General features: G+C 38.6%; 1 protein-coding gene across 3 annotated transcripts; it reads left to right on the top strand.

Annotated features, from left to right (window-relative positions):
- Positions 1 to 21,239: 21,239 nt before the first annotated feature.
- C4H21orf91 (chromosome 4 C21orf91 homolog) lies at positions 21,240 to 57,567 on the top strand. Of its 3 annotated transcripts, none has more exons than XM_033855982.2 (5): positions 21,240 to 21,320; positions 22,551 to 22,684; positions 44,668 to 45,204; positions 46,210 to 46,272; positions 48,064 to 52,959. In XM_033855982.2, the coding sequence occupies exons 2-5, from the start codon at positions 22,558 to 22,560 to the stop codon at positions 48,228 to 48,230; spliced, it is 894 nt and encodes a 297-aa protein (XP_033711873.1). In that variant the 5' UTR covers positions 21,240 to 21,320; positions 22,551 to 22,557; the 3' UTR covers positions 48,231 to 52,959. The 3 variants fall into 3 exon arrangements, with proteins under 3 accessions (XP_033711873.1, XP_004323677.2, XP_019777891.1); XM_004323629.3 differs by lacking the exon at positions 21,240 to 21,320 and adding an exon at positions 21,475 to 21,611; XM_019922332.3 differs by lacking the exons at positions 21,240 to 21,320; positions 48,064 to 52,959 and adding exons at positions 21,993 to 22,011; positions 56,091 to 57,567.
- The last annotated feature ends 9,473 nt before the right edge of the window (positions 57,568 to 67,040 follow it).

The following is a 67,040-nucleotide window of genomic DNA, read 5'->3' as shown; positions in this document are numbered from 1 at the left end:
ATGAGAGCTGTTTTGTAGGAGTCATGAGAATGAATGCCTGATTAGAAAATAGGAGATGAGCAAACCGCAGATAACAAGTAGATAGAACCATTAAGAAGATGTGCTTTTCACAGAAGCAGAAAAATGACCCAGTAAATAAAGTGAAATAGAGTCTAGAAATTTTTTCCCCCTAAGATAGGAGAAATAGTAGCATTTTATAAGCTCGTGAAAATGAGCAGGCAGCAGAGAGAACATGATTTTACAGAACAGAAAAGCCAACTGCTGATGTGCAGTCTTTAAACATGTGACGGGGATGGAAATTGGTGAGCCAGTGGAAGGGACTGGCCTTAGCCAAGAGTGTGGCAAGTTCACCTGTAGTAATGAAAGACAGAATATATGGTCACAGAGCATTCGGGTGGGTGGACATGGTGGTAGGGGCATACTATAACTGTTCTGGTGGCTTTTATCATCCCAGTAAAATAGGAAACAAGATCTCAGCAAAGAGTGAGGATGGAGAAGGAAACACTGAGGAGAGAGAAGAAAAGAAAACAGTCTTTGGGTAATGGCAAGTGGAGAACGAGAGAAGTGCAGTATTGTTGCTAGACAGTTATTAAGTGACCATTTGTGATTAATACTAATGAGTTAAGAGTGAAACCAGTCAGCAAGGTGATGCTTTTCTCCAGACCTGTTCAGTTGTATGATGGTAGGTCCTAATAAATGAGAGTTGGCTTCAACCAGCATTGGGATTAACAAAATAGGAAAATGCTCACAAGTTTGTAAAAAAGAAAAACAGGAGATTTTATAGAGAGTATGATTATAGCACTTCTATAGGAACAAAACAGACTGAAAGGAAATGTTTACATTGGGTATGATTTTACAGGCAATTTGAATTTCTTACATATTCTCTAAATGTTTTTGCAAAAATCAAAGCTCACTCAATCTATCTTAAACAAGCTAGTATTCGGGACCATCCCATATAACCAAAGACAGAAAGCAGGGCCAGGTCTCACAAGAAATTTAAATCTGAAAGCAATAAAACAAGACAACAATTCTTTTTGTCCCTGCTCTCACTGAGCACATCACCTCTTACTCTCTTATGCTTTCTCTGGGAATCTGAATCATTCCTCTGATTTCCTCTGCTTGTGGATCAATGCACAGGATTCCAATGTGGCTGCTTTTGTCTCAGCCCTTAGTTCCAGAGACCACCATCACCTGACTGTTTGTCTTCCTCAGATACACAATAGGCAAGCTGATAGGCTCAGCTTGAATTAGGGCTCCGTGTTTGGTTCAATCAGCTGGAACCAGGAATGGGAAGTCAGCTGTTCAAAATATGATGGGCACCCAAGTCCTTTCTTCCAAATGTCAGGAACAGAGGTAACTCCAATGAAACAGGCCAAGCAGGACCCCAAATATATCTCTAAGAAAGCACATATGACTTTAATAAGAAGAACAAATACTTTAAGATAAATACTTCTAAAGAAGAGATCAAAAGGAGATATTAAGTATTAAACACTTAGTTTCCCCTTTTTCTGTCAAATATTCCTTCTCTGTTTCAGGTAGGTTTTTCATCATTGTAACGTCCAAAAAGCTTCTATTGAGTGCTTATTAGCACAAGGCACCATGTCCTCCACTGCATAGAATGAGTCTGACAGGCATAAAATCATATTTAACAGTAAAATTTAATTTTTGAAGAAAACATTGAGAACCTGGAATGCATCCCTAACTACAAAATGGAACTGTTGATAACATCAAATATTCTGAAGATTCCCTCCCTTCATCAATATTTTCCTGCAGCTATTAGATTTGAATGCTATATTGGAGGTGGAAATAGCAGAATAAAACTGAAATGTAAGTCTATTTGTGGCTTTCTAGTCTAAGGTTATTTTTAGATATTTTTATGTATATTTAGTTATTTTTAGTTGCACAAATTATACACGACACATGTTTGCGTATATAAAATTCAAGTAAATACAGAAGCATATAGAGACAAAGAAAAGGCTTCTTTGTCTTCCCTCTCTCACCCCTGAGTAACCCCAATTCCATAGCCCTTTGCAGAGGAAAACACAGGTAACAGTATTCTTTCAACCGTTTTTCTAGGTTAGTTTTATTACTGTTTTGTTATTAAGCCTTTTCTTTTTCATTTTTAAACTTGCCTTTCTTTATGCAGATGACTTCCTGTCAGTATTCCTGGTAAGTTATATACCCCAGTGGCCTTGCATCCAGGTTCCATAAAGACATTTTTAATAATATCCCAATGATCTAATCTTTTAAGGCTCTAATATTTCACCCGTTTTTTTTAAAGCAGACATTTTATGGACTGGTGAAGAGCAGTCATTAGAAACATACATCTCTGAAGCCATAATAGTTTTATAATTTGTTCTGCCTCACAAATAACCACAGCCAGTCTTCCAAGAGGACAATCCTTTAAACCAAATCTCTAACATTACAGCGGCTTATGGCTATCTCAGATAATGGGAGCTGTCCAGTGTGTGATGTGTTCAGTCTCTTCCATTTAGGGAGGATCTGTTGTACTAATAATCGACTTGAAAATAAGCTCTGCACTAGAAATTCAGCAGTGAATAACGGAAATAAGTGAGCTTACAAAATTTATTGGAAATTTCTTTCTGAAGGTCAGAGAACATATCAAGCACAACAACAAATGTGCATTTTTAATAGTATATCATATTCTTATGAGACTCTGCTATAAAGCTTATTGTACTTCCCTTTCAAAAAACCTGGTTAGGAACTTCCCTGGTGGTCCAGTGGGACCTGGGCTCCCAATGCAGGCGGCCCAGGTTCGATACCTGGTCAGGGAACTAGATCCCGCATGCTGCAACTAAAGATCCCACACGCTGCAACGAAGATCCGACATGCCGCAGCTAAGACCTGGTGCAGCCAAGATAAATAAATTAATTTGAAAAAAGAAACACTGGTTAAAGAGACTTCAATCAACACCTACTTTGTAGATTTGTCTAAGTTTCTGGAATAATAAATTAGATGTAATAAAAGAAAAAAAACTCTGGATTTTTTCCCTGAAAAAAGAAAAATCTCCCAAAATATGTCCTTTGTGGACCTTGTCATGAGTCATATGTAGAAACACACTTTATCACTTAAAAGCTATGTCATCTTGAACAGGAATGAGAATTTGTCTGATTCTTGGTTTCCCCATTTTTCAACTGGAAATAATAATGTCTATTTCGCAAGTCTTATATAATGTATGGATAGCAGAGGCTTTGCCATGTGCCTGGTCCATCACTGATTCCAACTGGTGGTAGATAATTCCCATGCTGATGGCAAACTCTACCCCAAGTGTCTGTCTTATTTCTCAACTTTTCTGCCTCAGGACTTGTTCTGAAGATGTAAAATTTTTCATCCTTCTGAGAACATTCCAGAAACATGGAGCAGTTAACAACCAGAGGGGCAACCCTCAACCAATGAGGAACGGGAGTCAGTGGATAAATGCCTTAGTCTTCCGTTTTTGAAGGGACAATTCTGAAGCCCATTCTATACAGTTGTTTGGAGGGTCCGCTGTGGAACTGAGCACCAGTTGCCCATAGCAAAACTGGCTCAATAATGTACCCTTAATTAGCTTCCTGGAGTCATCTCTCTAATAGATTACCTTCTCCCAAATGCTTATCTCAGACTCCGCTTTGAGGAAAAAAACAAAAACAACTAAAGGGCTTTTAACAGTGGAAGTACATAATATGTGGTTGGTACATGATGGTTCCGTTCCCTGCATCTCTTCTTAAATGCCATTCACTCTACTGATGAGTCAGTTTTCCAGTCCTTATCAAGGACTTACTCTTGGCAAAATAATGTTCTAGATACAACTATCCAATATGGTAACCACTAGTGACACATGGCTATTGAGGACTTAAATCGTGGGTAGTCCAAATTAAGAGGTGCTGACAGTGTACGCTGTACAACAGATTTTGAAAACTTAGAATAAAAAAAGAATGTAAACTATCTTATTAATAATTGTATGTTGATTAGTTGAAATCATAGTATTTTACACACACTGAGTTAAATAAAATGTATTATTAACATTAATTTCACGTTTGTTTTTACTTTTTATAATGTAGCCACATTACCAAAATTTTTTAATCACATTAGTAATTCAGCCTGGCTGAATTAGAAAAATGCATAGAGGAATGAAACCTATCAAAGTAATAAGCACTCCCACTATTTCCTTAGTTTCTTGTTGGTCATGGTTCTTAGCATTAAGAATCTTTCAGTCCGAGTGAAATCTTTCGCCCATTTCCCAGTGTCTGGAACATAATAAGTATTCAGTGTTTTCTTCTGCACAAATAAATTAGAGATTTCATTACAAGAAGAAATAGGAGGTAAATTTTATAAAATAGGTTGGTGTTGGACTACACAGGATGTCAATGTAATTTATTTCAGAGGCAATATAACATCCTTAAAGGCTTTGGTACCATTTATTAGAAAGATTCATGTGGAATCAGTATGTAGGATGCAAAAGTCAGAGTGAGACTAAAGCCTAGCTGGAAGGCTATTGCAAAATGCTGGGGAGGTCACTAGAAGGGAGTGGCCATGGCAATGGAAGAGAATCAGATCATAAGATAAAATTAAGAAAATGCTAGAACCTGATTGGTTCTTGGTGGAGAAAGAAGAGAGGAAGGAATGTTTTCATGTCTTCACTGCAGTATGAAATCCATTAAAAATCCATGCTCTATAATTATTATTGTAAAAAAAAAAAAGTTGCCCCAAGAACTTTCCCTCACTCTATTCATTCTAAGGCATTTTCTAACTCAGGAAAAGAAAAATTACTGCAGAACAGCAGAAAAGGATGTCAGATTCTTTACTGTTAGCTTCAAAAGCAGTGTTCCAGGACAACAAAGACATTGCAAAAGTGCTTGCAGAAAGAGACTACATCATTCCTCTCCACTGAACCTTCCACGCCCAGAAGATAAGAGCCTTCTGATTAGGATGAAAAGAAGTCATGAAGGAGAAGCAAAGGGGTTAAACGCACACATGAGGAGGACTGGAACAGGATCTTCTCTCACAAGTGTGTAGCTTAGGGAGACAGAAGGTTGGAGAAAAGTGTGGTGTTCTAGATCTACCACTTCAATTTGGTACCCCAGGACACAAATGATGGTGTGGGTCTCTCTACACCATAATAACATCGAGCCAACAATTACACATGGCTGGGTATGACACAAGGGAATAATGAGGCTCTGATTCTACCTTAAACTCGCCACCGAGAAGTGGACAAATAAACTTTCCCCACTTCCCCAAGAAGGGCTCAGATGTTTGTTGAAGGAGACAGCTGAGGGCCAAAGGGGCTTAAATTTGTAACCCAAATGCCAGTGTGAATCATGGAACTGAGGTTTTTACAAGTGCAGAGATTTCAGAAGGTGACCTTAGGAAGAGTGACAAATACTACGACCACCAAAGATCAGATACTCTCTCTCCCTGACTTCCCACCTCAACTTCAATCCTGTCATTATCATAAATATGCCTTGGAACAGGAGTGCCACCCTAAAGAGAAGGAGAGGAAGGTAAAATCCAGAACTGACACAATTTTAAGCTTGACTGAAAAAGTATGACAAAGACTGAGTTCACCTGGAAATGACTAGATACAGTTTTATAGCATCAGGAGAAATCAGGCATATAATAGAAACTAAATGTAAAAACGGGAAAATAAAATGTTACCTGTTTTGCATATATGATTTCAGGGCCCACGAAAATTATACTTACAGCAGGTATAAAGGCATTTACTGCATTCTTAAGAGGATTAAGAACTCTCTTTGGGGAACTATAACAAATTTTGTAAAAAAAAAAAAAAAAACATAATAAATCATTGACTGAAATGCTGTGACACTAAATTGAAATTAACAAAGTGAACTGCTATTTTCCTCATGCCTGGCCTTCCCTCTGAGGCATGGTCTGATTCTAATTTAGTGCTGAGTTTGAATAACTAAGGTGATAAGGGTCACTAACCAGTATTCTTCAGTACTGGGTATTCCAAAGATTTCCAGGCCATTCTTGGGTCAAAGTCTAAAGGACTCCAAAAAAAAAAAAAAAAAAAAGCATTAGGTATTGAAGGTAACCTGATAGTTAAGATAAACTCTAGAGAAGTGGTTCTTAATGGAGAAGATGGGGGAGAGGCAGCAGGTAGTTGGCGGGGGAGGGGAGAAGGAGGAAGGGGGTGGCACCCCATGGGACAGTTGGCGATGTCTAGAGATAGTTTTGGTTGTCATAACTTAGGGTGGTGCGACGAGCATCTAGTAGGCAGAGGCCAGAGATGCTGCTAAACATCCTACAAAGCACAGACAGTCCCCACAACAATCAATAGTCAAAATGTCAATAATGTCAAGGTTGAGAGACATGCTCTAGAGGTGAGTGAGAAGCCTAACCACGCTGAGGATCCTGGCAGCTTCATAAAGTTGACCTATCACTTTGAATTGTTAATATAACAAAGTTATTGTTCACCGGATCTTTTGTTCTGGGAAGAGCTTGGACAGAACTTCTAGAATTTTTACAAAAAATACTTTTTCTTTTAAAGGGCTCTTGATGATGATAATGATAAAATTCAGGTGAACTTAGTTCTAGTCATAGTTTAGAGCAAGAAAGACCCAGATAACTACTCATCTCTCTATTTTGGATTCTATATTCTGGGCACTTAAATATAGTTATCAGGGGAAGGACAGAATAGAGGGAAAGGAAGAAGCCTGTAAGAGAAAGAAGCTCAATATTATCATTTCTATTATACTGGGGAATGAATAACTAGGTCATTTAGTAATATTAGCTTTGAAAAATATAAACTTCAAATTTTAAAATGGTCATTAGATTAAGAAATATTTTAAATTCTAAATAAAAATAGTCTTTAAATTCTTTCCTTTCCTCCTTTGATTGTAGAATTCAATTTATCAATAAATAAATACATTGCCTCCCTCTTAATTTCAGCAATCTGTTCTTGAATAGTTCAGTAAAAAATACTTACTGTGAACCTAATTACCATGATTTTAATGGGAAAAATTATAATGTATATGTCAACCACAAACCCACAGCCAATTTCCTAAAATGCAGTAAAACACCCCTAAATAATTAACGAACTATCATGTTAGAACATAAAATGTTTAAACATTACTTCCCAACAAATCAATATAGCTAATAACTTAGCAATATACTGAACATCTCCTCTCTGAAGACTCAAGAGCTTTTCAAATATCAACATGTGGGTCTGATGTTACGGCTGAAATAACTCAAAAACACTCCTATACATTGTTTCATTGGACATATTTTGTTGATTTTTCATTTCACTGACAATTAACAGTGCTATGTACTTTTTCATGTGCTTACAGGGTATTTGTATATCTTCCTTTGTTAAATTCTGTTCAAGTATTTTAGCTATTTCTTTTATTTAATTGTATGTATTTTTACAAGTCCTTTGTCAAATATATTACTTTGAAAATTTTTTGTCCAGTTTATAGTTGGCTTTTCATTTCTTAAATATCTTTCAAAGAGCAGAAGCTTTTAATTTTAATGAATACAATTATTTAATTTTTACTTTTATGGTTAGTGGTTTCTATAAGAAATTTTTACCTACTTCTAGGTCACAAAGATATTCTCATGTTTCTTTCTTCCAGAAGCTTTATACATACTAGAATGGCTGAAAATAAAGGTTGACAACACCTAATACAGGCAAGGATGTGGAGCAACCAGATCTTTCATAAATTACTGCTGAGACTGCAAAATGGAACAAGTACTTTGGAAAATTGCTTGGCAGGTTCTTAAGCTGTGAAACTGTTAAACGTATACCTACTCTATGACCCAGCAATTCTAGGTATTTATTCAAGAGAAGTGAAAACAAGTCCATCAAAAGTTTATACAAAAATACTTACAGCGACTATATTCATAACAGCTTAGAACTGGAAGCCACACAATTGTCCAAAAAGAGGTAGCAGAAAAACATACTGCAGTACTGTATATTCATATAATGATAAATGAACTACTGCTACAAACAATAATATAGATGAATCTCAAAAATATGATGAGCAAAAGAAGCCAGACACAAAAGAGTTCATACTTTATGGTTCCACTTATATGAATTTCAAAACAGGTAAAATAATTGACATTGATAGAAATTAGAATAGTGATTGCCTTGGGGTAGAGGGAAAGATAGGGGATTGAACAGGAAGGGATACAAGGGAACTTTCTAAGGTGTTGAAAATGTTTTATATTTTGACAATGGTGTGGATTGCCTGGGTGTATTGATTTATTATTGGCTTGTATACTTGAAATTTGTGCATTTCACCACATGTAAATTATACCTAAAAAATATAGAGCATATTATATTTTAGAAGCACAAGTATAAATTTTTCCTACAGCTGAGATATGTACACTTTATGACATATTAAAAGTCACAGGCATTCTACTAGAAAAATGTTAAACTAGGAGAAATCCTGTTGGGGTATGCCTGTATTTCCTACATGCCTGGGAAGATCTGTCTTTGTCTATGCCCTTTTAGATGTATTAAGTAGAGAGTCAGATTATGTGCTGAAGGTTGTTTCACTCTGGATTACAACATTTTAACTCAGTGGGAATTCCCAACAGTGGGGCTATGTCCTCCACTATGTTTGAACTGTACTACTGGGCAAGTGCCAAGAGTTAATTCAATCTCTACCGAAAGTTGTAAATACAAAACATGGAATAACAGGGTTTTATTTATAAAATAACAAGGTTGGAAACTATTTTTGTTAGCTATAAAATTACATGTAACCCACTCGAACCAGGGTGAGTGTACACTTGATCAGTGACCGAGATCTGCTAAGACTCCAACTCAGTCTTAATAGTACAAGAGAGACTACATAACTGCAGGTAAAGCATTAACAAAACCTCTTGTCCTTTATGAACAAACTTGACCCTGGTTAACTTTACAGCACTGTTTCCCTGGAAACCTGAAAAAGGTAGAATGGCAGTGGTGCTACTAGGCAATATTTCTCACGATAAAAAAATTACAAATTACATCTGGCAGGAGAGAAACTATACATGAACTATAAAACCCTGGTGGGAAACCACAGTATGGGGCTCCCTGCATATGATGACTCTAATAACGAGGCAGGCTCTAGAATTTATGATTGGGAAATTCACTGCTGTTAGACTCATTGTCATCTCTGTCCTACGGATAAGTCACTCTTCAATGCCACAACATAAAGTGGAGATAGCATCTGCTCCTGTACAACAGTAGGAATGTCATGAACATAAAATAATATATGAAATACTTTGACCTCCTCAGAAGAAAATCAAAACATGTTTTGGGGCTTCCCTGGTGGCGCAGTGGTTGAGAGTCTGCCTGCTGATGCAGGGGACACGGGTTCGTGCCCTGGTCCGGGAGGATCCCACATGCCGCGGAGCGGCTGGGCCCATGAGCCATGGCCGCTGAGCCTACACGTCCGGAGCCTGCGCTCCGCAACGAGAGAGGCCACGGCGGTGAGAGGCCCGCGTACCGCAAAAAAAAAAAAAAAAACAAAAAAAAACAACCATGTTTTGGTACAGGCACAGCTGCTAGCCTTACGTCCCTGGACATTTTTGACAATATTCTATTTTTTGTTTTCCTCTCAGATATATACATAAGCAGTTCCTCTTTTTAAAATACTAAGTTTATGTGTATCAAAGATGAAAATTATCATCTCTCCCCTACATCTGGTTAACTGAAACTAGCCATTAAATATCACAAACGAGAAGCAAACAAAGGGAAGAGTCAAATACCATTAGAGAAGTTAGTGACCAGAGAGTAGACAGAAACAAAAAATGGAAATCCCCAAACCATTCTAAAGCAGAGAGAAAAAAATTAACGATATTTAGACTTAAAGGCACTTGATACAAACTTTAAATAGATAAACTAAGAGTAGCTCCTGAACAGTCTCCCATGAGCATATAAATTAATCTATCTGTTGAGTCTATCAGAAATCAGTATAATACTCTAAGTCACTACCTTTTTTTGAGTTTTTCTATATAAACCTTTTTCCTACAGAAACTTTTAATGTTCCCAACGTAAAAAGTAAGCCAATGAACCTAATATTATGATGCACTGTAGAGAGACTGAGACTCATCCTGAGAATACATGAATTTGTCATTTGAACTTTAATTATGAAAAAGAGCTGGATATAGTCATCTTCTCTTACTGAGTTCCAGATAGAAAGCCCACATCCTCATTTGTCAGCTAACATTACCATTTGCACATATTGAATGACTTTGCAAAAAAAAAGGTTCAACATATCAATGACTAGATAGCTACTTTGGGCGGATAAAGCTGCAGGGCTTTTTTTGTTTTATTTTTGAGGACATAAAACCACTACAGTTTTCCAGATGATTAAACTGAAATATTTAACAATCTGCAATTCTAATTTATTTTCTAGGCATACATGCAAATTTTACCAATAGCCTGTAGCAAAATACTTAAGCTGCCACAAATTGATCGACACATTCTAGCCAGAGTCAGTTCCATTCTCCTGGGTGTTTAAGAAGTACCTAGGGGTAGAGATGGAGGAGAAAAAGGAAAACTAACCCACCCGACTCCTTAACCCTATAATCTTCTCCACCAATGAGTTTATGTCTGAGTGGATAAGAAATAAACAATATGGCCAAAATTGTCTACACTGGTTGTCACTCCTTCTATGGCAATAGAAAAGAGCCTCTCTCAAATGGTGCCTTATAGTAGAATCCATGTGGGCCCATTGCAGAGATGACAGGATAGACTACCTCTAGGAGGTACCAACTAGGAATGCCTAAAAGACTAACCAGTTCCACTAGTTATACTGAATTGGAATGCTAATAAGCACTTGCTCTGTGATAACAGTGTGTTAGATAGATGACTCTGTGATTATTCATTTGTACCCTTATTGTCAATTCCTCAAGGATATGCATGAACAGAATAGTGGTCATTTAGTCTCAGCAGCTACTGAAGATACTGCTACTCTATCAATTAGGATGTTTTCAGCTACAATCAACAAGTAACAGAAAAGCAGACCAAAAATGGATTAAATGAAGTAGACATTATTATCTTATTTTTAAAAAGGTGAATCCAAGGTTGCTGCAGTGATTCAATTATGTCACATGGGTCCAGGTCCTTTCTATCTTTCCACTCTTCTAACCTCAGTATGTTAGCAATGTCTGCCTTCATGGTCACAAGATGGCAGGTAAAGCTTCAACATCACATCAACACAAGAGTAAAGAATCGCCAAAGCAAAAAGAAGGGGGTGAGCAGAATTTTTTTTTTTATTTCCAGAGGTTTTTCCATTCTACCACATTTTTGCTTACCTCTCACTTGCCAAGACTGAAACTTGTCCATTGTTAGTCTAGATGAAGAAGAATATAATTTCCATAACTGGCATAGAAGAGTTCTCTAGGGCTAGAGAACAGAGAACAAAGATGGATCCTCCCTGCCCTACTCTACCAATGAAGACAATGAGGATGGTTTACATGGAAGAGGAGGAAATAGCTATAACCAGCAGTATTTGCATAGCTCATTAACAAAATAGTATATAGCAGATCCTGAAAAGTCAGCACACTCTCAAATCATTCATTCATTCATTTATTCATTCAACAAATATTTGGCAGGCACTATTCTCTGTCCCTAAGACATATGAGAGAAGAAAATATAACTTCCAAACCTCATGGAATTTACATGCTAGAGGAAGAAGACAGATAATAAACAATAAGTATGATAAATAAGATAAATGTATCTCATATATACATATTTCATATATACATGAAAGTAATGATTTCTTTTTAAAGACTGGGGTAAGGTGGGACTGAGAGGAAGCTTTAAGTAGGGTGATTGGAGAAGGTCTCCTAAGGGAGTGATAATGATTAAACAGCAAAAGGTCAGACTGTTACCTTCCCAGTCCACCCTAATTTTTCAGATGGCCTCAAGATAACTGCAACTAAAATAAAAGAACATGTCAGAGGAAGAAGAAGAAAGCAAAAACTGAAGTACTGTATAGAATATATCCAGAAAAAAATTTGGTTGTGCTTACAGACATATTGGAAGCAAATAAACTACGAGCTTACTAAGATGAGGAAATTGTGTTGGTAAAGAATCTATGAGCCTGAGAACCAAAGATCCATCTGACTCTGAGCCTTAAAACAACCTACAGGCTTATAAAAAGCTGCAAAATACACACAGCCCCTAAGGGGAACATATTCCCACAACACATTTCAGATGTGGCCAAGAAGAATAATAGATGAGGAAGGTTCTTCCAGAAGGTAGCGCAAGGGGCCACAGAGAGCAATGGAAAAGAATTCCCTCCCAGAGAGTAAAAACAGGATGCAATCAAGGCACTTCTGCCACTGCCAGAGCAAAGGTCTTTTTCTTTTTTTTTTTTTTTTTTTTTTTGCAGTATGCGGGCCTCTCACTGTTGTGGCCTCTCCCGTTGCGGAGCATAGGCTCCGGACGCACAGGCTCAGCGGCCATGGCTCACGGGCCCAGCCACTCCGCGGCATGTGGGATCCTCCCGGACCGGGGCACGGACCTGTGTCCCCTGCATCGGCAGGTGGACTCTCAACCACTGCGCCTCCAGGGGTCTTTAAGACCCCTGCCCAGCTGGTCTCCATCAGTGCTATGGACCAATGACTGCTGTGTCTCTCATTGTTTTCTTACCTGAATAGGGGTTTTAATTTTTTGCGCCACCCTGATCTACCTGAGTTACATCTGGACCTGAGTGAAAAGACTAAACATCACTCAGAAATCCTTGGATTTGAGCTGGATACAGTAAGTAGATGGAACTTTGAGCTGTCTCCCTTGGGAAAGGGGTGAATGTGCTCTATGTGTCTTGCATGGAGAAAGGATGAATGTGAGAAGGACATACACAACACTTGGCAGCCAGAATTGCAGGTTATGTGAGAGACAGCTAGCTTCCCATCAATATTCATCCACTCCTTATTCCTGGCACATAATTAGGTTACATTTCCCAGTCTCCCTTGCAGACTGATGTAACCATGTGACTAAAATCTCAGCTATGATATGTGAGTAGCTGTGATACGCACCTGTCTCTTCAGGACTCCAGCCTTTAAGAGAGGTGTGCCTCATCCACACTGTTCCCCTCTCCACTGGCTGAACCTGAGGTGGTGAACAAGCGTTGACATGATGACAAGGTGCCAGAGGATAAAAGAGTCACAAGATGACAAGTTGGGAGAATCTGGGTCCCTGAATCACCATGTGGAAGAGAGTTGCTACCAACCTGGAACACCCTCGATTATTCCATGAGGGAGAAATAACCTTCTTGTTCATTGTCACTGATTTTCTAAGTCTATTTTTACTACAACTTAGTCTACTCTAACACAGAAATTTAACTCCCCAGCTAATGTAGAAATTATCTTCTATATATTTTAAGATGGCAAAAAAGAACATAATGTTGATACATTTTTGACAACTTTTGTCTTAGTTTGGGCTGCTATTACCCATACCATAGAACACCATAGACTAGGTGGCTTATAAACAACACAAATTTATTTCTCACAGTTCTGGAGGCTGGAACTCCAAAATTCAGGTGCTGGCAGATTCAGTGTCTGGCGAGATCCTACTTCCTGGTTCAAAAACAACCACCTTTTCACTGAGTCCCATGTGGCAGAAGGGAAAGGGAGCCCTCTAAGGTCTCTTTTAGAAGGGCACTAATCCTATTCATGAGGGCTCCACCCTCATGACCAAATCACCTCCCAAAGGCCTCACCTCCAAATACCATCACACTGGTGGTTAGGATTTCAACATATGAATTTGGGGAGAACGTTCAATCTATTGCAGCTTTCTTTCAAAATAGCTAAAATTTTTAAAGTATTAAAAACTATCATTTTCCAGTTATTCTGGAAAAAAAAACCTGTGGTGGAACCCCTCATTTCCTATAGATTATAGATAAGTGAATCATTACTATACTTAACATGTAAAATTTATCATAATAATGAAAAAAAGCAGAATACAAAAATATATGCCAATGTGGTACTTAGACATCTTTATAGTGCTACGGCAATTAAAATGTAAATATATTTCAATGCCATTAAAAACTCCATTCCAAAAGCAATTACTTAATGCCTGTCCCTTGCATCGGTGGTAAATTTCTCAAGAGTAGGCACTCTCTTGCTCTCTACTGTATAATACCTGGAAAAGTATCTCAAATATAAAGAGCATTTAATAAGAAATTGTTAAATGTACAAATAAATAAATGAATGATTAAATGAATGAAAAAAAGTATTTTAAAAATTGGATTAGTTTTAACTTTTGTGAAAAAGTACACGTTTAGTAGAAATTCCAAAAACAAAAAAGTTGTATTCTTTTTCACTTACCATTAATGCTATCATCTCCCATCCACAAACCTCACTGAATTAAAGAAAATCCTGAAAATTTTAAAATTCTGAAATTTAAAATTCTCTATCTAACTCAATTGGTACACTAATAGTTAACTCAGAAATATGTCAGGATTTCAATGTCTAGCTTGAGTATTCCATACCCAGACATCTTATATTTATACAATGAAATATAAAAATAAACCTCTGGTAAAATATTGTGAAACAGACTGTTTTCTAACTTCAGACATCAATCCCAAACTTCCCTTTTATCACCTTGAATTTAACAGCGGGAATGGTGCACATTACTAAAGACTGGATTTGAACCACAGTGGAAAAAAAAAAAAAAATCAATAGCTTAGTAGTTAACTCCCAATCTCCTCCCAGCAATGCCAACAGTGAATTCATCTACAGACTGGAAATAGGTTTGGTTTGTTCTGCTTGCACAACAGGACAATGGATCAACAGACAGCTTACCCATAAAGTCAGCATTACGGAAACTATAAGTGGTAAATCCCTTTAATGCAAATATTTGTAGCCCAAACTTTCGAAGGGATGCTGGTCTAAGCTTAAGAGGACCCATAATTTTAAGAGAGACATTTTCTTCAGAGTTAAGAATTCCAATAGAGCGGTACTAAACTTTGTCTATAATCCTATAAAAATTAGACTTTTAGAAAATGGATCAACAACACTGAAATAAGCCTATCACACTGCTCAATGTGAGTGTAAAGCAAAAAGAATTCTAAAACAGTCAATTTTTGCTTTCTTGCTTGCTAAAAATGAGAAATAGGATAGGTATTTTACCTCAAATAGGTTATTTAAGCCAGCATTGAATCTAAGATTGAAAATTTAGTCTTCAGAGTTTATTAACCAATTTTAATTTTTAATACATGATTCATTCACTTAACACATTCATTCAAGAAATATCTATTGAGTACTGTGCCAGAGATTGCTTGTTGCCTATTCTAATATACACTGTTCCTATTTAGAAGCCCTGATTTTTAGCTGGGCACATGGATGCTGGAATAAAGGTCTGATCCCAAGTCTCCCTTTCATCCAGGCTCTTACCACTGGAAGGGTGGGAGGTAACCAGAAATGTTTTGTAGCAGCTTCTCAGAAATATCCTTAAAAAGCAGCTGGTATATATTCTTTGCCCTGTCTTCTCATCTTCCTCCACCCTGCTGTTTAACATTTGTCTCTAATGAAAGGGGCTATCTCTTGCACAAAAAGATGAGCCCATGTCCTAGGGATGACAGAGTAGAAAACTAGGAGCAGCATGCGTTCCTGAGGACTTTGTGGGTCAGAGCCACCACACCTACCCTAGACTGCACATCCCCAGACTTTAATGTAAGAGAAAAAATAAAGCCCTATCTTTTAAAGTTACTTGTATTCAGGGTTTTTATATTATTGCAGTGAAACCTAATCCTAACTGATACAAGCACAATCTGTAAGGTAAGTGTTGAAATACAAGATGACTAAAGCAGGGTTCCTTGCAAACAACCGGCTTAAATTCTAGCAATGAATATTGAAGTATAAAGAACACCAGAGTGAATTAACAATAGTTTTTGCCTGTTTGTTATATTTTCAAACCAACTCCCTTCTTCTGGTAACAACAACCACTTTTCTTTGGAGGAGTTCTTCTCCCATATTATGAGATCAAATTTTAATCCCTGCAGCCCCATTCCTGAGCCAACCTGTTTTCTGGGGAGGGGTGAGGTGGGAGATGAGGGAATGTAATCCAAGCCTGGCCAATTGAAGTACTGGTTTGGCCAAAAAGTTCATTCGGCTTTTCCGTAACATCTTAATGCAAAAGCCAAATGAACTTTTTGGCCAACCCAATACTAGCCACTATAATTGATTCAGAAATGAGCATATGAATTAAACTTGGCCATTTAGAATCCTGCTGTATTAACAACCATCGCTACAATATGTTGCATAACAAAACAACCCACAACTCAGTGCTTATAACAACAAGTATTTATCACAGGTTTGTAGGTCAGGTAGGCCTCCCTAGCTTTAGGCTGCTGATTGGACGCAGGTCTGCTCCACATCTTTCATCCTCCTTGCACTGGCAACTATCTGGGCAAAATTCTCTTAGTGATATATGACAGAGGCACAAGAAGCCAAGTTAAATCACACAAGCACATTTAAGGTCTCTGCTCACGTCATGTTCATTAATATTCCATCAGGGTGGGGAAATATATTCTGCCCACTATAGTGAGCTATGAGGTCACATGGCAGAGGGAGGGTATGAAGAAGTGGAAATAATAATGCAATTGATTATGCACACATCTTGAGTTTCTGGGTCCTTTAGGGTCATGGTACTAGAAGGCTCTAAGCCTGGGGCTGCATGCATCAATCTTCCAGGCTAAATGGATGAAGCACATCTCCAACAGCAGAGAATGAATTAACACATAAAGAGAAGCAAAGGCAGCAAAGGTAAGAGATGGATGAATAGATACACTAAGTATACTGAATCCTTTACTTTAAAATAGGAACATGCCAGAAAAAATACCAAGAATAGCAGTGGTATGAACAAGAGTTGTGGGGATTCAGAAAAGCGAGAAGATTAGAGAAATTTTTATAGCAGACGTTCATTGGAATGATGAGCGAGGGTCATTTGCACCAGAGCAGACATAAAAATGATATTCAGAAAAGAAAATTATGTAAACTCTCTAGCAGTCATTGTTGGTTTATATACCTAACTTCTTTTCCTTGCCTCTGTTATAGAGGTTGAAAAAACTAAATACTCACTTCCATAGAATCCATTGTTGTCATATAATTTCTAGTGATTAGATATAAGCAGAAATCTGCTGGGGTCTCTCAGGAAAGCTTTTCCTTCCTCACAAAAATGAAAGAGGCAGCTTTCCCTCCCACTTCTCCCTACATCTTCCATTTCCATCCTCTTGCCTGGAAGACAATATGTTGCTTAACTGTAGGGCAGCCATTCTGCTCTTGAAAGGGAAAGCCAGAATAGATGCAGAGAAGGTAGTCCCGATATAATGAGCCAGTGAACCACTGCCGGGAGATGGCTCCTCAGATCTTGTTCGGTGAAACAAATAAAACCTTACCTGATTCAGACACTGTTAATCAGGTTTCCTGTTACTTTCATCTGAAAGGATTCCTAACTGATTTAAGCCTGAAGTCAAGGTAATGTCGGTTTTAGGTCAAGAACAAATTATATAACTAATCTTTGTATCTATCCCCTTACAGTTTGTAACACATTTTTGCACACTTTACTCAGTTACTAAATTAGAAAGGATTGCAGTTAATTAAAAATAAAATCCTTGACTATCCAAGTAAATGTTAGGTTTTATCAAATGAGACAGTAAACTGGAAAGCCCATTGTAACTGTCTAAATGCTGAATAGATTCATGTATTACTGTTAGGAGAAAGGCAACATGCCATGACAAGTTTTTGAGAAGGGGAGTTCACCTGTGTTTATTTCATAATGGACTGTGAAAGACAGACTGAAAAAAAACTAGATCGGAAGCAAAGAGATCTGGGAAGAAGCTCTTATTTGATGAATGAAGGATCCACTGACAAAATAACAAGGGATTCTAGCCAGGATGGAGTAAGGAGTACCAGAATAGCTCTTCAAAGTTAGAAAACAGGGCAAAATTTATGAAATATCTATTTTCAGACACTGAAACACACGCAGAGCAAACATGTCATCCCAGAAAGAAAGGAAACAAATGAGGTGAGCCCTACAATTGCCCTAGTTTTATGCCTGGAGGTACTTTCAAACCATGGTCCACATGAGGAGATCCAAGCAAAGCTGGGAGGAGGAGACAAAGATTGAGTCTGGGGAGTACAAGATGTCTGGAATTTGTAATCAGGAATGCTAGAAAGGAAGAGCTATACACAGAAAGAGTTTCAGAACACGTTTTAAGTCTTCACCTGAATACTAAGCTGTGCATGTACAGGGTGAAGCTCCAACAGGCTGGGCAAAAAATTAATTACCAGGGAAAAAAGAATTACTTGGGAACTACAATACGAACAACTACTGGAACTCATAGGGAAAGTAATTATTTGAGTTTTCTCCAAGTAGAGTATAGAAACTTTATTAAAGACCTGTGACATACAATAGACAGCCTAAGCCACTCCTTAAGAGAGAACTAGAAATTCTTACAGCAAAAGGACAGTCTAGAGTCTCACAAAAGTTTAATAGGCTACTAGAGTAACAGCCTCCCAAATAAAGCCCAACACTCTTTAAAAATCTAGACACTCAATGTATTAGTTTTTTAATGCTGCCATAACAAATTAACACAAATTTAATGGCTTAAGACAATACCATTTACTATCTTACAGTTCTGTAGGTAAGAAGTCCAGGTACAATGGATTTCTAATCCTCCATTTAGAATTTCACAAAGCTAAAATCAAGATGTAGACCAGGTTCTGGAGTGAACTTCCAAATCCATTCAGTTTTTTGGTTGAATTTAGTTCTCCAAGTTTTAGGACTTAAGTCCCCATTTCCTTGCTGGCTGTCAGCTGGGATCCAGTCTTTGCTCCTAGAGCAATGCTAACTCAAAGTTTCTAATCACTTTGACTTCCTCTTCTGCTGCATCGCTTGACTTTAGTTGGAGAAAGTTCTTTGCTTTTAAGGGTTCATGTGATTAAACTGGGATCACTCCCCAGTAATCCAGGATAATCTCCCTCTTAAAGTCCACAACCTTAATTATATCTGCAAAATCTCTTTTGCTATGTTACATACATATTCACAGGATGCAGGGATTAGGGTGTGAACATCTTTGGGGAGCTACTCTGCCTACTACACTCAACAATATCACTTTTACATTGTTCAGCAACTAATCAATGCATATCATATAAAAAGCAAGAAAATATGACGTACCCAGCAGCGGAAAAAATAGTCCGTTAATAGAAACAGGCAGCACATTAGTATAAAGATATAGAGGGGTTAAAAATAAAAAGAGGAGAAAAGAAACACATGGAAACACTAGTCATAAGAGAGCAGGAGTGGCTATATTGATATCGGATAAAGTAGATTTCAGGAGAAGAAATGCCACCAGAGATAAAAATATCACCAATGATAAAAGGGTCAAATCATCAAGAAAATAAAAGAGTCCTAACTATGTAAAATGGCATAACCACATGGGAAAGCAGTTTGGCAATTTATTTTAAAATTAAAAGTAAGTGTACACTTACCATACGTACGACTCGGCAATTCCACTCCTAGTTATTTCCCTAAGAGAAAGAAAACATAAACACACAGAGACTTTTACATTAATACTCATAGCAGCTTTATAATAGTCTCCAAACTAGAAACAATTCAAGTATTCATCAATATGTGAATGGATAAACAAATTGTGGAATATTATTCAGCAATAAAAGGAACTACTATTACAAAACATCATTGTGAATCTCAAAAACATGCTGAATGAGAGCAATCACAAAATAATACATACCATTTATTCCCATGTACATAAAGTCCTAGAGCAGGTAAAACTTGTCTTTAGTGATATAAATTAGATCAGATGTTGGTGGGAGGCTTGACTGAGAAGGGGCATAGGGAATTCTGGGTTCGTGGAAATGTTCTGTATCTTAATTGGGGTGGTGGACTCAGCAACTGTACTTTTAAAACGGGAAAAATTTTTTTCTGTAAGTTAAATCCCAATGTGTAGGCTTTTAAAAATAATTTAAAAATAAAAAACAAGGTGAAAGGTTTAAGGAGAGTTAAAAAGGCAAAATGCCACAGAAAGAGAGATAACCCTGAGAAATGAAAAGAACTTGTTCGATACAAGAAAATCGTTAAGCCGCAGCACACAGACAGGATCTTCGTTGTGGCATGCATGTGGGATCTAGTTCCCTGACCAGAGATCGAACCCAGGCCCCTGCTTTAGGAGCAGAGTCTTACCCACTGGACCACCAGGGAAGTCCCTTGTTAGTGATTTTAGAAAGCACTTTCATTGAAAAGATGGGTAGAATCCAAGATGTAAGACATTTTAGTCATATTTACTTAGAATGTGAAATTCAAGTAGAAAACGCATAGATTTTGCTATTTCAATTAGTGCTTCTCAAACTTTCATCTGCATAGGAATCACCTGGGGGGTCTTGTTAAAATACAGGTTCTGATTCAAGAAGTCTTGGGTGAGACTCGATAGTCTACGTTTCTAACAAGATACGAGGCAGGTGAGGCCAATGTTGCTGCTTCATCTCCTACACTTCAAGTAGCAAAAACACAGACCACTTTTCTGGGGCACTGATGGTTTATATCAAGTGTCAGTTTGGTCTAGAAGTTCCCAAGATCTATGGAATCCATTCCTACCACCGGTTACATGTAGACTGACAAGCTAGTCCCCTTTCTCTTTGTTGGTGTAACCAGGATAGCTGTTTATGATGCTCTGGAAAATAGCAGCGATTTTACGTCAGCAGCCTTGGGTTCAAGTCCCAGCTCTGTTTCTAACCAATAGATAATCTGGGTTAGTCATTTTTAGGATGCAAAAGAAGAAAACTCTTTTCGTTTCTCTTCTCTGGCTGTTTTGAGGATTACAATAGAAAATGTAAGTGAAAGTGTTACATGAATTATAACCTTAAAAAAATGGTTTAAAATGTCAAGCAAAGTGGGCAAAAAGAGATCAGCTTTTTAAAGAGGCAGGCCCTAAAGTAAGAGGTGGGGCTCCGGGATTATCCTCGTGGGCGTGTAAGGAATGCGCCATATTACAGGGGAGGGGCGCCCCATTTCCAAGACAATCTGTAAAAAATAAGCTTCTGTATTTAAGATTATCCCTAAATTATGAAACTTGAAAACGAACTTTTCCCTCATTAAATACTTCAACTGGCACCTAACTCAAAGATCAAATGATACTATTTTGCTTCAGTCTACCGATTTCACACGAAGTTCCACCCACGCATCTCTGGCCCTCTCACCCATCCACTCGTCACTTTTCTGCCCCCGCCCCTGCGGCCCCCGCCCGGGGGCAGTAGTTTCCACTACCCTGAAGGGGGAGGTGGTAACGGACTCCTCTATCTACTTGCCTAGAAGAGGGGGCGTGCGAGGAGCTACCTTCCACAGAACGGTAAGAGACCCCGGCCAAGAGGGGCGGAATCAAGAGAAAATTCGAGTTGAGGCCGCGGCGTCGGTGCAGCAGGGAAGCGGCGGTGCCCGCGGCCGCCGAGCGAGCGCGCGGATTCGCTATCAGCCGCGCCGTCCCCCATCCCCCCCAGAGCCTCCGAGGGATGGCACCGGCGGGAGGGGGCGGGGCCGGCGCACGGCAGCCTTCTCCGCTGCGGCCGCCTGCGCTGCGGCCGGAAACAATAGTGGAGGAGCCTGGGCCGCGCGGATCGGCGGCGGCGCGCGAAGCCGGACGGTAAAGCCCCAGCTCCCCTGCCCCCGACTGCCTGCGCCCCGGTCCCCGCACCCTCGGTCCAGCCGCCTTCGCACTCTGAGCCCCCCGGCCCCTGGCGCTGCTCCGCGCGGGCTCCCCCGACGGACGGTCGGAGAGAATGACACGGGTTCGCGGCACCCTGAGGGGCAAGCGCGCGCCCCCAACGCCGGGGACCCGGCTCCCAGAGGCGCTGAGTCCAGATGGACCAGCTGCCGTGGCCCTCGAACGCCCTCTTCCTGGGTGGGAGGAAGCCCGGGGCGAGGGGACGCGGCGCTCCCGCCGGCCGGGCTCCGGGACCCCCAGCCTTGCTTGGCCACCCCGCCTCCGGCCGTGCCCGGGCCGCACAGCGGAGCCGCTGCCCGACCTTCCGTGAGGATGCTTTGTAAGCGGCCGGGCTCCTTCCCTAGTGTTCACTTTTCCATGTGCATTTTCCTGCCCCGGATCTCGAATAGGAAACCTCGCTACGCCGAGCTAGCGAAACGCATCTGAGGTTCCCACAATGAAGTTAGCAAAGCAGTGTCCCGAGCAGATCGTTCGTCCTACCTTTAACAGCGTTAAGTAGGTTGACCCCGGTAGCTGAATAGGTGTCGCTGCTAAGATCATTCACCTACTCAGGGATGGGGGTGGGCTAGAATACCCGAAAACTGCTTTCCGTCAGACCCCGTCAACTAAATAAAACACAAGACCGAAAAAGGCGCTTAGGCGTAGTGTCACTTACGGCTAGGCTTTAAGTTTTACTAGCTTTGTGTCTTTGCACAATAAAAGTATAATATTGAAGTACAAGTATGGCAATGCTCGTTTGATGGGGCTGTTGCTTTAGATAACCTGAACAGCATCCTTTGTCTTCCTAGAAGTTCCTAATATTGCCGTTAATAGCAAGTTCTTGAAATTGTGTAACTTTCTTTTTCTGTTTCTTAACAGGGGCACTATGAACGAAGAGGAGCAGTTTGTAAGCATTGATTTGAATGATGACAACATCTGCAGTGTTTGTAAACTGGGAACAGACAAAGAAACACTCTCCTTCTGCCACGTTTGTTTTGAGCTAAATATTGATGGTAAGGACACAGTGTAATTAATTTTATGGCATGAACTTTACAGAACTATTTTATGCTGAACTAGTTACAAGGTAAAACTAAAATTTCTTAAATGATTGTAAATTGTGTCAAGTAGGAAGTGGAGATCTGTTAAAGATAAGGGTTTCTGGAAATGAAACTGAAGGTAGCACAGCTATGAATTTAAGAGAAACTTTTTTTTTTAACTCCCACAGCATTAATCCCAATTTTACTAATATAAAAATGAGGAATGAGTATTGACTAGTAAACTTTGCTGGTTTGAGAGCTTAAGTTGTCAGATTTTAACATACGTGTGTGTGTGTTTTGTTTTGTTTTAATATTAAGAAATAACATAACCAAACATTTACATTGATAGGCGAATGTAATTTTATTCTTTTGGCCTACCGTGCTAGTACCTAATTGAGGTGAGCTATAACTTTTTTCCCCAGTGCTATCTTATCATCTGCAACACATTTTAAAATTTTTAGATAACCTCTTTTCGGTGATCACACACACCTTTAAACTAAAAAGGCTTTTAAAATTTCTCAGTAGTATCTCTAAGAGTATACGAAAAAGAGTTCTCCAAATACTTAAAAAAAAATCTCTATTAAAGTATTTGGGTTGGTGCACAATTAATGTGTCTGTGGGTATCAGTAGTTTGTCCCTGAGAAACATGTGGGATATGTTTTCTTAATCTTGATGTTACCGTGATAAATTCTGATTTTTTTTTTAATATTTGAGTCACACTAAAAAAGAATCTTAATATTCTGGCAATAAAAAAAGTTGGCCTGCCATTTGAATTTTGAATTGTAACATTTCAGTAGAGAGATTTTGTTAGATCTTTAGATTAATTTGTATTATCTCTACTTGTTCTATTTATTAAATAGGAAATATCAAATGTTCTTGCCATTAAAAAAAAATAGGATTATGTACCTTGAGATTCCTATTAAGACTTGTTTTTCAGAAATTGTTGTAAGCGCCAAATTAATATATATAGATACTCTGTAGTAAAAGTCAAAATTATAACCATAAGTAGACTACTAAAAACATGTAGAGTTAATTATATGACATTCATTTTCCATTTAAGATCATATTGGTTTTGACAGTTTTGCCATTGTACTCAGAACTGTAGTTGCTAAACATGATAATCGATGGAAGATCATGGATTTCCTGTGGGTTGCATAGAACGCATAAAACTTTGGCTTTAGTAAATGTAGCATTATAACTAATTTCAAAGGGGTGACTTAAAAACATGATTCTTCTGTAGCATTTAAATTACCATGTCCTTAATCATGCTAGAGTGAAAGATATTAATGTATGTTCTTTAGAAATAGAGTTGGCCCTATACATTCTTTTACATTGTAGATTTTAGTTTTAGATGGGCAAAGGCATTAGAAATGACTCAGCCAAACCTGTATTTACATTGAGGAAAACTGGCAACCAGGTAGTTGGACTGTTCAAGGTTGCTCTAGCAGTGATGGCAAGCTGTTGTTATGTGCCAGGCATTGTACTAAGCACCTTACATGGATTATCTATTTCAGCTCAAAATAGCTCTGGGATGGCTACTATTATCCATTTTAAAATTGATGGAGTCTAACCTTCAAGACCTAAAAAATGCACTTTGAAGTTGCCCAGCAGTGAATGACAGTGCTGGGCTTTGAAGCCTGCCAATCTAGTTCTAGTATATGTGATTTTAATTCCATTGATCTACTGTCAGTAGTTATTTTAGTTGATAGGGCTAATATTAGAAACCTGTTTTCCTGAGTCCTAATTGCTCTCCTTGATATTCGGTCAGCCAACTTTTCCTTATCAGTGCTTCCTGCTAAATCATTAGTGTTGTTCATGCTGTGATAGGATTTATCTACAGAAATGTAAACTTTCATATTTGCTTTTCTAGCCTGTTTTTAATGCCTTTTAACTGGTTCTTCATCATTGTATAGAGAATATACAAGTATTCCTCAGGTACCATCTTATAAATATTTCATCTCTGATAACATTCATCTCAATATATAAGCTTGTCATAAGCCCTATGTGTTGAAATAAGAGTTGTCTTTAACTTAAAAGACGAAAATTATTCTCAATTTGTATTAGAACTCTATATTCTATGTACACTCAAGGTTGTATATTTTTAAATGCCAATTAAATCTTCATAAGAAAAATTATTTTAGAATTTTCTTCTCAATTTATCTGAAGTCAATTCCTAGATCTCACAGATACAATACATTTTATATTTACTACAGTGATGAGCTTGTGCATATAACCATTTTAATATCATGAGATTTTTTTTCTAAGTATTAGGAATTTTAGGGGAAAAGGAGGGAAATGAGAACGCTGAATTCCTCAAAATTTCTATTTTTATATCAGTATACAGGTTTTTATTTTTATTTATTTATTTTTTTGCGGTACGCGGGCCTCTCACTCTTGTGGCCTCTCCTGTCGCGGAGCACAGGCTCCGGACGCGCAGGCTTAGCGGCCATGGCTCATGGGCCTAGCCGCTCTGCAGTATGTGGGATCTTCCCGGACTGGGGCACGAACCCGTGTACCCTGCATCGGCAGGCGGACTCTTAACCACTGTGCCACCAGGGAAGCCCAGTATACAGGTTTTTTAAAAATCAATGGTAAAAAGTGATAATAAAGTAATCACATACCTGAAAAATAACAAAGTCTGTTCTTTGTCTCTGTCAGTAAACCTTTTTAAACGTTTTTGAAGTTTTCTTTCCCCTACCAAATTCTCAGCACAGTGTCAATCAATAAATAGATAAGAGGGACTTTAAAAAAATATGACATTTAACTTTACTATTTTTGGTATAACTTTTTTGTAGTATGGTAATGTTGCTGTTACTTGGTTTCTTAGCTTTCTAATTGCTGAGTTTGCTCTAAAGCCTTCTATTCTTTTTTCAGCTAAGAGGCTACATAAAAATTTTCTTGGAATTTTTAGGGTAGTTTTGAGTCCACAGGTTTGTAGTAAACAAAAATATTTTACACCTTTTGGATTGTTACTTATGTCAGATCAAAACTGCGCTAATCAAGTGTTGCTTATGTCAAATCAAAACTAGTCTAATCAAATTTTTTAAAATGTGCTCATGCATATATTTATAAAATTAAGATGAAAGAAAGAAATAACAAAAGACAGTCTAATCTTGTAGGAGAGATTTCATATTCTGAGCTTGGCTCTAAGTTGCCTTTTTTTCTATGACTTTACAGTACTTAAAAGTAAACGAGTACCTACATTTCATATACTTTCAACCCATAGGTGATATACTTCAAGGACCTAATAAATGCACTTTAAGGAGATTGATGGGGGGGCACTTATAATTCACCATTAGAATTACTTGTCCACTTCTAGGATTAGGAGATAGCTGCTTAAACTTCTTAATACTGATGGCCTGTCCTTGACACTAAGACGCTATATGCATGAATGATCAAATACATTAATATGCCTCATGGTTCATGGTGCTAAAATCTCTAAAGTTATTTACCAACTACTATTACCTAGGCTATTAAGTCTGGGAGGAAGGTAGCCCAGAGTGGTCAGGAGCCAGTAATGAAACTCAACTGTAATATAAGAAAGTCAGAAATGAAACTACAGCTGGGGGATGGGAGAGAGATCCAGGGCTCCAATCTATTACTTCATACTGTCAGTTTTCATTTTGTACCAAAATACTGTGCAAATAGTTAGTATTTGTACCTTCCTCTAATAATTGACTTCCTTTCTATTCTATAGAGAGAAACTTTTTTTTTTTTTTTTTTCCTGTACACGGGCCTCTCACTGTTGTGGCCTCTCCTGTTGCGGAGCACAGGCTCCGGACGCGGAGGCTCAGCGGCCATGGCTCACGGGCCCAACCGCTCCGTGGCATGTGGGATCCTCCCAGTCCGGGGCACGAACCCGTGTCCCCTGCATCGGCAGGCGGACTCTCAACCACTGCACCACCAGGGAAGCCCGAGAGAAACTTTTTTATAAGACAAGATCAGTTCCTCTTATGCCAAAGTTTTCAGTGTGAGTTGATCTTGCTAGTTGATTAGTAAGCATTTTTAATGCCTACTAGTCCATCTTGGACTGTAAAATCCATCTCAGACTTCATTTTCCTCTAATTTGTTGAACTGCCCAGGAACTTTTCTAGAAACAGACCCTAATGCAGATCCTTAGTAATCTTTCCAGCAAGAGAAGTCTATAGGTGTTTTCTCTTGATTAAGGCACCAGTGAACCCAATGCTCACTTTTAATTTCATGCTTCCTTGATTCTCTGTGTCTTTGACCAAAATATGGTTCACATGGTCAGTAGTCAGGAAGCAGTTTGAATCTCAATATTAAATCTTGACTTAGCTTGGAAGTCAAGATTGATTATTAACTACTCAAAGCCTGTCAACAGCTCTTCCTTTGCCTTGCTTCTGGCACATCAGCGTCTTTCCACTTAAGTAAAAGCCCACCACTTTACTTGTGATAAGGAGACTGTATATTGCTAATTCAATCTGGCATTAACCTCTTTCTCTTGTTTCCCGTAATGACAAACATCATGCCTTGCTATTAACTAAAAGAGCACTTTTAAATATAAAGCCTAATATGCCTTTTGAACTTCAGCTTGGCTATCTTTGATATACTTAGAAATACAGATGAAAGGTTTATTTTTTCTTTAACTGCCTTTTAATTCTACTTTAAATAAATTTGAACACTTTTTAAATGGCTCTGATAGTAAAATCTCATTATTTGGACAGGAGTAGGGAGGGTAGAAGTGAAATGTAGGTTTAATTGGTGATAACTTTAAATTATAGAATATTTTTTAAAAATAAAACTAGGCTAACAACATCTGGTAAAGACTTGTGACTTAACTAACAACCCATATCTGAGGAGCCAGGTTCCAGATTCTTATCCCAGTCCTAGTAATGGTGGCCTCTTTTTAGTTACTCCCAACTTTTTCTCCTTTTAACTTTAAGCTGTCTAATTTTAAAGTCTAGGATGAATTTAAAATTGAGATCATACATGAATTTCAGTTGGAATGGTGTATTCTATTAGCAGTTAGGTCTGGCTGTATGTAATAGAAAATCCAAATAATAATGATGAAATAAAATGGAATGGATATTTATATGTCTCATATTAAAAGAAGTTGAGTCTGGAGTTGGTATGGTAGCTCCATGATCAGAAAGACTCAAGCTGCTTCTGTTTTTCTAATCCACTTTCCTTAACACATTTTTTTTTTTTTTTTTTTTTTTTTTTGCGGTACACGGGCCTCTCACTATTGGGGCCTCTCCTGTCACGGAGCACAGGCTCCAGACGCGCAGGCTCAGCGGCCATGGCTCATGGGCCCAGCCGCTCCGCGGCATGTGGGACCTTCCCGGACCGGGGCACGAACCCATGTCCCCTGCATCGGCAGGGGGACTCTCAGCCACTGCGCCACCAGGGAAGCCCCTTAACACATATTTGCCATCGTCAGTCATCTCATGAGCCAGGGTGGATGCTAGAACTCCAGCCATTGCTTCCTTATTCTCAGACAGAAAAGAAAGGACATCTGACAAAAGATACATGTTAGCATTCTCTCCTGCATCTAAAAAGGAGCTTTTCCTAAAGTCCCACCTAACAATTTCTTATACATTCCACTCCCCTTTCAAGAGAAGCTGCTCCAAATAAAATCAGTGTTTTCCAAAGAAAGGGACAAAGGACATTGAGTATGCACCTAGCAAAATCGGCCATAGAGAGGCCTTTCTGGTAATTAAAGGTTACCACATTGAAGACAAACTATTTGAGCTATAACTAAGACCAACAAGTAATGCTCTGGTGATTCTTCTAACCCAGGAGTTTGAACTGGAAGGGATTTTTAGAGAATGAGGCATTGTATTCTGAGGATGGGCATGCAGCCAGATCTCATGTGAACTTGTTGCCAAAAAGCTTATAAGAATTTTCAAGTTTCTGACCCATCTCGGTACATAAAATGTGATGTTTAACGCTACTGCTCATTATCGGTAAGTTAGATGTTACAAACTTAGGAAAACCACTTCCTGCTTTCTCCCAGCCTCTGTTCATGACAGACTAACATGGTAATGCCACCTTCCTCATACCTTTACAGGAAAGATTGCTTTTCTACAGCTGGATACATCTGCTACTGCTCCACTTCTGCTCTAGTGATTGAGCATGTGGGCCTTGGGCTCAGACCTGGCCTTGAATCTTGACCCTGCCACTTACTAATTGGGTTTTCTTGGCGAGATACCTAAGTTTATTGTGTCATACTGGTTCTCAAATGTTACCAGTAAGAGCAGTTTTATATTTTTATTTCTTAATCTTGAAATTATTGTGCCAGAATCTAATTCAAAAGGCTGAACTCAGAAGGGATTGACACGGAAGGGATTCAGATCAGGTCTCTGGTGTCAGAGCAGTTGTAACCATTGTGAGAAATGGACATTGACCTTTGCCATATTTTAAGTTTTAAATTGCAGACCAGCCCTGCTATGTTGATGGCATTCACTTATTGGTTTTGCTAATGCCTCTGATTAGTCCTGATAATCTTTGTAGTGTCTTTTTTGTTGTTGTTGTTTTTTACGTTGGCATGCTCTGTCCTAGACCTTCCATCGTCACTCTGTCTGGGCTTTCATGGCCTTTTATGCGCTGATGTGTAGCAGATCTCCTCCTACCTCTTTCTCCCCACCCCCAAGCTACACATCTGTATATGCAACTAGTTTGTAGACATCTTCACTTGTATAGCCCATAAGTACTTCCAACTACATGTCTAAAGTTAAACTATTATCCCTGTACCACGTGTATCTCCTTTCAAAATGAATGAGTAAATAAATTAAATAAGTGAATTCCCCTCCACCCCCGCGATCAGAAGTGTTGGGGTTGGAAGCGCACTGTGGAGAAGGTACGGACTTACATGCCTGGCGAAAATGCGTGCAAGGCAGCGCCGCAGGAAAGAACCTGCCTGCCCTGGCGCTTGGAAAGGTACTTCTCAAAGCGGTCTTCCCTGCCCTAGCACTTCCCGCCCCTGCCACCGCTGTCAGCCCCAACCTGCTTGTCCTCATAGCGCCCTTTCCTTCATGGCACTTGCTATAATTTGTTGCTGTAACTATTTGCTTATGTGTTTGTTTAATGCGCCACCCCTCCCCCATTTCTAATTGCGTAAAGACATGGATTAGAGTCTTTTATTTACTAGTATATAATCAACAGTAGTACAAGGACTGGCAAGAAGTTATGAATGAGTATGTGATTGATCAGTGAATCAGTCTAAAGGAGACTTGAGAGAACTGTCTTTTTTTATATTTTTCCCTTAAACTGGCCCACAGTGAAACTCTTCTGCTATTTTTCTGCCCTTTCACAGAATTGCCTGAGACCTTTCTGGAGTCTCCGAAAAGTTTTACAAATTTTACTAATAGAAGAACTTTGTATCATATTCAAAAGAAAAATGTAGCGAATAATACTAAGAGTGATATATGGTTATCTTTTTCAATCAGGAAGGTAGAAAACAGACATAGTATTTTTCTCCAAACACAGAGCAAGAAGTCTTAAACAGAGCTGTGTTTAGAGTGGGAGTTTCTACATTCATTTACACACTGCAACTCTTGTTATTCAGAACACCTCAGCATAGTGATGTTTGCTCATAATGATGACCCCCAAGGTATTTGATGATCCAGAGTTCCTTTTAAATCAGTAATAATAAAAGTATGTTCTTTAAATCAATGATTTTAAGTTGAAAACAAAGAAACAATATACAACCCAGAATATCTTATTAATAGAAACATCATAATTATAAATAAAGGATTTGTTAAAATAGATAAAAATGACATTCTGATTCAAATTCATAATTCATTCCTTCCAGTGTATATGACAAAGATGAAAAAAAGTGTTTTATGAGTTATACGGAAACAAATTAAACCTAGATTGAAAATCTTTTAATACTTAGGTCAAAAATATTAATATCTATTCTCAGAAAAGGGATGCACTTTTCATGGTTGAAATAATTTGAATAACTGTTACTAGAGAGTTTATAAAGAGAAATTAGCTTCCCAGAAATAGAGTAATTTTTCTGTTGCATGCAAAATAATGCCTGTGAAGAAAGAAGACAAAGATAAGTTTCTGTCTCTACTCTGGAAGAAGTGAAATAATTACTCTCTAGTTGGGAGAAGCTAGTCCAACTGTCAGATACTTAAGGGATTTACACTTTTAGGTAAGTGACTTACCTAAATAATTTAAGTCAGTATTGTTTGTCAGGTATTCTGTGTTACATGCATCATTTCGTTCTTAATACAACTATATGAGCTAGGTGCTAGCTTATCCCAATTTGATGAATGAGGGAAATGAGTAGAGAGTCTGGGAAACTAGTCCAAAATCACACAGCTTGCAAGTCCAAACCTAAGGTATCTGATTCCAAAAAGTCCAAGTGCCTAAATCATTTCTCCTTCCAAAAAAAATTACATGAACTCTTAAGAATCTAGGAGATATTAAGTAACTTTCAGGCAAAGTTACAGATGAATTACACAAATGTGAATGTTCAAGCAAGGAACAAAATTTGGGTCTCAAGAAATGCTTGCTTTTTAAAAGTTACTTCTACTTATGATATTATTTGATTAATACACATTTGGTGGAATATCCAAAAATAGACATTTCTCATGACCTAAGAGAGTGGGATGATGCAATCTCCATATAGATTACAATCTAAATAGTCTGTCAAGAAAATGTTGTCTTTTAGAACTCTTGGATTAGATTGATGATTATCAGAGAGGAGGAAAGAACTAGGAAGAAGAGACGCACACATGACAGTCTTGCTAGTCCCTGCCTAGAAGGAACAAGGAAGTTGGGCTGCACACTGACATTTGCTACAGAATCATACAGGTGGCAGCTGGTGATGAGGCAGTTCTTCTAACACTGCTCTCCGTCCTTCCAACCATTCAAGTAATAGAGGCTAACACACTTATCCTGATTAGTCTTCCTCTGAAGACAGAATAGGGTTCTAAGTAAGTGGAGGCAGACAGTGCAAACAACAGTGAAAAGATTAGCACCAATCCTGGAATTGCACGCTATCTCCCTTTTGCTCATCTGCCCCGGTAGTCGCCTGGAACACTTTTCTGGAAAGAGAGAGAAGAAACAGGTGATAAGACAACATAACTTTATAAGGCACTGTAGATGTTCAGAGGTGCTTTTACAGCATCTTAATTTAATCTCCACATTATAAAGGATATTAACATTCTGAATTTCAGATAAGGTGTTACATGCAAAATGTATAAATGATTGAAATCCAAGTGGCTGAGTAACGCTGCAGAATTATCAAAATGTTATCAACTATAGTTCTAGATAGAGTGGATTTAAATTATTCTAATCCAGTTTGGCCCACATTAGGATCTAGATAAGGGGAATAAACCCATTAAACACTGAGCCTTGGATTTATAGTTTGTAATAAAGGGGGACAGTGTCTGTTTATTTACAAAAAAATTTAAACTAGTGTATCTATTTCTGTTAGCTTTTTGGCATTACTGTCTCAACTGTAAAACAGTAAGGCAAAATAATGGTTTGTGTGTACCCATCAAAATCTGAATCTCAGAGTTAAAGCTATGTTCATAGCAATTTTTATACACATTGATTAAGTAAATATTAATTGAGCAACTGCTGTGTGCCAGAAATTGTTCTGGTAGCTAAGGATAAGGCAGTTAACAAAACAAACATAAACTTGTGAAGCTTACATGAGAGGACGGAAAAGACATCAGAATAAGTTATATGGTACATTGGAAGGCGATATAGGATTATTTGCCTTTTATGAAGAATAAATTCAATCGCTGATACATTTTTCCACGTATTACCTTACTTAAAATTCACAGTTAGTGTTTATTTCCTATATAATGTGGAGATTAAAATTAATAGACAGTAAAAACGCCTTCCATCCTCTAAAGTGTTATACAGATATACTTAAATGACATCTTTAATATCTAAAACTCATGATAACTGGTGTAATAATATCTACAATGAATTTAGTGAATGATAATTACTAGTCTGGCTTTTTTTTGTTTTTTTTTTTTATTTTTGGCTGCGTTGGGTCTTCGTTGCTGCGTGCAAGTTTTCTCTAGTTGTGACTTGCAGGCTCTAGAGCGCAGGCTCAGTAGCCGTGGCTCATGGGCTCAGTCGCTCCACGACATGTGGGATCCTCCCGGACCAGGGCCCGAACCCACGTCCCCTGAGTTGGCAGGCAGATTCTTAACCACTGCACCACCAGGGAAGCCCCCAGTCTGTTTTGAAAACAGAGTTCACATGTTGAAGTTTGGTGTTATTGGAGGGGAAGTGTTTCAAAATTAACATGAAGTCCTCTTTTATTCATACTTCTATATTTTTATCTTCAAATATTAAAGAGGATCTTTAGTATCTTTAAGTGTTGGGAAAGATTTTAAAGGTTTTGTATTCTTACTACTTCCTCATTAACACTGTTCGCGGTATTTGCCCTGAGCACATTTCTGTTATTTAGTATTAAAGTATCTTTTATAATCTTGACCAAATCTCACCAGAATAATTTCAATATATCAACCATCAAGTTTCAATTCAATGTCAATCAACATTTTGGCTATATTTCTACTACAAAGTAGAATAAATACAATATAATAAAATATAATTCCTATATAGTAAATCAGACAGTTCTCCATAAAACTCAGCCTTATATTACTAGTGTATTTACTAACCAAATGAAATAGCAGTCGTAAGTATCTGCAGAAAGAAAATATCACAATTCTCGGTAGAGACTAATTACAGAACAATTTAATTTCATGCTTCTTACATTCTGTCTCTCTTTTCTACCACCCACTCTTCCTTCATTTATTTATCCTCTCCTTCATTTGTTTTATCGTATATTGACACATCATCTTGCCTACCTACAGTTATCTTCTCCATCGTAACCTGGCAGATTGACCAAAAAGATGATTAGAATGGCAGAAATGCTCATGTCGCCCATGTTTAAAAAAGAGAAAAAATCAAGGGAAAAAGCTTTCCTCTCTTTCCCTTAAGCCATAGTTCTTGAAAGAGCAGTGTTCATTCATTGTCTCCCTCTGTCTCTCCTCCCAACTTAATCTTCCGTGCCCCTGTAACTGGCATACCTCCTATGCTTTCATCATTGACTTCCTAGTTATCAACACAATAAATAGGTTCATGTTCCTGCCGTTTTCAAAATCTGACATTTAACATTTCCCTCTTTTTTGAAACACTCAGCTCCCTGGGTTCTGTGATAAAATATCTCGGGCCTCTTATTTCTGCCCTCTTTTCTTCCTAGGGTCACTGCTTATTACAGGTCCCTGAAATACTAGTGTTTCATTGAATTCTGTCCTTGTCTTTCTTTTTTTCTCATATCGCACTCATCTATTTCTTTCACTGCATTGGCTTCAGCTGTACCTCTGTAAGCTAATGGAACTCCACAAACATATCACAGGCCAAATCTGTCTTTTAAGCACCAGACTTATCAATATACATCCAACCACCTGCTGGACCTCTCCATTTAGATATTCTACAGCCGTCTTGAATTTACGTTTCTCAAACTAAATTTCTCTCCTTATTTCCATATACACATGCATTTTTATTTCCTTCATCTTTGGTTCACATGGAATTCCAGGCCCTATACCCCAGAAATTTTGTTTCAGTAGGTCTACAGTTGAGATATTTTGTTTCAGTAGGTCTACAGTTGAGTCTAGGAATTTGCATTTTAATAAGAATCCCAGCTGACTCTTATGCAGGTGGTTTCAGGACCAAACTTTGAAAAACTGCCCTTAGCGAATGAATGGTTCCAGTTTCTTCAGGACTGTCCACATAAAGTTGTGTAGATGCAGTGAGGAATTATGGCTGAAATCTTACCTAAGCTCTGCTTTTCAAGCCGTGCACCCTGGCAGGGATGGCTTTTCAGTTCTCAAAGGCAAATTGGCCTGTGGCCTTGCAGCAACGCTGTTCCCTCACTGCTTCCCTCCCACCCACCCTCTCCATGCAGTCTGTCCCTGAGTCCTGTTGATTCTCCCCAATCTGTTCCTGACTTTTCATTCCCACTGCTATACCTTTGACCAGGCCTTTATTCCTTCTTACCAATACTACTTCAAGACCCACTTAATCAGTTTCATAGACTTTATCCCCCTTTCCCCATCGCTACCGCACACCCCTAGTTCTCTCTCAGTATCACCAGAAAGGTCTTTAAAATGCAAATCTGAGCATGCTGTTCATTTTCTTAGAACTCTTCGATTCCTTACTATTTTCATCTGGTTAGGCTGTTAACTCCCTAACATGACATGTAGGACATTTCATGACCAGGTATCTGCTTAACTGGCTACCTTGACCTTTCATTACCCTTCCAAAGGCACTCTACAAGCCAATCATTTGTGCACGCTGTCTCTCCCTTCCTCTCTTTTCCTCCATTTCTTTCTCACTTCCACACTTTTGTTTATCTAGTTCCCTCTGTTTTGAACCATTGACTTCTTCCTCCAAGTATGCAACTGCTTAACTTTTGGAGTACATGTATTAAATAGAGGTGATGTTGCCTGTGTTCACAGTGCTGCTGCGAGGATCACAGAAAGATGATGAATATAGGAGCTCTTTGGTAAATATAGTATGTGATGCAAATGTTCGTGTTGATTTAAATTGAAATATAGAAGGGTTTTGTTTTCATCTCATCTGAAAAGATGAAATTCTACTGAAAAGATTACTATGATTTGTTTGTATATTGAACAACTCCTCCGTTGCCAAAATAATTCATTGTTTTATGTACATTGAGGAGGTTTGACTTTATCCTGAGTTTACCTTCTTATGATTTGGCTTTCAGTAGATTTTTCTGCTCTAGCTGCCGTAATTTCCTTCATGTAGGAGCTGCCCAGCCAATCCTTTCCCCACAGTTTCTTTCAACAGTATGAATTCTGTTCTTGTATCAGTGTCTTTTTCCCTCATTCCCTTTGAAGTCTTCCGGGTCTCCAACAAGGATTGCCAGATAAAACTATACTGTCATTATAATCTTACTTTGGGGGAGAGGAACTTCTTGCATTTGAAGGTTGTCCTTTGATAGATACATTGTTAGCCTAAGGAAATTCTCAATTTAAAAACATATTCAGAATATTGGGATATTTTAGGTATGTGTATCTTTACCATTTCAGCTGTAAATTTTTTGTTTTACTTAGTTCACTGGAACATACAGTACAAAACCTAATTTGTCTCGGACTAAGGAACACCATTTCCTTTCCCAGACCGAAATGTTTCCTTATGGGCATTTTTTTTTAATGTTTTAAATTTTCACTATTAAAAATGAGAAAAGATTTTTTTTCTCCCATAATAGTCTTTTTTTCCATTAAAAAAGCAAACTATGCCTATTACAGAAAAATCAAAATACAGGAAGCAAGAAGAATTTTAAGATTATAATCCCACCTATCTACCAATAATCTCGTAATATTTTTGGTATGTTGTTTTTCTAAATTATTTTCTGCATAGAGTATGCATGTGTGCGTGGTAAATTGTGTTTAAAAAATGAAATCAGGCTATATATACTATTTATAACCAGTCTTTTAATTTAATATATCAGAAACATCTTTTTCGTGTCAATAGGTAAAATTCTACTATGCTGACATTTTTGTAAAAGGTTTCATTGCATTGGACCATAATTTTTAAAACTTTGTTTCATCATGGAATGATTTTATTGTACACTAGTTCTCCAAACCCTTTGTTCTAATCAAAGTTCTTTTTACTCTAGAATTGCTATGATTCAATTATAATACACAGTCACAATATTTTTTTAATATTTTACAGTATGATTCATCAGTTATCACCTTTTTTTAATCTTTAGTTTTTCTAATCAAATGGTTGGTGAATTGTAGTGACTGTTTCCCATGTCTTAATTTTTACCATTTACTACCTATAGTAGTAATTAAATTATAAATGCCCTCAAATTCACTTGCTAGTAAATCTCTAATTAATAGATATTGCTATAAAGCATTTATATAAGGAATAGTCAACTAGAATTTCAGGAACAGTGATTCAAATATAAGCAGAGAAGTTGAGATGCAAAACAGATGTTTTATAAATAGCTGCAGGACAGCTTTTCATTTTTTCTTATTTGTAAGAAAATAAATCAGTCAAAACCTTAACTGGGCAGATGGCAGGCAGTTCAGGAGATAAAGGGCAGAGTGCATATGGCTATCACATTTCTGGCTTTTGAACCCATAAATTTCCTTTGTTTTAGTGGTTTATCCTCTTTCATCCAGTGTTACTATGAAAGCCTTTTTTCCAGACTGTCTTTTGTTTAGGTAATGTGTATATTTTTTAACCTTGCCTATTTTTAGGGAAGTTTTATTTAGGAGAAAAATGGAACAAGTAGAGGGTTACTTGGGTCAACTGGATTATTGACTTAAAATTTTTTATAATATAACTTTTAATTCTTTGTGCCACTTAAAAATTATAGCCTAAATATAATATATTTTAATGTGCTAGAAAAACAATTTTAGCTTTTTATATTCTGTGCTGCTGTGAGCTTAGTATCCTGAACATGGATAGCTTCCATTCATATTTTTTTCCAAGTACCCTTTCACTTCATCAATTACCTATGGACAAGCTGCCCTGTCCCATATGGTAACCTAACCACAATTTGGTTATTTAAATTTAAGTTAATTAAAATTAAAGTTAAAACTTTAATTCCTCGGTCATACTAGCTACATTTCAAAGGCTCAATAGCCACATGTAGCTAGTGGCTATCCTATTATATAGCACAGATTGAGAACGTGTCCATCTTCACAGAGAGTTCTATTGGACCTTTCTTGTTAAAACAGGTAGCTAAGTTTGAGAGCAGAACTGAGTGTGGATTGTTATTTTTTTGTACCCTGTTAGTAATAAACAGTTGTTATGTAGGTGTGTTTCCCCAATTTCCCAACCATTATAATGAAAAAGTAAAATTCACTGAGAAAGGTTTTCTTTTTGACACATCATTTGCAGTTTATATATCCATCAATAAAAGAACTCAGTTCTGCTGTGGCTACCTTGGTTATTTGAGGTTGAGATTTATCTTTTAACATCATCTCTCTGAACACTTTGCTGATTGAAATTTGCCCTTATAATTCCTTTATTGGATTAAGCTGCTTTGACCAACTGCTTAATCCTCTTAGCTCACACAAAAATTTTAAAATGGCATAAACATCTCCTAAGCAGAAATATGCTGTCTAAAGACCCCCTGTTGGTATGTCTTTCTTTAAGGCAGTGATTCTCAAAATGTGGAAAAAGCAAGTTGCTGAACCCATCTGTATATCGGCTTAGTACAGTTGCCAGTAATACACTGTTGCGTATTTGAATACGGCAGACTGTAGGTGGCATGAGGGGGTGGGGAAAGGAGCACTGTTTATCATAGTACTCACTAAGGCACATAGGACAACTGGTAAAATTTTCCAAGAGGTAGAAGCCTGTCCTGTTTTGGGTTTAAGGAAGGAAGTAGGTGCTCCAACTATCCATCCTTGCCTTCCCACCTTCGGGCTGATCTGCCTTTTGTCAGTGACAGGATAGACAATCTGAGCATCCTCCCACTGCATGTGTGACCAGCAGTAGGTATAATGGTAATAACTCTTCTTGAATCATGGCTTGGCTGCTGCTTGATCGTCAAATGCAGAGTAGCCTGGTCGCTTTGGGTGTCAAAGCATCATTGGGACAACCATTATTTACACAGAAGCAATCCAGACCTATGTCATCACAGAGTCTGAGTATAGTGTGAGAGTCACTAACCAACATGGCTGCGGAGCTTGCTAGGTCACAAGTTCCTGCACACTCATGAAAGGAAGGATAAGGACTGTTTGAATTGGAGAGCACTTACCTAATGTTCAGGCAGTAGCTGCTTCTCATTACTAGCCAGTTGCTGTCAGATCTTCTGATTTTGTTTTTAAGAGAAACCAAGAAATTGAAAATTGTAAGTGAATCTTTAAGAAAAAGAACACCTGTAGGCTAAACTTAACTTGCTGCAGTATGGATCCAGACTTCAGGCTGTGGGTGTGCCACCTCTACTTACAGAACTTTTCCTCTAGTCATTTTATCAGAAATGGGAACCTGATCCTCAAAGGCATAACAGCTCAGTCCTTTCATTCTTAGTACAACAAAGTTTAGCTCTCCCTCCATCTTTACAGTTAACAGTTACTTAAAGAAGTACATAAACATGGCTTAATATGGGCAACATGTAAACATGCAGGTGCTTGTCCTCCCTTTCCTAGCAACCAAGATAAGATCATCATAAAAAGAAAACACCTTAATTCTTGGAAAAGTCTTTACTCTGGGCAAAATGTGAGCCTCCATAAAAAAGATTTTGAAGCAGTACTGCGTGAATTGTTGCACAGATGTTGGTCATGTCTAAAGGCAGTGTGCTTAAAATTTCTTCACAGCCTGTTAACAACCTGGAACTTAAATTATAACTAAATTATCTTGTCTTATTTAAAAATTAAGAAAGAACACACAAACCCACCATTTGGAAAACTAATACTGCCAGTTCTCTAATTCTGGTTCTTTTACGTTTGTAGTAAAAGTCGAAGTGCTTACTCCCTTAGAGCTTTCCAGTCTCCTACTGATATGGTAACATGTATTACAGCTTTACATCCAACTATTGGTTGTATTATATTTGCTCTACCTATGGAATACCAAATTATATGAAGCCAGTCCTTTGAGAAATGAAATATAGTAGTCAAATTCAGAAGGAATTTGACAGAGAGTAATACTCTTTGACAGAGAGTATATATGCGTAAGGCAGTCAGATGATATGATATTTGAGAACGTGTGAAATAAAAGGCATGTAACATCAGTGTAGTCGGCTGAGAGATGGTACTGTTTGACAGGACCAGCTAGGGAACCATCAGGGAAAGATTGCATAATTACCACCAAATCATAAATAAGATCTTCTTCAAGAGGCTGGGGGTAAAAGCAGAAGGTAATGGGACACGTCATAGAACTCTTAAGTGTTTTGGGTTTTGTGGCTATTTTTTAGTGCCATTGAGAGTATCATCCTGTGAGAGGAAAAATTATGTTACAATAGGCATATTAAATATATGCATGGAAATATCTTTGTTTTAAAAGGGTGACACTGATAGGTAGACAGGAAGATCTACATTTGAGTGGCTCTTGCTCTTTTATGAGTATAACCGAGTTTTCTTAAAGCAAATTGATCCTAAAGAGGAATTTAAAGAATAAAAATGGGGATAGCATGCCAGATGGGTTAGTGGGAGGGTTTTCAAAGTATGTGAGAATGGTGTAACAAAATCAGAAATGAAAGTGGGAAGACTTTAAAAAGAAAACTGTTGAATAGAAACAGCTTAACTTTTTAAAATACCACTGTTCATACAGAAATGTACTGCCTAGGGGCTTCCCTGGTAGCACAGTGGTTAAGAATCCGCCTGCCAATGCAGGGGACATGGGTTCGAGCCCTGGTACAGGAAAATCCCACATTCTGCGGAGCAACTAAGCCAGTGCGCCACAACTACTGAGCCTGCATTCTAGAGCCCATGAGCCACAACTACTGAAGCCCACGTGCCTAGAGCCCGTGCTCAGCAACAAGGGAAGCCATCGCAATGAGAAGACTTCGCACCGCAATGAAGAGTAGCCCCGCTCGCCGCAACTAGAGAAAGCCCGCGCGCAGCAACAAAGACCCAACGCAGCCAAAAATAAATAAATAAATAAAAAAGAAATGTACCGCCTATATAAATTTCTAAACAGCCTCTATCCAGAAGAAACTAGTACATACTTCTAAAAAATATTAGCAATTACAGTTGCCAAGTAAGGTCTTGGTTCTCTAATAATCATGAACTCAAGACACAGTTACATGGACATCTCTATGTTTTAAAGATTTTATGATAGTTAAGGTGTCAATTATATTGGCCCTCAGAATTTTTATTAGTAAGGAAGTTTCAGTGCAATTTTTGTTGAACTGGTTTGAAAATTACTTATAACTCAGGTTCTCAAAAGTATCAACTTATTTAATTGCATTTAGATTCATTCCCTTTCAAAAGCTGCTGAAGAAATAAATGGTACTCAGAGCGGTTTACACTTGTAAATGCAATTAAAATTGTAAAGTCAGTTGGGAAACTCACTGGGATCTCTGATAATAGCAGTGGTTGTTACTCTTATATTCGAACTGATAAAGTGGAAAAAACAAAATCACTTCAGGAGTTTATACAATGACACCTATATTGCTGATACAAATTAAGTGGGCTACTCACATTCTTTTCTAGATTAAAAAGTAATTTGTTCAAGTATACGAAGTAGTCCGTGTATTAAATTTTTTGTTTCTTCTGCTACTGCATATTTTAAGCTATGTTTATAAGACAAACATTTTCAAATTGAACTTTAAAACTGATTCAAGTTTTAAATTTTTAGTGAGCTAAAGAAGTTACAGGTACAGATCTGGATGAATGAGCTACAGTATACATAAAATAGCCTTCTTGTATATTCACTGTATGTACATTTCTAATGAAAATATGTAATTGAATAGAAGTTCCTGATTTTGTATGGCCGATTGAATGATGCCACAGGAATGCCATTTCTGTATCAGTGCCACTCATTAGTTCTTGGGACTAATGGCACGTTAAACTATAAACATAGGAGTAACTTTACTGGAAGATGCCTTTAATTAACTTCTGAGAGCCTGGCCTAATTGCACGTCCTACTTACCTTGCTAGGATGGGCAAAACTTCATGGCAGTAGACCTCAAATAATAACTGGTAATAAGTTTTAGGTTTGTTTTTTAATATAATTTTAATTTTCCTTTATTCATTTAATTTTCCTTGAGTATTCGCTGTGTGCCAGGCACTATGACAATAAGGATGCATATAAAACAGATGGTCCCCTTTCTCACAGAACTTACCTTCTAGCAGGGGATAAAGGCCAGTGAAGAAGCAACTGTACAGTCTGGTGTGATTAACTCAGATATTACTGGTTAGAAAAGGCTTCTTTAGAGGAAGTGAGAACTAGATGGGATGGTGAGGAAGACCCAGATAATGTAGTGGGAGTAATAATGGAGTGAAGGAGGATTTAATATGCTGTACTGCTAGACTTTAGGGGGAAAAAAATCTGTTAAGATGGACAGTAAAACATCTGGGATGGGGGTGCAGGGAAGAACTGTCAAGGAGGACACCCAGGTTTCTTCCTTGAGCAGGTGGTGGTACCAGACTCAGGAAGAAGATTGGGTTTGGGTGGTAAAAATGGAGGAAGAGGAGTGTCATTTAGGCAGGGTGAGTTTCAGAAGCCTATGGGACATCCAAGTAGAAATATTTCCCACATTCAGAACTCTTCCTGACATGAATTTTTTTATGTCTTTTATAGGGGATTTTTCACCTGAGTGTCTGAATCGGAAATTTATTTTACATTTATGTATTTTCACATTAAATTGAATATTGTAGTTCTCTGACTTGCTGTTTATCTCAGCAGATTACCAATATGCATATAATCATGTGCTTACTGGGTTCCAAGCATTCATTTGGGGATTTAAGTAAAAGTTAAAAAATTATTTCTGGAGGACAAAAAGTTATATTACATGAATTACTAAGAAGCAGCATTGGGTAAAAATATCTTTAAAAGCCCACATTAGTCTTCAAATAAACATCCATCATACTGATTTGTTGTTGAAGCTGTGGGGTACATCAGGAAATTTGTTTCATATAATTTTTTATCTTTTTTTAATACAATTTCTGAACATTCCAAATAAAATTTTAAAAACCCGAAAAAACAAGGGCTTCCCTAGTGGCACATTGGTTGAGAGTCCGCCTGCCAATGCAGGGGACACGGGTTCGTGCCCCGGTTCGGGAAGATCCCACATGCTGTGGAGCAGCTGGGCCCGTGAGCCATGGCCGCTGAGCCTGCGTGTCCGGAGGCTGTGCTCTGCAACGGGAGAGGCCACAACAGTGAGAGGCCCGCGTACCACACACACACACACACACACACACACACACTCACTCACTCACTCACTCACTCACTCACTCACTATATAAAACAGCAAAAAATAATGCCTTTCTGTAGCCTAGTTTAGAACCCTTTTTATATGCTGAAGGATTTCCTTTCATACATAGTAAAGGAGAAACAATTTACGGTGTTTAGCTACATGATTAGTGCTGTGGCAGTGGACCGAGTGAGAATGAGACTGTTTACTGTTTCAGGGATTAGCTAGCCGTCAGCCTCATCTTAGGCCAGTGAGCCCTAAGAGAGTTTATAAAGAGTAAGGAAGCTCTTTAATGAATCCTCCAAAGTTAGTAAAGTAAGCAAGCTATCAGGTTCTCTCTGCCTAGCAGTAAGTATTAGAATCAAACAGCAGAATGGAGGTATTTCTTATTTTGTCTATAATTGATACTAACTACCTTTTTGTCTTACTTATGATATGAAACATGCATAATAACAATACTTTTAATATTTTTATTCTAATCAAGGTTTGTGAACTTCCTTTTTTATGTTAATTTACCAGGTTTTGAAATACAGCTGTGAGGTTTTCACTTAAATATTTTAATTCTGCTGGAAATTTGACCCAACCAGACAATAACTGGTAAAAAATATGTATACACACAGTTGCAGTACAGGTACCAAAGGGGTAAATAAAACGTGTATGAAATTCTGTTTAAGTTCAGTTTTTACACTCAGTGGAAGAAACAAGGCTGAGATAGTTGAGTTTTCCTGGTGAGAGTCGTTGACTCTCGTCTGCTTAGACTGTTAGTGTTTAGGAGGCATGCCCCATAGCTTACTTGTGAGGGAACTGACAGCCCAGTTAGCACTGGTTTTGGCAGTCTTAGCAGGACCTACCATTGGCTGATGTTATGTCATTTTGGAACAAATTAGTATTCGCAAGCACTTTTATACCTGATTTGATGCCATTAAAGCACAAATACTTCATTATCTTAGTATTAGCCAGCATTTGCAGTTCAGTTAATAAAATTGTTACAACTTCAGTTTTTAAAACAAGGGGTGAATACAGAATGTAATTTTTTCTGACGAAGTCAGCTAAAACTTTTTTTTTAACCTAGCACCTGAGTGGCTCTCCACTTACTCTGTTTTCAAAGCTAAGCAGATTTAGACTGCTTAATTCTGGCAGGCATTAATTTTCAGTTCCACATCCCTTATTCACCTTCAGTATAAAAGCACTGCTGTTTGACCTTAAATGGTTTGAACTTACGAAAATGTATGAATGTATTCTATATTTGGAAGTGTGTTGTGTATTTGAAAAGGTATTCTGTATTTTAAAAAACAATTGAGATAGTATGCTTAAGCCGTACTAAAAAGTTGGGAAACATAAACATGTAATATGAATATTTCCATTATTTATGGTGCATAATGAACACTTGTGAGTTCAAGAATTATACTGGCTATTGTATCTTGGTAGACTGAATGTGTTGCTATATGAGTAATAATTGTGTGTAATGCATTTCTTTTAGAGATAAAATTATCTTGATAAAGTTTTAATAAGTATCAAACATGTGAAAACATTTTAGATGCTTTTCTTACTTAAAAAAATAAACAGTTCATCGACTTTTTGAGGCTTTTATTAATGTGTATTTTTCTGGTTCTGTTTTATCTTTCCCCAGTAAAAACGTAACTAATAACTTAAGTTCATGATTTACTGTGTTTTTTGTTGGGAAAAAAATTGTCAAGCATTTCTCTTATTGAGCCTATAATAGAAATTTTTTTCAAGTGTGTACTTCAGGAGGATTAGTGAAGAAAGCACTATAATATCAAGGCCAAGATTCTGTAAATGTAAACTGCTGGTTCAGTAGTATTTTTTAATATTATGCAACAACATGCCTCTGGGCTGAGGTTGAAATTGAATCATTAAGCCCTTAGAAAGGCTTTACTATTCATAAGAATTTAATATTTCTGCTATTCAGAATTTACTGAATAGTTAAATTGAAGCATAAATTATTAGTCTGTATTTTATATTAATACCAATATCCTTCAGCATTTTTCCTCTGATTTACAAATTATCAGTGACTGTGTTTTACTAAGATTTGTATTTCTCAATGCACCTTATAAAAAACAAAACTGTCTCAAGTCTTCTGTTTCTTTTTTTTCTTTAGGAATACCAAAATCTAATCTCTTGCACACCAAATCATTAAGGGGCCATAAAGACTGCTTTGAAAAATACCATTTGATTGCAAACCAGGAGTGTCCTCGATCTAAGCTTTCAAAAAGTACTTATGAAGAAGTTAAAACCATTTTGAGTAAGAAGATAAACTGGATTGTACAATATGCACAAAATAAGGATCTGGATTCAGATTCCGAATGTTCTAAAAATCCCCAGCATCACCTGTTTAATTTCAGGCATAAGCCAGATAAAAAGTTACTCCCACAGTTTGACTCCCAAGTACCAAAGTATTCTGCAAAGTGGATAGATGGAAATGCAGGTGGCCTCTCAAACTGTACACAAAGAATATTGGAACAGAGGGAAAATACGGACTTTGGGCTTGCTGTGTTACAAGATTCAGGTGCCACTTTATGCCACAATAGTCAATTGTGGCCTCATAGTCACAACCAGGAACAGAAAAAAGAAGAGACAGTCTCTAGTCCAGAGGCTAATGTCCAAACCCAGCATCCACATTACAGCAGAGAAGAATGTAAGTAAAAATAGGGAGAAAAGGTAAAGGTTGGAGTTTTGTTGGGGTTTTATATGTTTTATATATGTGATGTGTCAAGAATTTTGCTGTGATATTATAGATTTGGTAAATACGGTATTTAAATGACAGGTTCACCCTAGCAAAAAATGAGATGTCTTAAAACTCTTCGTCATTTCTTTGGAATATTCCTTAGTAGGTCCTAAACCATTGGAATTCTGCAGACCCATCATTTGTTTTGCCATTTTAAATTATTAACGGAATGGAATCGACAACTGTGAATTGGAAAGTTCAGGGTTCATATAGTTTAGAAGTACAGCCTCAACCATTGACAAACACACACTGGCACGTTGCTAATCCCTACAAGACTAATTGGGGGTGGCATTTCAAAAGCAGAAATCTGACATTTCACTAAAGGCCAAAGGTAATGTGTGTACTTGGAAAAAGTGACTCATTCAGTCTGCATATTATTTCTTCAAAAACTCATAGAAGCTAAGATAATTTTAATTGACTTAAAATCAAGTGATCTTAGAGCTAGAAGGGCGCTTGGGATTCTGCATATGAATTATCTAAGGTTATATAGCTAGGTAGACAAATTGATTTTTCAAACTATTTCCATAGCACTTTAGTGTTTTTCAAGCTACACATCATGAAGCATGTAGTGCTTAAGCAAAATCAACTTGATGGGTAGTGACTAGCACTTTTTTTAAAAACTGAAACAGAAAGAGAAATAGCAGAATCCATTGGACCTAATGCTAAGAGTTTTTCAGTGAACGTTTTATTACAGGTGGAGGTAGACTGGGAGTGAAATGTTTCTTACTGTGGGTTGTGGTCAGAACTTGAAAACTCAACACTTTAGGAGTTAATGAATGAATCTTGGGGCCCTGCAGAATGTTATGTGGGAAGATAAGTGCAAATATTTCTTTTAAATAGGATATTGTGTTGGTGGTGTAGATAACTTCTTTTCCCAGGTTGTCATGGTAATAATGAATATGTTTCATGTTTCAGTGAATTCGATGACTCTTGGTGAGGTAAAGCAACTGAATGCAGAGCTCCGACAACAAATACAGGGTAAAGACTCAGTGTCAGTGCTTTTTACATGTGCAAATTTTGATACAGAAAATCCCCTGTTAGCTTCATCTGCATTTAAATTATGGGATTAGAACCTGCTCGAGTTTCCAGAGCAAAAAGAATTCTTATTATTATTCTTTATGAACTGCAGGTGAAATAGGTTCTTTTTTAGGTGAAAACGGAGACAACTTAATCTCTACCTCTTACTAACATGTTTTTGACTACCTACTATTGTACCAGGCACTGTGCACGTGTGCTCCTTAGCAGTTCTTTTAGGGCAGGTGGTATTGGCCCCGTTTTTTCTTAATTATTATTAAATTTTCTAAACACAAAAGTAATCAGAATAGTATAGTGGAACCGTTGACCCATCTTTCCCAGTTTCAACTATAATCAAAAGCATAGCTAATTTTCCTTCATCTCTGCGTGCACCCATTCCCCTCGACCCACCCCTACCTCCAGCATGGATTATTTTAAAACAAATCCCAGACAACATTTTGTTTTGTCCGTAAATAGTGTAGGATTTTCTCAAAAAAATAACATCATTTTTTAGGCAATCACAACCTCTATCACATCTTTAAAAAAAAAATGGCTAGTAATTTGTTAACATCATCAAATAGGATGCTGAAACAGTGTTCAAATTCCCCAACTGTTTCTTTTTTTTTTTTCCTGCAATTGATTTCCATTTAGGTGAGGAAACTAACTGTGCTTCAGAGACATTAAGTTGCTTGCAGTTGCTTTAGTTGCTTAGATCATGCTTTCAGTCAGTAACAGATTAAGGATTATAACCCCTGTCTTTAACTCCAAAGCTAGTAGTCTTTCTTGACCACACACCCTCTCAGAATAATAAGATAATAATAATAGCACCTTATATTTATCACGTACTTATTCTGCGGTAAGTACAAGTATGATCTTATTTAATACTCACAATAAACCTGTGAGGTGCTTACTTTCATTATCGAGGTTATATATAAGAAGAAATTAAAACATAGTTTAGGACTTCCCTGGTGGCGCAGTCGTTAAGAATCCACCTGCCATTGCAGGGGACATGGGTTCGAGCCCTGGTCCGGAAAGATCCCACATGCCACAGAGCAGCTAAGCCCGTGCGCCACAACTACTGAGCCTGCACTCTAGAGCCCGCAAGCCACAACTACTGAGCCCACGAGCCACAACTACTGAAGCCCGTGCGCCTAGAGCCGCACTCCGCAACGAGAAGCCACTGCAATGAGAAGCCCGAGCACTGCAACGAAGCACTCACCGCAACTAGAGAAAGCCCGCGCACAGCAACGAAGACCCAAAAACAAATAAATTACTAAAAAAAAAAAAAAAAACCATAGTTTAAGTTACTTGCCTGAGACTCGTGAGAGTCAGAACAAGGATTCAAAACTCCGGTAGTCTGATTCCAAAGCCTCTTGGGGGGGTTCCAGACCTGGGTATTAATGGGCACTTTACTGTCCATAAGTCACATTAGAAATTGATTGAACCTGTTTATCTGTTCAGCTTGAGAAAAGTATCTCAGAGGTAGCTGTAACTGCCATTTCTGCTATGCATCTGTAAGTCATTGCTTGACTCTCAAGTTTCATTTGATGGAGAAAAGAAAAACAGTATTCCAGTTGGCTATGCAGAGCATACAACTTCCTAGGATGATCAAAACACAACCGTTTCCTTGGTTTCAAACTACTTTCATTGCAAACATTTGCCCAGTGCATTCATTTTAATTAAAGTACTTGAAATATAAATCATAGATTAGCTTTCTGTGTACTAAAAATGGAACTACTTTTTAAATCTTTACAGAAGTTTTTGAAGAGTTAGCCCACCAAGTGCAAGAAAAAGATTCTTTGGCCTCAGAGCTCCATGTCCGCCACATTGCCATCGAACAGCTTCTCAAGAACTATTCCAAGTTACCGTGTCTGCAAATGGGACGAACGGGAATGAAGTCACACCTACCCATAAACAACTGAACTCTAAACTTACACGTCCTTCCTATGGCCTGCCATTTTTTTGGCCTGCCGGGCATGCACACTTTGAAGAAGTTGAAGAAAGTTATGGTCAATTATTTTATGGTCATTAAATTTGCAAAACTTAAGGCAGTGTTTAACATCTTTGTCAAATAAAGCAGATCATTACACCCTAGTCTTCTAGGGTTAATCATTTTGGTTCATTTGGGAAATCTTTTTTCCCATAATTACTAAACAGCCCTCCCTAACTTTTACCATATGTGACTACTTAAATATACTGTTAGAGTGTGACTTTGTTAAACATGGTTTAATGTAATTCACCTGTCAGAACAACAGAAGGTTAACAAAGTTCTTAGGTTAGTCTAAACTACTAAAGATAACATTTAAGAGGTAAATGGAATTCATAATATCACCTCTTATTTATTGAGCAATATTTTAATATGAAAATTTTATATATAAAAATAGTATTTTAGGTACCTTTTCATTCTGTTTATAAATGTATTTGAATGGCTCTGTATATTATATTTGCACTTTCATGTGTGAATGTTACCCATATTTCAGATCACTGCATTTTATTCTCTTAATAATGTTTTTACAGCTGTTATCTTATTTTCCAAAGATAAATGTATTTTGGCATAGAAATCTATCTAGTTGAATTGTTTTGACTTCTAATAACTCTTATGAAAGAGGAATTAATAACTTTTTAAAGCAAGTATACAGGAAAATAAAAGACATTATTTTTTTCTAACAAAAACAGTTATGAGTCCAAGAAGAAAATGCTAATCTAGTTTCTGTATGTCAGCTTGTCTCCATAGAAGTAAAAGCCTATTCTACGTCATTATTACTTTCATCCTAATGACTTTGATGTGTTAGATTTGGACAGAATTTAAGTAAAGTTTCACTTCCAAGTCAAATGTAATGTCTGTCTTCAAATATAATATGCCATGAAATTGTTGTCCTATCTTTGAAAAAAATTAAAATCATTTTGTGTACCACTTAAGATAAAAGTTCAAGAATCCTTCAACTGTCCAAATTCTGTTATCAACATCACTGAAAGTAGTGCCCAAAGAAAGCATTTTCTAAACTTTAGAATCTAAAGGAAAAGAGAAGATTGCTAGTCACAGAAAAACAGCACTCTTAATTCAAAAAAAAAGTCCATTTTTAAGAGGATACTCTTATTGCCTATCATGTTTCCAAAGAATTCTGAACAAACAGTGTCTCAAACAGCTAGATAAGTTTTCAAATAATATAGTAAAAGCTATAACCAATGCAGAATTAAAATGGGCTCTAAATTCTGTTTTCAACTAGTACTTAGAATGTATTTATGAGGTAAGATCCTTTGCTTGAAAGAATCTACAGAAAAGCCCATTAACTTGGCAGTTTCACACATAAAGATATGAATAACTTCTGCCTTAAATTTGGCAGCCTGCCCTGGTTTGGGTCAGATTTTAGTCTTGAACACAAAGAGTATTTGACTAAGCAAAGAAACACCTCAATCTAGTAGAAAACAACTTTTTGTAACGCTAAAATGTGTTAAATTTGCCTGAGGATATCAATTGATATCTCACTGATTTTGTTTTCTTTGAAATATGACATAACTGCTTTTCGGAGGGAGCTTTTGAAAGATGTTTTCAACTTCTCTCAATCCTTTGAGTCACCCAGAATGAATTTAAAATCCAGGGAGTGGGGGCTTCCCTGGTGGCACAGTGGTTGAGAGTCCGCCTACCAATGCAGGGGACACGGGTTCGTGCCCCGGTCCGGGAAGATCCGACATGCCGCGGAGCGGCTGGGCCCGTGAGCCATGGCCGCTGAGCCTGCGCGTCCAGAGCCTGTGCTCCGCAGTGGGAGAGGCCACAGCGGTGACAGGCCTGCGTACCACAAAAAAAAAAAAAAAAAAAAAAATCCAGGGAGTGGGAATGCATTGCCTTAGTTGTGATAAGCTTTAATTGAATGTGTGCAATATCAAAATCTATAAACTATAAGTTGAATAAAGACATTTCCTGATGAAGCCGATAAGTATCTCAGTGCTTCGTTGTTATGGTCAGATTTTCAAATTTGACTTTACTCTTTTTTGACATAATTCATTAAGAATCTTCCCAGCCAGGGTGCTTCTACACATTTGTGGTTCTATTTAGGTCACTTAGGGACAGTCGTAAAAGTTTGGGATGTGTTGCCTTTGATGTAAGTAGTAGCTTGTTGCCAGAACATGAGCCATATGGTGCAGTCCCAAATATAACAGTGTTATCCAAAGAAAGTGTTTGCTTATTTCTTAGAGTTTCTGGCGAATTTATAGCATTACTAATGAGTTTGGCACAATTGCATGGGGGCGTATATACCAAGGTCTTAATTGAGGAGTCTAATTTATTCCATTTAGATATTTCTTACTTAAGCCCTTCAAAGGCAAGGTGCTCTTAAAAAATACCTGTGGTGCTGGTACTCGCACTAGTACTTAATTTGGAAGGATATCCTAGTTAAAAAAATTTTTTGAAAAAAGTATTTTGCACAGCAGTTTATCCAAATATTTGGTAAACTTATTTTATATTCCTATGTTAGTTTTCTTGAATATTCAATTATTGTATATGCTAAAATAAGGGTAAGGGATAGAGTTGAGTTTTCAGAGAACATGAAATACCGCAAATATTGGTTACCATGCTTGGCTATTTTTCTGCAGAGTTGTTAGTACTTTTTGAGGAAGTTTAGAAGAAAACCTCACATACACCTTTAGTTTCAAAAATGGTAAAAAAAGAGACTGCTAATCAGCCATTATTGACATCTTCACAGCTTATGTGACTAAAGGGAGTGAAATAAGACTAATATTTTTTTCACTTTAGATTTCATAATTAGACAAGTTGAATTAAGTTTAAAACATCTGTTGTTTAAAGTTATTTTGACCACACAAGATTGTTCTCTTTAAAGATTTAAAATGCTTGCAGCCTTTTATTTAAGCTAAAAACGTATTTACTTTGCGATTATTATCCTTTGATCCTAGTATTTAGTATCCAAATTAGTCTTTTTTTTCTTAAAGGCATGCACTTAAGAGACCAATAATAGATGATGCATGCAGGCAGCAGGATAGTGTTTCTTTCCATTATGTAGTTGCTTACACACAGTGTTGGAGCAGAGAAATGTTGTTAGTTTTTCAAATTATATGTTCATTTCACCACAAAGTGCCCATTTTTATATGCATTTGAGGATTGTTTTTAAAAGAAATTCATGTTGGAAAGTGATTTCAGAAATATAGTCAAAATATATTCTTTTGTTGTTGGCATCTTGACAAGCATCTTGAGATTTCTTGGGTTTTGTATTTTACTGTATTCTTTACCGCTGAAAATGGTTTTAAGTTCATTCTTTTTTGTTTATATATTTTTTTTACCTAGGTGTTTACAATGTTGAGGCTTTCGGTCAGTTTTTGCCACATTTTGGGTTTTTTTTTAATATTTTGAGATGAATGTGTTAATGTTTACCAGTTTTGGCTTTATTTTGTTTTGTTTTGGAAGAAATCTGCTAGTGTTATTAATGTTGTAAAATGTAATACAAAATGTATATGCTCAAAACCTCAGTAGGAACTTTTAAAGAAATTATTTGTGTAGCTTAGTAGGAGGTTCAGGTTAGTGACCATAAAATTAAGTTATGTGACATAAAAAATTTTCAAATGGTACAGTGTAAAGTTCTTGTAGTGTTATTTTTATGCTAAAGTAAGATATGTGAGTAATTTTAAGTACTTAATAAAAAGTTTAGTACTCTACAAATAGATTTTTTTTAAATATCTTTTGTTCAGATGTGGCTGAAAAGCAAAGATAATTGATTTCATTTCAGTGTTCAATTGCATTTTTAACTTTAGGTTGGTGGAAATATTATTTGAGGAAATTTGTGGTGGTGGGGTGGGAGAGAGTTTATTACCAAAATAATAAGGTAATAAGGCTCTGGCACAAGTAAAGGTATCTTGGAGGGGGGCTGTAATACTGTGTTTGGAATAACAAGGTTCTGTCCAGCGTCTTAAGTATTTTCATTCACTTCATCCTTTCATAACTGCCCTTATGATAATGTAGTCTAACCTATTAAGCAGCTTGGTCACCTTGCTATGAACCATATCATAGCAAGTCTCTAGCGTTGAGATTTCTTGAGCACCTAGTTTGTAACATATGCTTTTCCTATTCTTTTTAGTTTAAAATAATCCAGATTACTAATGCATTTCAGTGATGTTGAATTAGTCCGCAATTTTAATCCTACCAAATTAAAAAGTTTAAAAATCATGAGGATGAGTATTGCCCTCCACCCTCCCTTCAGAAAAAGTGTTAGTTGAACTTCCCTCAACTGCACAGAAAGCAAAGGGAATTTTAGTAAATGTGTGTTTCTTCTTTCAAACGTGTAGAATGTTTATTTCCATTCTACTGCCTCCAAAAGAGGCATTTTAGGAAGTGTTCAGTAGTGACTTCTGTTAAATGCCATTCATACTTTTACAATTTGTGTGTGTGTTAATGTTGCTTTAAACTTGAGTAGAAATTCGTACAAAATTGTCTAAGACCTTTGAGAAAAGAAAATGAAGCTGCAGTGATGAAAACCAAGTTGGTTTCAAAAAAGTTTATTTAGACATTACTTGGCTGTTATATTTTCCTTTTAAAACTGCAATAATTTATATATTTGTATTGCTCTGCTTTGGAACTGTAACTACATATGCTTGTCTACTATTTTTAATTTTACAACAATAAAATAAATATTTTATTATCTGCTAGCTTCAGTGGATATTTTTGTGTCCGTATATTTTCTTTAAATTATTGACCCAAATGAAAAGTTTTGTTTTTCACGATTAGGGAGTCTATACTTAGAATTGTTATCTAACAATTTCTTAATTTTTTGTGAGAATCTTTCTTTGATACTTAATATTCCCTCTGTCCCAGGAGTTCAGAAGCAGAAAATAAGATTCCTGTGGCTTTCTAGATGTCTATACAACTTTTTAATTTGGAGTGTACTTTTTACATACAATAAATACACAGATTTTAAGTGTGTTGTTTGAGTTTTAATAAGTGTATACAACTGTGTAACCATCCCCTCTTTGGGCCCCTTTCTAATCTCTTCACTCTCCATTTCCTTTCCACTGTTCTGATCTCTATCACCGTAATTTGCATTTGCCTGACTTAGAACTTGACATAAATATTATTCTACAGGATGTGCTCATTTGCTTCTGGCTTTTTTCACTCAGCCAGCTGCTCTGAAATTCATCTATATTAATGCAGGGTTCAGTAGTTCATTCCCTCTTTTTTAGCTGACTAGTCTTTGGTGTGTATTATAATTTGTTTAGCCATTCATCCTGTTGATGGACTTTTGAGTTGTTTCCAGTTTAAGGTTATATGAATAAAGCTGTTGTGAATATTTTTAAGTTGGCCTTTAAAAGGGTATTAAAATAATAAAGTATTCAAAATTACTCATGGTTAGCACTATGAATCTGAATTTTGTTTTTAATTATCATTTTTCCCACAAATGATTTTTAAAGTAATTTATATACCTTGTGGTAATAATTTGAAACTAGGAAACAGTTGTTCAAGAGATAAGAGGAAGATTACAAAATAAGGGATGTTTGAGCATTGAAACATTTAATGGGTTGCAAAGAATACTGATCGTCCTTGAAGGTCTCTTCAAAGTCTAACAGTCTAAGACCACTTTGTTTTGCAGAAGAGGCAATGAAGACCAAGAGAGTCTGGTTTGGAGAAAGTACTGGAAAGAGCGCCAGACCACAAATGAAGTTGTTCTCCTATTTAGCTTTAACTGCTTTGTGACGTTAAGGGAAATTAATCACTTAAATTTTTCTAAGCCTGAATTCACAAGCTAGAGCCAACAGTTGGTAAAATGTAAGCCTTCTGCTTCATCATCTTTGTTCCTGCACAGGTTCTGAGCCTTCTCAAGAATTTTCAAAGTACTTGTAAAATGATTTGTTCGCCCTCATTTTTAAATGTCATTACAGGACCCAGAATTCTTTGTAGGTGTCTTAGAGACTGGTAAGTAGGTGTGAGTAGGATGAATAGAAAGGAGGGGGAGCTGCAGGCAGAACGCCTTTTAAATCATTTATATATTGGTGTTCTAAATTATTAATTAAAAGGTTTTAAAAGGTTTTATCTTTGGAATCTGATCTAGATGATGTCTTAGATCCCTTGTAAAGTTCCACACGACTTGCAAGTTTACATCAGTGTATTTTTCTTTGGAGGGGTAGGGGCGACATGTGCTCTGCATCTGAATCCCATTCCAGTGTTCAAATGGCACAGACCACTTTTACCTGTGGAAGCAAAAACTTCACCCAACCTCCCTTGCAACTTGGACACTGCACCCTAATTGGCGAAGCAAAGAAACTGGGTAGGAGAGGATCCACGCTGAGAGCAGCAGCGTCTAACTATCACTAGGGGAAACATCTGGTATAGCCAATGGGGACAACAGGTAAGCTCCTAGCATCTGGTGTTGAGTAGCCATTGCTCTGAGAATTTGGCCATGAACCTATTAGCCGATGAATCACCTTTGTTGCTGCCTGGTTTCCAAGCTTCCTGGGCAATCTCTACCCATTGAATAAATTCCTTTTCAGCCTAAATCAACCAGTTGCCTTCTCTGGCTTGCAACTGAGAACCTTGTTACACCTCATTTCAGTGCTCTCCCGCTCTGAGATCTTACAGAATTGGTTTCTAAAAGTGAACTGCTGAGAGCCACCACATAGCTGAACTATCCCTCAGGACCACATGGTCTGCCTTGGGTTAGCTGAAACTGATGCGAAGGTTCTAAAGAGAAATTAAATCTTTTGGTAATGTAGATGTCTGTTTTCCTGTTTTGTTTTGTTTTGTTTAAAGGAATTTTGCCTTTTTTAAAAAAATTTTATTTATGGCTGTGTTGGCTCTTCGTTTCTGTGCGAGGGCTTTCTCTAGTTGCGGCAAGTGGGGGCTACTCTTCGTTGTGGTGCACGGGCTTCTCATTGCAGTGGCTTCTCTTGTTGCGGATCACAGGCTCTAGGCGCGTGGGCTTCAGTGGTTGTGGCTCGCAGCCTCTAGAGCGCAGGCTCAGTAGTTGTGACTCGTGGGCTTAGTTGCTCCGCGGCATGTGGGATCTTCCCGGACCAGGGCTCGAACCCGTGTCCCCTGCATTGGCAGGCGGATTCTTTTTTTTTTTAATTAATTAATTTATTTTATTTTTGGCTGTGCTGGATCTCCGTCTCTGTGCGAGGGCTTTCTCTAGTTGCGGCAAGCGGGGGCCACTCTTCATCGCGGTGCGCGGGCCTCTCACTATCGTGGCCTCTCTTGTTGTGGAACACAGGCTCCAGACGCGCAGGCTGGCTCAGTAATTGTGGCTCACGGGGCTAGTTGCTCCGCGGCATGTGGGATCTTCCCAGACCAGGGCTCGAACCCATGTCCCCTGCATCGGCAGGCAGATTCTCAACCACTGCGCCACCAGGGAAGCCCTGTTTTCCTGTTAAAAGTGTTCATTGTTCATTGGTGGGGTGACTTTGGAGCACTTCTCTCTGTCCTCCACGAATTACTGTAAGTGCTCACAGTTTGTATCTACAAGGATCTTGCAGGAAGTGATCTAATACAAACCAGTGATGATCATAACTTTAGCTCTGAGCTTGGCCTGTGTTCTCCCTGGTCATACGAAATGACCCCGGCACAGTAAGCATATGTTGAATGAAGGAGTGAATAAGACTTCAGAGGCAGCACCAGGATTGCATGTTCTCTATGTCAGTAGTTACAAAAAAAAAATGTCTAAGGCCCTCATCCAGTGACTGAATACTGCACATTCTCTTCACATACCCCATTCTCCACAACATTGTGACTCTATTTTAGGCCTTTGATGACTAGTACTTATTCTGTCTCTGTTTCTCCTCCAAACCAGTAGTTCTCTGACTTTGAGCTTCATGAAACATACGTCACGTGGCTGCACATCCAGAGTTTCTGAATCAGTAGATCAGGATGGGACCCAAGAATTTCATCTAACGAAGTCCCAGGTGCCGCTGATCCTGCTTTTTTACACAGCACTTTGCAAACCACGGCTCCAAACCATCCGCTGCCCCAGAGTTTACTTCCCAAAAGATGTGATATTACTATTGTACTTCCTTCCTCAGCCTTTTATAGATTACCACTGCCTAGAGAATAAAAATCAATCCTCACAGCTCAGCATTAAAAGACTTCACCATTGGGTTCCCAGCTATTTTCCATTTTAATTATTTCATCAAATTGAGATTGTGTTCCAGGAACTCTTAACAAACCCTGTAGGCTTTGAGTCTAAGAGATATAAAAGCCAACAGAGCTATATTGGCCAACTGAAAAGGATTCTGCCCAGCAATTAAATAAGGATTGAAAAAGGTCCACTCGATTTAGCAACTAGGAATTCAATGAGAACAGTTTTACTGGAACTATGGGAGCAAAAGTAGATCATAATGATTTGAAGTGTGTGTGGGCAAGTAGGATAGTGGATTTGGGGTATGAGCTCTAAAAAGTCTAACCATAAAATAAAGTTGAGGAAGTCAGGATGGTGGGTCCAAGGTTTTTGTTTTGTTTCAAGTTGGGGAGTATCAATACTTAAACATGAGTAAATACTGAGAAGACAGATCTAGTGGAAAGGCTAAAGATGGAGAGGCTGCAGTAATCAAAGGAGTAAAATACTGAAGAGGCAGAACAATGTGGCACACCTAGAATGAATTGTCTTTGAAGAGGCCAAGGATCATCTCAGGCTTTGATATTGGACAGACGGTAAAACTGCAGATGAAAGTATTTGAAGGAGATTCGTTGGAGGGTAAGTTGAGAAAGTGCCTACCTGGCTGTTTCTATTCTCTATGAAAGAAAAGGAAAAGATGATGGGGTCAGAAGCTCAAGGGAAGGGGTGAATAGCTGCTTCTTGAGGAATGAGAAAAGTCCTGGCTACAACTGGAAGGGTTGCCAGACTGTTTAGATGAGGTGGAGATTGGCACCCATGACTCACCATTGATTGAATTTCTCTAAATTTGCATTCAGATTTTGTTACTGTAAATACCTACAGAGATGGAGTATTTTTGCAATTGGAGTAAACTAAACTGAGAGCACTACTGAAAATAAATCAGAATCTGAAACTCAGATAAAGTTGTGGCTCAAAAATTCACAAAACTGGGCTTCCCTGGTGGCGCAATGGTTGAGAGTCCGCCTGCCGATTCAGGGGACACGGGTTCCTGCCCCGGTCTGGGAGGATCCCACATGCTGCAGAGCGGCTGGGCCCTTGGGCCATGGCCGCTGAGCCTGCGCGTCCGGAGCCTGTGCTGCGCAACGGGAGAGGCCACAACAGTGAGAGGCCCGCGTACCAAAAAAAAAAAAAAAAAAATTCACAAAACCCTACCCAATAGATAAAATTTCAAGTGTGTGGAAAATGAGAAATTTGAAAAGATCCTATAAATAGTATGTAGGAAACAAAATGAATTCTGTAGCTTTAATTTAAGCAATAATTTCCAAGCAATTATTTTCACTTGTCCTCTCAGTAATTGGTCTTACAGGCAAGAGTTGACTAAGGCTGTTTTGAAGGGCAAGCCCTTATAGGTCAGTTGGTATCAAGCTTCAGCAGAGGAAGGTGGGGAAATGCGAAACCTAGATAAAAGGAGGTTTATGAGAGGCCATCCGTACACAGAACGTGGAAGAAAGCCAGGGCATAGCTAAACACTGAGTTTCAGATCTGTAACTTCAAAGCAAAGAAAAGGAGAGGTAAAAGGAGAAGGGCTCTTCTGGGGGAAAGAGTTAACTGAAATGAAAGTGATGACGGCAGAAGAGGAAGTTTTAATGAGCAAGGCCATTGCTCTACTGAAATTCGGGAACTTGGGGTCTAGCCCTCCTCTGCCACTCCTGGTCTCCACTCCACCTCTCTTAGCCTCTGTTATCTCGCCTGTCAAAAGTAGACTTGAACATTGTGATCTTTAGGGGAACTTCCAGCTCTTACACTCTGTAAGGATAATGAATTTTAAGAAACTTGCAAGGGAAAATTTCCTCGGCCTCTGCATGAACAGCAGAACTGAGCTGAAAGGACATAAAGGAAGTGTGGTTTCATGAAGAAGGAACAGTGAGGTGCTTTTACAACAAGGTATTTCTATGACCATCTGAAAAAAAAGAAGAGACGGCGGAATGAACATGGCTCATAAACAACTCTACCATTCTCTAGGTACTGTTTGTGGAAAGGAAAAAAGGACAGTAAGTCTTGACACCTCATCACTTTCCCACATTCTCTTATCAGGGAGAAGTATTTGGGGAGACTGTTCTCTTAGGAGTGACAGTGGGGCTGTTCTCCCACACAATCAGAAGCTGGGTCACCCCGAGCACAACTCCTAAAGACTGGCTCAGACATTTCCACCTGTGAATGGAAAATGAAAAATGTAAAGTCAGTGCAGTAAGCTGTTTGGTAGGACATGATTTCTTCAATTAATAGAACTCCTTTATTCTGAGATTACTTCTTTCCTATTATGGGAGCAGAAAATTGTTCTTTCCTTCATGAAGTGATAACAGTAGATGATTAGTTTTCATTTTTATTTATTTGTTTGGTTTTGAGTCCTTACTGGTAAAAATTAAAACCACAATCTTATGTTGGTGCATTATTCAGAGCTCTGCAGAGAAACAAAACCAATACGGATAGGTAGATAGGTAGCTTGGTAGGTAGGTAGGTGGACAGACAGAGAGATGGGGTGGGGAAGGGGTTGATTGATTTTAGGGAATCGGCTTACTCAATTGTGGGTGCTGCAGGCTGGAAACTCTGGCAAGAGTTGATGTTGCAGTCTTGGACCTAAAAGCAGTCTGGAGGCAGAATCCCTTCTGCTTCAGGGAAACTTAGTCTTTTCTCTTAAGGCCTTCAATTGATTGGGTGAGGCCCACCCACATTAGGGAGTTATGGAGCATAATCTGCTTTGTACAAAGTCTACTGACTCAAATATTAATCATATCTAAAAACTATTTTCACAGCAACATCTAGACTGGTGTTGAAACAACTGGGCACAAAAGCCAAGGCCAGTTAGCACATAAAATTAATCATCACAATGGATTCACATGTTTATTTTAATATTCCATGAATTTAATAAGTCTGGAAACCATGGATCCGGTGTTACCTCATCCAGGCATCTGCCTCTAAGCAGCACTACCCCAAACCCCTCAGCTCAGGTCTCTGATTTCCAGAGAAGGAAGTGTACTCAAGAGGTTCTTGTACTATTCTGAATTTTTCCATGTGTTCTAAGAGGGCTTAGAGGAACAGCTTTTCATCATTTTTTAAATAATCCTTTGTGTAAGAAAGACAGTTATCTAATTCTCTTTTTTCTCTTAACATGGTGTTGGTCTTAAATTATTTGAAGACCGAGTTTTATACAAAAAGTAAAAGATGTATATGGCCCCTAGTAGATTCAATACGCAGTGATTTTAGATAAATCACTGAAGGTTTTATAACATTGAATATTTGGTGTACTGCTCTTACTCTCCTTGCTCTCTCCTACCTCCACCCCAAAAATAACTCTCCAGACAGTTATTCTGCATCAGAGAAAGATATCACTCAATCTCAACCACCACCAGCCCAAAGAGCACATTCTTGAGGTAAATGTACACAGTGCTGGGTGGGAGAAGAGCTCAGGAGTGCCCCACGACTAACCGGGTAAATAACTAAATTGCTGGCTAGCTCGTTTCGGGGAGTTGGCTCCCTTTGTCCTGATCAGATAGCTCAGAGACTAGGAAGGGCAGCATCTGGGCCCCCTGCTGAGTTTCTCCCCACTGTTGCTGCCACACTACTTCTCACAAACACACCCCAAAAAATGTGGGGTCCTGGGCACTGCTGCTGCCCTACAGAGATCGGGGAGCTTCCCTCACTTAACAGAAAAGGCTGGAGGAGTTGAACTAGTGACATGCAAAACCCCATTTCCTTTGCTGCTTCCACCTCTTCTCATCCTCATACCTGTTCGAACAAAGTCCAAGCCCGCAGATTTCATGTCCTGCAGGGCTCTGCTGCCCTTCGTCAGAGTACAGATGGAATTTCTCTCCCAGATCGATACAGATGGGGCTCATCTCGGAGAACAAGTGAACCAGCATGTAAGATACATAAACGTCATAGGAGACCACTAAATATGTGGTGCTAAAGGGGACTTTGAGAGTCTCATAAGTTTTATTTGATTTGCTCTTGTTTTATTTTACGAGAATGCTTTCTTCAAAAAATAAAAATCCTTCAAGTACAACTAAGGTGTAATATATATGAAAGGTGAGCTGCTGCTGCTCTAAGTGAAAGACAATGGAGATTATCACAGCACAGCCCACTTTACATCCTTCTCAGTGACTATCACCCCAGTTCCCCAAAACTGCTACCATGAACCCTGAAAGCAGCTCTGAGTGACCTACAGGCCCTGGGTATCTACAAAGTGCCAATTAGAAACTGCTGATCTAGTCTCATCCCCTTAGCTGGCCTAAATTCCTTAAGAAGCTTCCAAACATTCTACAGAACTTTTTTTTTTTTTTTTTTTTTTTTTCGGTACGCGGGCCTCTCACTGTTGTGGCCTCTCCTGTTGCGGAGCACAGGCTCCGGACGCGCAGGCTCAGCAGCCATGGCTCACAGGCCCAGCTGCTCCGTGGCATGTGGGATCTTCCTGGACCGGGGTACGAACCCGTGTCCCTTGCATCGGCAGGCTCTCAACCACTGCGCCACCAGGGAGGCCCTCTACAGAACTTTTTAGCCACAGAGGCAAAGACTGAACCGCAAATCTCCTGATTTCATTTCCAGAGCTCCCATGATATGATACCACATCTGTCTGGACTCCTAGTTTTTATTTCTCTGTCTAAAGGAATTGTAGGACATTTATCCACACTCTGAGGGACCACAGAAACAGCCAGGAGAGGAAAACAGAGGGAAAAGAAAAGCCAGGGTAAGTTTCTCCTGCTAGGCAATGCAAGATTTAGTCTGAACCGGGACAACTGCTAGTGAATCCAGAGGGTGCCTTATCTGTCCTCATTCTGGAAGGCAACCAGGATAGGCTACAAGAATAGTTCCCATCAGAGCCTGAAGACAGCAAGTGCCTTTCTTATATCAAAAAGGCAGTTTTAGCAAAACTCATTGCTATGAAATGTCAAAGCTTATAAATGCCCACTGCTTTACCTAGAAAATAAAGGGAAAAACATACTCCACAGCTCCTGACTGTTTCTTCAAAACAGAGGCGAAAAAGTCAAATATGATCACAGTCATATATATTCAAGGGACTGTGCACAGTGTGGGTGGAATTTCCTCTGTCAACAGAAGGAAATGGCAACAGTGTGTGCAAAGCCCCAAATGTCCTATATTAATTATATTATATTTATTATATTATATTATAGTATATTACATTACATTACATTATATATTACATTACATTACATTATATTATATTAATCTCTTGTAGAAATGACATATTTCTGTACCATACCCTAGAACCATTGAGAAGAAGGCTAACATGGGACCAACAAGGAAGCTCATTATGAAGCCTAATTCCAATCTCATACCTAAGTGAATTTGAAATGGAAACCTAGTTAGCTACAAAGAAACTTTAGAACAAGATCTGAAACTGTTAGTTAAATAACCCTCTTCTTACTCATTACCAGTAACTTACTGCTCATTAGAAGTAAAAGGAGGACCTATCCAATTACTCACTGCTCGGGACTGCTGGAAAGCAAGAATCCCTGTCTGCTGCAGCCTGCAGCTTGGCCACACGTCTGGGTGTGCCGCCAAGTTCTTCTGACCAGTCAACTTAGGTAAAATCTCATGACTGGAGATACTAGAAGTAGCACCAGCAAAATGACCTAAGAAAATGCACAAAGTTTATGTTGCCCTTTTTCCTTTCCTTCTGGAACAATTCAGTCTAAGAGCTATTAGCTGGGACAAACAAGGGTGGTGTCCACAGGGGTGTAGAGGGGTAGGGCCACTGGTATGGGGTGTTAGAGTTGGAGCAGGTGGGGGGGGTGCTCGTGCAGGCTCTCAGGCCGCCAGAGGGGTGAGGAGGGCACCCATGGGGGCATCAGCAGAGATAAGAGCCTGGATGTGGGGTGTCGGAGCCCCAGTGGGCTGAAGAGGGCACCTGCAGGGGGAAGAGTGGCAATGGAAAATTGGTAACACACACAGAGATTGATCAGATAAGTAAATATATTAAGGATAGGGCTTCCCTGGTGGCGCAGTGGTTGAGAGCCCGCCTGCTGATGCAGGGGACACGGGTTCGTGCCCCAGTCCGGGAGGATCCCACATGCCACGGAGTGGCTGGGCCCGTGAGCCATGGCCGCTGAGCCTGTGCGTCCGGAGCCTGTGCTCCGCGACGGGAGAGGCCACAACAGTGAGAGGCCCACGTACCGCAAAAAAAAATATATATATATATATATATATAGAGAGAGAGAGAGAGAGAGAGAGAGGATAATGGGAGCCTGGTTTCTCATTCCTGAAGGAGTTACAAGTTGGAAAGGGAAAAAACTAGAAGGATCCCTGTGGGTTTGACTAGAATTGAAGATAATGAGGTAAACTCATCATTTTCAAATAGATACGTGCATACGTGTATATATATACATACATGCACAATCAAACATACCATGTGTGCTTGTCCACTGAGAGAGTCTGGGAGAGTGACCTCCAACAAAAGCAGTGGGTACACATAGAACTCAAATCTTAGTTTCTAAAACCACTCTCCACTAAATCAGCACCCTTTAGGGAACTGATTGATTTTAGTGCTGAGGCAGGGAGAGAACAAGATGAGTCTTTTTGTCCCCAAAAAGTCCTCAAAACATGATGTGGACATGTCAAAAGAACACAGAAGCTATGTTGAAGGGGCTCCATTGACCAAATGGGAGACAATTTAAGTATCAAAATAGTGAATTAGTTGAATAAAATTTAAAAATATGTGTCCATACTGATTTTTAAAAATGAATAAATGGAGAGTTTGTCATGAGAGGTGGGAGAGTTATTAATGCCAAAATCTCAGCTCCTGTGCACCAGTGCCAAATCGAATCTCGGAGACAGAGTTTTGGGTGAAGTAGAAAAGAATAGCTTTATTGCTTTGCCAGGCAAAGCGGGGCACAGAGGGCTCATGACTGGAAAACTGCATGTCCCAACCTGGTAGGATTTGGTGAGGAGTTTTATAGCAATGGTTCAAGGGCAGGGTGGCTGATAAGATTTGAGTGTGTGCAGGGCCTGTACGCCTTTAATCTGGTCTCAGGTAATCTCTATTTTTTTTTTTTTTTTTTTTTTTTGCTGTAAGCGGGCCTCACTGTTGCGGCCTCTCCCGTTGCGGAGCACAGGCTCCGGATGCGCAGGCTTAGCGGCATGTGGGATCTTCCCAGACCAGGCACGAACCTGTGTCCCCTGCATCGGCAGGTGGACTCTCAACCACTGCGCCACCAGGGAAGCCCTCAGGTAATCTCCTGATGAGCTTCTCTGGTTCCTTTAATCTGGCCTCAGGTGGTCTTCTCTGGAATGAAGAATGCTAACTCCATTTGCTGGGGAGTTTTAGTTCTGTAAAGAGCTCAAAGATATTGTTATGTGTATACCTTGAGGCAGAACCAGGAACTTGCCCCAAGAATGCACTATTGTTTCTTTGCTGCTCCTCCCTTGTCTTGCATCCCCTCCCTTCCCTGATTAGCAACTGTTCGAACCTGCCCTTTGGGACTCAGGGAAGGTCATGGAGGCTGGAGTCTGTTCCTACAAACAAAGAATGGAGGACACAGAAAGGTTTCTGTGCCCCGGAGCCCCACAGGGTGCTGCTCAGTTTCATTACCTCATCTCAAATTATCTCCCCCTAGGGGGCTTCCCTGGTGGCGCAGTGGTTGAGAATCCGCCTGCCAGTGCAGGGTACAGGGGTTCGAGCCCTGGTCTGGGAAGATCCCACATGCCGCAGAGCAACTGGGCCCGTGAGCCACAACTACTGAGCCTGCGCGTCTGGAGCTTGTGCTCCACAACAAGAGAGGCCGCGATAGTGAGAGGCCCGTGCACCACGATGGAGAGTGGCCCCCGCTTGCCGCAACTAGAGAAAGCCCTCGCACAGAAACAAAGACCCAACACAGAAAAAATAAATAAATAATCTCCCTCTAAATAATTATTATTTACAAAGAAGAAAAACTTTAAGGCTCCACCTTAATCAAGTGATAAAGCAATGTCAGGAAAGGAGGCAAGAACATACAATGGAGAAAAGACAGCTTCTTCAATAAGTGGTGCTGGGTAAACTGGACAGCTACACGTAAAAGAATGAAATTAGAACACTCCCTAACACCACACACAAAAGTAAACTCCAAATGCATTAAAGACCTAAATGTAAGGCCAGACACTATTAAACTCTTAGAGGAAAACATAGGCAGAATACTCTATGACATAAGTCACAGCAAGATCCTTTTTGACCCCCCTCCTAGAGAAATGGAAATAAAAACAAAAATAAACAAATGGGACCTAATGAAATTTAAAAGCTTTTGCACAACAAAGGAAACCGTCAACAAGATGAAAAGACAGCCCTCAGAATGGGAGAAAATATTTGCAGATGAAGCAACTGACAAAGGATTAATCTCCAAAATATACAAGCACCTCATGCAGCTCAATATCAAAAACACAAACAACACAATCCAAAAACAGGTGGAAGACCTAAATACACATTTCTCCGAAGAAGATACACAGATTGCCAACAAACACATGAAAGAATGCTCAACATCATTAATCATTAGAGAAATGCAAATCAAAACCACAATGAGGTACCACCTCCCACCAGTCAGAATTGTCATCATCAAGAAATCTACAAAACAATAAATGCTGGAGAGGGTGTGGAGAAAAGGGAACCCTCTTGCACTATTGGTGGAAATGTAGATTGATACAGCCACTATGGAGAACACTATGGAGGTTCCTTAAAAAACTAAAAATAGAACTACCATATGACCCAGCAATCCCACTACTGGGCATATACCCTGAGAAAACCATAATTCAAGAAGAGACATGCACCACAATGTTCATTGCAGCACTATTTACAACAGCCAGGACATGGAAGCAACCTAAATGTCCATCAACAGATGAATAGATAAAGATGTGGCACATATATGCAATGGAATATTACTCAGCCATAAAAAGAAACAAAATTGAGTTATTTGTAGTGAGGTGGATGGACCTAGAGTCTGTCATACAGAGTGAAGTAAGTCAGAAAAAGAAAAACAAATACCATATGCTAACACATATATATGGAATCTAAAAAAGAAATCGTTTTGGGGCTTCCCTGGTGGTGCAGTGATTGAGAGTCCGCCTGCCGATGCGGGGGACACGGGTTCATGCCCCGGTCTGGGAGGATCCCGCATGCCGTGGAGCGGCTGGGCCTGTGAGCCATGGCTGCTGAGCCTGCACGTCTGCAGCCTGTGCTCCGCAACGGAAGAGGCCACAACAGTGAGAGGCCCGCGTACCGCAAAAAAAAAAAAAAAAAAAAATCGTTTTGATGAATCTAGTGGCAGGACAGGAATAAAGACATAGAGAATGGACTTGAGGACACAGGGGTGGGGGGCTGGGGGGGAAGGGGAAGCTGGGACGAAGTGAGAGAGTGGCACGGACATATATACACTACCTAAAGTAAAATAGATAGCTAGTGAGAAGCAGCCGCATAGCACAGGGAGATCAACTCAGTGCTCTGTGACCACCTAGAGGGTGGGATAGGGATGGTGGGAGGGAGGCTTAAGAGGGAGGGGATATGGGGATATATGTATACATATAGCTGATCCACTTTGTTATACAGCAGAAACGAACACAACACAGTAAAACAATTATACTCCAATAAAGATGTTAAAAAAAAAAAGTTGTTATCAGGGAGTGAGGGTAAGGGTGGAGTGGGAAGAGGCATGAGACTGCTATTTCTTATAAGAAATACAATTGACCTTTTTTAATAATATAAATGTGTAACTATGATAAAAATATTAAATTGGAAAAAATTTAATAAAAATTCGTATCTGTTATTCTTAGGTCTTATTCACTGAAGCCTAGAAGATAAACAACAAATATTATAAATTAAGACTATTCAATGATAACAAAGTATGTGAAATAAAAAAAATACATGAAAAAGTTTTCACAAAGGAGAAAATCATTTAATGTCTTTTAACACAAATCCTGATCTTTAGGGTTTGAAATGTTACCAAGTTGAATGAAGCAATTCAAAAAGTTTAGTGAATACTATTGTGAGTTATGGTTGCTAATAAATACTCTCTAGCTAACATTTGTAGAGTCTTACTGAAGGGCAAAAACTGTTCTTAGTGCTTTATACCCGTTATCATGTTTAACTTTCACAATTTCTCTATGATGTAGGTACAGTTACTATTCCCATTCTACAGATGAGGAAACTGAGGTACAGAGACTTTAAAAACCTAGCCCCACATCACACAGAGGGGTGAACTCAGAGAGTGTCACTCTAGCGCCTATGTATTTAATCATTACACTGACAGTTTTAATTCTTTAGTTCTATTCCTCCTCAAGTTTAATCAGTCAGCTAAGATCTAGTAATGTTGTCCCTCAAAACATCTCTAAGAGCTATCTCTGCCACCATGACTATCTCAACCTTAATTCTAACCCTGCTATTTAATTCCTTGATTACTAAGAAGACTTCTAATTCCTCTCTGTGATGCACTGTATGTTTGTGTCCGCCCAAATGTCACATGTTGAGGCTCTAACCCTCAATGTGATGGTGTTAGGATGTGGGGCCTTTGAGATGTACTTAGGTTTTGTATAAGGTCAAGAGGGTGGGGCCCATGATGGGATTCTCTCTCTCTCTCTCTCTCTCTCTCTCTCTCTCTCTCTCTCTCTCTGCCTTGTGAGGACACAGGGAGAAAGCAGTCGTCTGTAAGCCAG

The sequence above is a fragment of the Tursiops truncatus genome, chromosome 4, assembly GCF_011762595.2.
Source record: "Tursiops truncatus isolate mTurTru1 chromosome 4, mTurTru1.mat.Y, whole genome shotgun sequence".
NCBI classification, from domain to species: Eukaryota; Metazoa; Chordata; class Mammalia; order Artiodactyla; family Delphinidae; genus Tursiops; species Tursiops truncatus.
Note: the sequence above shows the minus strand (reverse complement) of the source record. Positions and strands in the feature narration are given on the sequence as shown.

Excerpts from the sequence above, each read along its gene's own strand:
- C4H21orf91 (XM_004323629.3), top strand. The coding sequence starts at position 21,481 with ATGGCACCGGCGGGAGGGGGCGGGGCCGGCGCACGGCAGCCTTCTCCG. Across the intron at positions 21,612-22,550 it reads GCGGCGCGCGAAGCCGGACG|GGGCACTATGAACGAAGAGG; the intron begins GTAAAGCCCCAG and ends GTTTCTTAACAG. Across the intron at positions 45,205-46,209 it reads ACATTACAGCAGAGAAGAAT|TGAATTCGATGACTCTTGGT; the intron begins GTAAGTAAAAAT and ends TTCATGTTTCAG.